This window comes from Nesoenas mayeri (genome assembly GCF_963082525.1).
Source record: "Nesoenas mayeri genome assembly, chromosome: 7".
NCBI lineage: Eukaryota > Metazoa > Chordata > Aves > Columbiformes > Columbidae > Nesoenas > Nesoenas mayeri.
The window spans coordinates 16,845,652-16,917,740 of NC_137551.1; the positions used below are offsets into that span (position 1 = coordinate 16,845,652).

General features: G+C 41.2%; 3 protein-coding genes across 4 annotated transcripts in view; 1 reads left to right on the forward strand and 2 right to left on the reverse strand.

Annotated features, from left to right (window-relative positions):
* Positions 1-12,520: 12,520 nt before the first annotated feature.
* Positions 12,521-19,426, forward strand: COMTD1 (catechol-O-methyltransferase domain containing 1; the record flags this gene model as incomplete). The annotated part of the gene is made up of 7 exons (XM_080348154.1): positions 12,521-12,602; positions 13,866-13,999; positions 15,503-15,608; positions 16,449-16,567; positions 16,831-16,885; positions 18,252-18,385; positions 19,161-19,426. The coding sequence occupies 7 exons, from the start codon at positions 12,521-12,523 to the stop codon at positions 19,311-19,313; spliced, it is 783 nt and encodes a 260-aa protein (XP_080204280.1). The 3' UTR covers positions 19,314-19,426.
* A 14,810-nt stretch (positions 19,427-34,236) lies between these two features.
* On the reverse strand, positions 34,237-46,762 carry VDAC2 (voltage dependent anion channel 2). Of its 2 annotated transcripts, none has more exons than XM_080347764.1 (9): positions 46,433-46,762; positions 42,702-42,773; positions 41,610-41,659; positions 39,175-39,327; positions 39,037-39,089; positions 38,356-38,583; positions 37,008-37,158; positions 36,068-36,125; positions 34,237-35,304 (listed from the first exon to the last, which is right to left on the reverse strand). In XM_080347764.1, exons 2-9 carry the CDS (start codon positions 42,766-42,768, stop codon positions 35,213-35,215), a joined length of 852 nt encoding a protein of 283 aa, XP_080203890.1. In that variant the 5' UTR covers positions 42,769-42,773; positions 46,433-46,762; the 3' UTR covers positions 34,237-35,212. The 2 variants fall into 2 exon arrangements, with proteins under 2 accessions (XP_080203890.1, XP_080203891.1); XM_080347765.1 differs by lacking the exon at positions 46,433-46,762 and adding an exon at positions 46,304-46,356.
* Positions 46,763-60,526: 13,764 nt separating this feature from the next.
* The window catches only part of SAMD8 (sterile alpha motif domain containing 8), a 17,707-nt gene continuing 6,144 nt past the window's right edge, over positions 60,527-72,089 (reverse strand). The window contains exons 2-6 of the mRNA XM_080347944.1: positions 70,805-71,411; positions 68,928-69,023; positions 68,087-68,204; positions 67,157-67,307; positions 60,527-66,194 (exon numbers count right to left, since the gene is read on the reverse strand). Of these exons, the coding sequence (XP_080204070.1) occupies positions 65,890-66,194; positions 67,157-67,307; positions 68,087-68,204; positions 68,928-69,023; positions 70,805-71,385 (1,251 nt within the window). The 5' untranslated portion in view covers positions 71,386-71,411 and the 3' untranslated portion in view covers positions 60,527-65,889. The remainder of the gene's footprint in view (positions 66,195-67,156; positions 67,308-68,086; positions 68,205-68,927; positions 69,024-70,804; positions 71,412-72,089) is intronic.

The following is a 72,089-nucleotide window of genomic DNA, read 5'->3' on the forward strand; positions in this document are numbered from 1 at the left end:
TGACAGGATTTGACAGCATTAGGAGAAGGACTGACCAGCATGTAGGAATGCTGAATACATAGAACCCAGACACCACAGAATCATGAGCCTGTATGAAATCTCTCAAATTCCTCTTACAAATATCCTGTTTACTCACTGCCTCTTGAAGTATTAAAACATGTAACAGGGTATTTCAGTCCTGGAGGCACATTCTTTAAATTCAATGGTCTTTTAAATACTGAGGAGAGGAGTTGCTCCACCTGGCCATGTAGCATGGAGGGAAAGTATTGTGACCAAAAATGCTTAAGGAAATTACAGGAAGGAATGAGTTTCACTTCATGGCTCTACTTGAATCAGTGTTGGGAAAAACAAGGTGCAAACAATGGCAGAATCTGTATGTAACAGTTCTACCCCTAACTGAGATTCCTCTTAATAAAGATATGACAAAAAATGATCTGCTGCTCAATGCAACAGTAAAATATCTGCCCAATCCTACCATAGTATGGAAGTAAAAAGACAAAGCTGATTGCAGCAATTAGGCAGAATCCGTGGAAAACAGAGACAACACACATGAGCAGATTTACAGAGGAAAGGCTTCAAAGAATTACCATCCTGCAAGGGAAGGGACACTTACTTCTTGGTATGCCCACCACCTTCTACAAACTCCATCAAAGACTGCCAAGCCAATTCAGTTTGGGCCTTAACAAAGTACAAAATTTTTACATCTGCACGCTAGGAAGAGTTCCTGTATTACATTTAATTTTAAACAAGCTGACTGTATAAACCCACCAGTGACAAGCTTTTTAAAAGTTACTAATTTCATCAGCCATTTTAATTTCAAATCTGGAACTGCATTTAAAGCCACTGGGACACTGAAGTTATTAAAAGTGGGGTTTATTTACAGAGCCATTCTTAGCAGCATATTTATTTAATAAAATATATGTAAATTGTATGTGCTATTAATAAGCTTATTAGAAGAGTTAACTCAAACAGATTTCTAACTTAATACAGTGATCCAAGGCTTTCTCAGAGAACACTTATCCTTCCTCATTCATGTGAATTTACAGGGATCAGCCTCCTGCTCTTAAAGTCAAACTGTAAGAGGGACATTCAAATAGGTTAACAAAAATGACCAATGTTTTAATCTGCTCTATCTACACTAAGAATAATAAGAAATTCAACAACATGCTCCACTTAGTCACAACTCTCTTTTTAAAGACAACAACTAAAAACATTAAAAAAAAATTAAAAAAAAAATCAAAAAATCAAACCACAAAGACCACAAACCCACCACACAAGCCCAGGGCAAAGTTCTTCCATTATCCTGGTACATCCAGTTGACCAGCACCAAATGGTACTGGCAGAGAAGAGCAGCATCTCACCTTAGCAAGGTTGCAATACACTTAAATATCAGATGAAAACATCTATATATACACAGAACACACTTCCATCTACAAAACCACCACCAACACCTTCAGGCTGGAAATGCCAGGAAGTACTAGGAGCTATTTGTCCCAATGAAGAACTAGGTTTCTCAATGACTACATTGTTACTGTGTTCACTCATTTACTTTCATGTAAATATCTATGAGACTTTCCAAGTATTTCTGAAGCAAATTAACAAGTTTTACTATATTCCATTTCCTTTTTCAGGCTAGGGAAGACGCAAGGTGATAATGTGTCGTAGTTACACACACATGCACACACCCACACACATAAAGCAAGCAAGAGGTAAAAGATGAGGTTTTACACCGATGGCAGAGAAAGGCATGTTTTTCTCCATAAAAGCTGAAGTTACATAGCCTTCCTCCAGTAGTTCCTCTACCTGCTGGTCTATACAGAAGTAGGACAACTCAAAAAACTTTCCAATTCCTGAGACCCAGTCTCTTACAACAGTACTTCAGTAACTAATGCTTATCTCTTCTTTAAGCTTCCAAAATTCATGAATGCTACAGTCATTCACTCAACACAAGACATTTAAAATCCTGACACCTACATCTGAACTAGTAATACAGAGTCAAAGAGAAACAGGTATTTATAGAACACAATTCACTCATCTTCAGAGATTTTCTGACATCTACTTGGATATGAGCTGTGCCGCCAGAAATACCCATTTGTCTCCTCCAATCACAAACAAGAGTCTAAACAATGTGCTCTGATGCAGGTTCCTAAAGATATTAAGTTGAACCCCCTTAAATTTAGGTTTACAGAGCACTTCTTCAGAGACAAACTCTAGTTGAAGCAAAGATACAAAATAATAATTTCTTAGTTGGTACCAGAAGTACACCTGCAAATAACAAGTACCACACCAATTTCCCAACTCAATTTACTTGACACAGCTGAACAGTCTTTGGGCTCAGCTCAGAGTGAAATACAAGAGTATCCCCTTTCCTGTGCTGCACATGCAGATTTTCTTACATTTGACCTGAACAAGTCAAGTCTCCAGTCCTCATTTTTAGGCTGATAGAGTTTGATCTGAGGATCAAACACTGTTCACTGCTTCATTATCTGCTCTCATAGTGCAGGCTTGAAAAACCAATAGTTCTTTGCCCAAGAGAACATCTCATGAATGATTAATTTCTGATCATTCCATATGAGGTCCAGGATTTTTTCTGTCCACCACCCACTGTGCTACATGGGAACAGACAAAAAAGGAAGCAAGCCTCATAGTCTAAATGAGTTTCACAGTCTCAAAAAGAAGGGAGGTGATGAGGAAAGGAGAAGTAACTCCTACAACCAACAGATCATGTGCACACAGCTGTAACCAGCTAATGATTAAAGTTAACATTTCACTTTTACAGGCATCTAGGAGGAACTGAACAATGTCAGTGCTGTGCACTGACGTAACAATTAAATTCTTCTATAATGGCAGCAGGATTTTTCACTTCAGTCTTCCTACTGTTACTATTTGTATTGCTTAGGTTCTAGTTTGTGCTGGGGGTACTTGTAGTGCTTCACCTGGAGAAATACTGTCCCTTAGAAAGGACTCGCAAAGAATCATTTTACTTCCTCATGAATTCAAGGCTCTAAAAATGCATTACCCTGAGGAAAAAAGAAGCGAAGGATGACTTGCTGTACAACTACCAAGCACTAGAAAGGAGTGCAACTGCATGAGTTTGATACACTTTAGAGAACAATACAGAATATATGGCATCATCCTACAACACCAGCAAGCCGTAGTCTTTGCCACAGACTTGGAAACATCCAACATGCGTTTAGTCAAATGTTTTATGTGAATTAATGACCAAGAGAAGCTCTTGGCATCCTCAAAGTGTAACCAAAGCTCACAAGGTACTGCTGGATTCCTACAATCTATCAGGCTGTGTGGCATCAAGAGCGGTCCTCCAACACCTGCACACCTTATAGCCTTGTAGCTTGCTTCTTTGCTTTACATGTGTAGCCTCAGAAGAAAAAAAAATATTTCAAAGCATCCAGATCACTTCTTTTGTTTTTCTTTTATTTTACTTCATCTGTCCATTAGGAACAGATCAGTTGTCATCTCTGTGCTTTAAGACAGGAAATAGGTCTGATCCAACAGACTAGAGCCAGGCTTTCAAACACAGTGAATATTTAGGTCCACAAGTTTATTTTAGCACCAGAAGACCTACTACCATTTCTAAGGACAAGCCAATACAGAAACCCACGGAAAATGTACAGAATTGAGAAGGAGTGGTGAGCCTCATGTTTCGTAGGATTGTGACGGGACACATGACACTGAGTTCATTATGCCACTTACCCTTTTTAAGTTAGAGCTGATTGCACAATAAACACCGCGTCCCCATTTAATGCCTTATTTTAGGTATGCAACAAGTCCATGGGTGCATAAACATCAGGTAGCTAAACAGGGCATGAAATACACTGCAGCTAGGCTAGAAGAGTTACTAAACCCCATTTGGTCAGAGAGACTGTCTCTGCCTTGGAACCAGACAAACAGCTTTGATTTTCCAAAAGGCATTTCATCAGGAAGGTGCATGGCACACAGTAATTACCTATGTTCTCAAAAGCAACGAGACAGATGACCAGCTGCATACCTATCCTCCTCCTGGCCCAGTTCCCAAGCACTCTGGCATTTTCCACTGTTGCATACATGAATTAGACAGAAGACAAAGGCAAACTGCATTGAGGTTTCTGCCAGTTGGGTAGCACTTTAGGTTTTAAGGACCACAGCCTAGGATTCAGTCACAACAGTTACTGTTTACAACATGCTACAAATACCCTGTTAGGAAACATAACAGCTCTTCAACTGCAGGGCTGCCCTGCACTGTGAAATATGTCAGCAGGGCTTTGCCAGGGTACAGCAATATTAAATATTCTGCATGTCCTTGAAATCCAAATGTTCAGGCCACCAAGTCCGACTAGCCTCTCACACACACTCCCTAGATGGAAGATTGAACATGACTAGATTAATTTCTAACTTTCTGTATTTTTTTTTTTCAAATTCCCAAATAAAATAGTGTGTTCACTGTTCTGCATCATTACCTTCTGTCCCTTTAACACAAGGTGTATGAAAATCCAGAGGCAAGTAAGAGCAGCTTCTCTTCAGTGATATGATAGGACCAAAACTTCAATTTACCTTCACCACTTTACATGTTACCTGTGAAGCCTCATTCAGAATAACACTTGTGTCTTTTTGAGGGAATAATGCCTAAAATAAAAAGCAGCTGCTGACTCAATTGCCCCATTACAGCTGCTGCTGTTTTCACAAGCAACCATACTATTTCAAGTATTCCTTTGCCTGGCAGAGACTTTACTAACATCACACAGGTACAATGTAATTCATTTCAGATAAAGAAGATCAAGAGAGAACAAAAGTAAAGCTCTCAGGAAAGAGCACAGCATGATTGTGTTTCCCCTCTGTGGAAAAATACAGCAACTTCAAGAACAAAATGGCACCAGTAACCATCTTAAAAGACACAAAGATATTGCGGGGGGAAGGGGGCAGCTAAAAGACCTGCAGTTCCGCAGCTGTACTTGTTAGCCAGATACAAACAATAAGGGACCATCTGCAAAAGGGGTGCAACAAGGAATGCAGGGTGGAAAACACTACAGGGAACGTGAGGTGCAAAGGAAAGACCGTGAAGTAAATTTCTGTTGGACATTTCTTCAAAGAGCATGGCAAATTCAGGGACAGATTCCATAGCAATTGTGCAATGTAACCCAAAAGCACTAACTGTTGTCCAGAGATATTTATGATACTTTATAGAGGAAGGCTATTATCCCTTGGAATGGACTACAGAAGAATCATTTTGCTGCTTCACAGGTCCAAGGCTCTAAAAAATCTGTGTTACACTTAGGAGTAAAAGTGAAGTATGCAGAAGTGATCAAAGGAGAACAGGCTGGTTTTATAGCCTGCAGGGGAAACAACTGATCATATATTCTTCCTATGACAAACAACTGAGAAAGTAATTGAGAGCCTAGCAGAAACCAATGTTGTTACCTCAGCATTATTGATTTTAGGCAGACATCTTAATCTAACACATGACAAAACTTTGGTCATTGCAGTAAGATATAGCTTTCAAGGAAAAATGATATTTATAAAGGTAGTTTACAGTTCAGTTAGAGATTCTTATGAAGTCAAGCCCAGACTATAAAGGAATGGAAAGAAAGGGACTTCTTAAAAACAAAATGGATAGAAAGTTTGATTAAAATTAAAAATATGATTCAAGTATATTAAAGCAGAAGAGCCTTCCGATCTTCAAAACACTAAAAGGACGCAATAAAACCCTAACTTTAAAATACTGGTACTGAAAAATGCACAGTTCACCTGTTAGGGTTTGGGTTTTTTAATTTCTTACCAAATTTAACAGAAATGTTACAATTGTTTATATTAAAATGATAAAATGTTTATATAAAATGAATCCAGAACAAGATAAGAAAAGTCTATATAGCTCTTTGTTAACATTCAAACTCAAAGGAATACAACAATAAAGAAATAAAAACTATCAATACCAAAGAGCAAAATCATATAACAATCATCTTCAGAACACATATAGAGAAAAAAGTGAGTTCAATTCATGGCAGTTACTAAGTGTGCATCTTCAACTTCAAATTAAAAAAAAAAACAAACAAGTAAGACAATAGAGAGAGCATTGCACACAACTAAAGAATTCCTTCCTACCTTCCTTCTGCTTCCTTCTACAAGCAGTCAGCCCTTTGCAATGTCAGATGCTGCTCCCTGCACCTCTCACTCTCCCCTGCTTCCTGGGAACCCTGAGCCATCCCCCCTGCAGGTTTTCAGCCTGGAGGGGGTAATGCACCACACATGGAGTTTCAGGTGATGACGCTAATTGGGCTCGCTTTCCACCACATGTATCTGCTAAATCCAGTATCACCTTCTTCACAACTGCATCATATTAGCAAACCACAGCTGACAAATATAGATATCCCTTCCCTATTCTTCCCAACTGACAAACAGTCTAGTTGGAATTCTTGATTTGAAGTTCCAAAGTGAATAGTTTGGCATGATTTCACATGTTTGTGGCAAATTCTTATGCTGTCCATACAGTTGTTCCAAGTGTGAGCTGGGCCACAGCATGGAAGGAGATTGTTCAGAATAATCTGTCACCTGTTTTGAGGAATTCAATGTGCCTCCAAACCACATCCTTCAATGACAAACTCTCTTTGTCAGGAAAACTGCTTCTATCATTGGATCTGTCAAGCTGAGCCACTGAATGAGCTATTTCGCAGGGTCTCCCCCAGTCAAGCTCGATTTGAGTTTTACAGTCCTTGATACTTGTGGGATATTTTCATAGAAGCCATTAACTCACCTTGCACCAGGAATTATGCTGCTTGGCAGAGGCTATCTCTCCTCACAATACCCTGCATGTCCAAAGCTGAACCTAGTCTTGTAATGAGATGGCAAGAAGTAGTCATATATATTCAAAATGCTGGCCTATAAGTCAGTAAGACCTGAAAATATTTACCAATATGTCAAAATGCTTCTAGCTGAAAACTGTTTCTAAACCATTCGCTGTTTGCAAGTTTAATGGCTTAAGGCTTATGGACTCATGAATCACCAGCTTTCTTAGCAGCAGCATTTGAAATGTTGATACCTTAGCCTTGAAATAGATGTGAAGGTACCACAGCCTTTACAAGCTGTTATCGAAAGCCATACTTTAAAAGCTCCCACAGAAGACTGAATGTGATAGGAGTAGCTGAGCAGGATGAAAGTAACTGAACCAACTTAGTTAAAGTCATTGTTCATGTCTGCATTCCATTTTAGTAATTGCCCTCCAGTTGGACAATGAATCATATTAAAGGAAGCTTTGATACTTACAGTTTGTCTGATAAAAAATCCAGACAACTTGAGAAGCATTTATGAGTATTTGAGAATCTATTCATCTTATTTCAAATTACTGAATTCAACTATCAGAAGAAAATTTTGGATAACAATTCCATTTATCACAGATTTAAAAAAAATAAAATATTGCACCTTTCTTACAATCTCAAGATTTTCAGTTGAGAAGATGTATGAACATTCATGGCAAAAAAAATGCTACAACAGAAACATGTAGAATGAATATCTCTAAGGTCAAGGAGGTTATGCCAATAAATGGCAAACACTGCATTACAGAACTGTAAAATGAAATGTTAAGTGTATGCTTTACTGGAGAGAGAACAGGGATGGAACAGACAAATACAATAGCAAAACCAACTGGAAGAAAAAAGAAATCTTAATTATTTATAATAAATAATAATTCCATATACAGTTCTCTAAAATAGGCCACCATCAATTGATTTACGTAGGTCTTACAAAGGGTTATACACTGTGGAGTGCAAAACTATAAAATATATACATGTTTTGTCTACGATGCCTACAACAGACAGAAGAATGAACACATAAATATGGTAAATAAATTCTGTTTCAGTTTTAACCAAAGTGATTATGAAAACACTAAAACTAAATAAATAAATACATTAGAATGCTGCTGAGTTTATTTCTCTGTGAATAGCTTAAAATGTATGGGAAGTCACGGCTTCCTGTTTTTTTCTGGGTAACTGGCCCCATCTGTAGACACATTCATCCACCATGTCAAAACAGAAACCTTACAGACCTACCTCTTCACTTCTGTCTCCTTGCAGCCAGATTAAAATCCCAATCTGTTTCAAACATCTCTCGGAGGATGGCTAAAATCAGGTCAGCCTCAGTTCTACAACCCTTCTTCTCCATCAATATAGATAAAAATTACCGTTTTGCATTCACTCAACTCATAACTCTTCATTTTCAACTCTAATTTCTCTCCAGGCCCTCATATTCAACCACACCAGAAAAAAATCTGAAAGATTTTGACATATTTCCAAGATCATTACTGTACGTTCACCTTCATAACTAAAAACTTTTGTTCAAGCTTTCATCACCTTGATTACTGCAACTTCTTTCCCCAGCTCTAATCTCATTCAAATCCCATTCATCCAGAATGCCATCTCAATCAGCATTTTCAGCAATTAATCTGACCATGTGAATGCATTAATGCATTCTTCTTTGGTTCCTCTTCAGATTTGAGCTTTTACTCTTTGTGCACGGATATCTGAGGTAAACTCCTTGTAAACAACTCCAAATCTCTTTTTCACTCCTTCTGAATTCTCCTTAAAACTTGTCTGTTCTGATTTCTCCTGAGAAACTTGAAAATCAGGCTACTGCCAAGCATACCAATCAATGCAATCTAACTCCTTCTTGCACTTCCTGCCCATTACCATTTTTTTACATTCATATTGTGAGCCTTTGGGGGAAAAGACCACTATCTGCTCTTCTTTCAGCTGTACATAAGCTCCAAACACATTTCTGCTTTATTCACTGAATGAAATACATGCAATATTTACACTTGCTTCTCAACATTTTATGCAAATGCTGCCATGTTTTAGAGAGCTGTGTGACTGCTGTCCTCATTGTAAAGAGACGAGAGCAACATGTGGGTATCCAAGATTTGAAGCAAGCACCATTTTAATTATATTTGGAGCCACACCAGCAACATTGCAGCCTGACCGAAGCAGACAACATAAAACTCCACTGAATTCTTTCCAATGCCATAGACCAATATAGTTCCAACAAATGTATAGGGGTTATTTCCAGTGAGTTGTGCTATTGTTCAACATGCCTATACACAGTTCCTTAAAGGTATCTGCTGTGTACAATGATTTTCCACCACAGAGTGAATATGATTTTCCAAAGAGCCATCTATACTCACCTCAATATAGTAAAACCATTCTAGCTGCCACCAGGGCTTAGTGCACATGTTGCCAATAGGTCTGGTAAAACTGTATCAGCAGCAACGATTAGTGCATATATTGCAGGTAGGTTTTCACTCACAGTGTGGACAACCCCTGGCTGTCCACACTGGGCAGGGGCTGAGCTACCCACAGATTTTACTTCTTTATAGTGCAGCAGTAAGATCATGAACGTGGTTATGTATTACTCTTTAACACCAGCATGGAGCAGACCACAGAACACCATCAGTGTCCTAGAAAGCAAAGCCTGCCAGAACACACAGCTGGGCTCAGGTAGCTGATACACGGAAGAGAGAAGAGGGGAAGGAAAATAAAACAACAAAATAAAAGAAAAATCAAGTATGAGGATCATGGAAGGGAACAGCTTATTAAACTCATGGCAAGTCATTTAGGATTTTACACTGGTGCCTCAGTTCCCAGGCACTACTGGTCTATCCAAAAATAGTTGTGAATGAAAGATGGAAACCCAGAAGTGAGATGACAGCTTTACCAGTAGTTTAATGCTTTGCCAGTCCCATTTCTATTATAAGTCTACACAGATAGATGACATCAAGGTGAACAGTGTGCAACATTCCCACACACAAAAAACACTTCTGAAAGGAAGGTTTCAGTAGAAGTACAGAATATTGCAGACATCAATCACACAATGACTATGAAGCCATAGATAGGTGATCAATATGAACAAAGTGAGGATTCACACACCCTAAGGTCAGCCACTGACTAGCCAGTCTGAGTCTGGTCTGTCCTACTCCTTATATTTCACGAATGTGACCACATTCTGTCTCCAGTCTGAAGATGCTGCCCAAACCCTCCTGCCCTTTCAGGAGCGCAGCTACAGGGAGAAGGCACTTTCAGGCACAGTAAATATGCCTGCTGACTATGACACTGGGAACAATTCTCATCTCCCACAAAAGCTGTGCAACTGCATTGACCTTACAGGTATAGGAAGCAGTGGGGTTTGTATCCCAGCCCACGTCACACAGCGTTTTTATCTCTAGGTATCCTTCACCTTACTCAGCACAAGTAGTAGTCAGAAAACAACCAAAATGTTTAAATGCTCAAGTAACCACAGCATCCTGAAAGCATGTGTCTAATTCATCTGACTAATCAAAGTTTCCTGTGCAGTAATATATCACAGAGCTATGTAAAATGAAAAATGCAATCGCTCGAAGAAAAGCAGCCAGCTCCTTTCTATTTAGTTGGAAGACTTCAATTCTTTTGCCACTCTAAGAAAGTGTTTTATCTTAGAATCATAGAATAGTTTTGGTTGAAAGTGACCTTCAAAGGTCATATAGGCCAACACCCAGATATCTGTAAATCAGCTTCCTTATCTAGAGGAAACAGTATATTGTTTAATACACCAACATGGTAAAAATACCTTCTGATACTGCCACCACAGGTAAGCTGTTACTGCGTAAGAACTCGGGGAAAAAAGTTTCCATACGCATGTTTAAGTGTGTTAGTAATTCTGTTCACCAGTTCTCTTGGAGATTTCAGAAACTTTAAGTTTCCAGAGAGTTTCAAGTGAGGCAGCTGGTCGAGTAGAGAGAGGCCAGCACAATATTGGAAACCTACAAATACAGAGTGTTTCATGAAAAAGACAACATATCCCACAGTTCTCGCGCTTCTGCTGCAGTTGTAGAGAGTAATCACTAGATGGGGCTGCACAGTCACAAATCTGATTTATGGCCGCTAGAAGAGTTTGTTGTCTCTTACCGTTCTCTTTGGCCTAAAACTGACACATTCCAGAGCTTCCTAATAACTCGTCTTCTGAAAGATGGGATGGAATGCTTTTATTTACAAAATCAAAATGTACACAGAGAAAGTGATGAGATACTGAACAGGGAAGGAAAAACAAACAAACAAACAAACCAACCAACACTCACAGCATTCAAAATCAAACAAATTTTGAAAGTAAACTGAAAGATATTTTATCTGCCAAGACAGAGCAGATGTCAGATGTCTTTCTTTGTTCTGCAGGTCAGAAAGCACAGCAGACTCCTTAGTGCTTGACATGATTAGCTGCTGCAAAAGAAGTACAAGAGCTCTGAGCTCAAGTCTTTCTAAATAAGGTCTAGCACGTTATAAAAATGCAGTGAGAGGCAAACCCATTTCCCATAAATGCCCTGGTGATACGCTTAATCCTGCACTTAAGATGTATTTACAAAAGAATATTTTTCTGCTAACTGCATCGACACTAGACAGTTTTGCTAGCATAGGGACATGGTTGAAAAGTTATCATCCTAACCTACTGGCACACAATTAATCTGGCTTTCTAGAGATTACCTATGTGCCAAAAGGGAAGTTTTACCTGCTCTCATCCTACTTCTGTTGAGGACAACTTGCAACCCAGTCCACACCTTCATATTCCTGGTCTGTGTGCCACGTTGCTACTCATTTTCTGTAGAAGGGCAAACTGATAGATCCTCACTTCTTGCTTGAGTTTTGCAAAATCCTTCAGGAACGAAAACCAAACCCCCAGCCCTTCTCTAGAGGGCACTGCAGGCTCCTTTCAGCATGTTATCTGTTGTATTAAAACAAAAGCACAGAAAATATTTTTTTAGCCCGATTTCTAAGAAAATATTATGGCACTGTCACTGTTGGTTTATACCAATTCCCTCAGCGACAGATCGGGCCAGGGAGAAGATCCCTAAACAACCAGGCTGTCAAACAGTGGCACAGGCATTGCTTCATCTCGCCTGGAAAGTGCTGCAGAAGGCAGCTGAAACAGCGGCAGAGCAAACCAGGTCCCGTTCCCCCTCTCGTGGAGGATCTTCCCTGATCTCTTTCACCTGGAAACTCGCCGTTCTTTTGGTCACAGGACTGCTGTCCCACAATCTTACATGCTTTTTGATAAAGAACCTGCTTGCACCTCAGCTGCAAAAGCCATCTGTGCTAGGGGAATAAGAGAGCACGTTCCCTGGTCTAGTTGGAGGACCAAGCCCCTCACAAAGACATATCTGTGAAAACCTTCTCTGTCAGAGCCCATTGCCAGCTCACACAACACTCTTGCATATTTTGAAACGAAGACTGCAGGGAAAGCATACCAAAACCAGCCTCTGAGGAGGCTGCGGCACAACCCGCAGGTGCTGGTTTTGTCACCTTGCACACTGCTACGGGAGCACGTCACTCCCACCGGATGGCCCCGCCCGCCAGCCCAGCATCGGGCACCTCGGGACACGAAAATCCACCGAGGCGCCGGCTCCAAGAGGACACCGCGCCCCGCCCCGCCCCCCGCCACATGCCGCCGGCCCCGCCCCGCCGTCCGACCCGCTTGTGACCGCTCCGGGCCGCGCCGCTCCCCTCCCGGCCCCGAAATGCCCCTTTTCAGCGTGCCCAAAGAAGTGGCCGTCGGGACGGCGATGCTGGGGGTCGCCTTTGCCACGGGGATGCTCGCAGGTAAGTGGCGCCCCCGCCCCCTGCGTACGAGATTGGGGGCTGCGCCCTCCCCTTGTCCCCACGTGGGAGGGGCCGGGGATCGCGGTGGCCGGGCAGGTGCCCCCCGGGGGCAGGGGGGACCCCCGGTTTCGAGCGGCCGTCAGGGGTGCATCCTTTGGGCGCTCCCCTGAGAGGGGCTGCCCTGCGGGCCGGGATTTCGCTGAGCTGCGGCGATAAATACGCTGATGCTCTTAGAGCCCAAGCCGCTCCCTTTAATCCAGCTGCTGCAGCGTGGGGCTGGGGCTGGGGCCAAGGTCCCGGCAAAGGCGAAGGCACGGCCCCACCCGGCCCCTGCCGGGTGGCCAGGCAGAAAACGCCATGCGGTGTCCTGGTCACAGCTTTCTCGTCTGATCATAGTTTCGCTTTCGTTCCTCAGGGCCAGACGAGGTGCGAGCAGGGCAGGGGCGGGAGGCTGGTGCTGAGTTTGGGGCACAGCCGCTTACTTACTTACCCTGTGACTTCAGGCACGTTGCTGAAATAGTCTACACCTCCGTGTGATCGACTGTAAAACAGAGCAATTAACAGAAAATAAATCAAAACCTCGAAATAAGTATTCTTCAGTAGCAAACAACTATCAAGAGATGGGGAACGGATATTTTTGTTGTTGTTATTTCTTTAAAGTAATTGCTCCATTTCGTGAAAGAAGCATTAGGCATCAAAGCTGAGATCAGTTCTCTGTTTAAGTAGATAAACAACAGTTCCTAAACTTAAGATTTCAGAATTTGCTTTTTTTTTTTTTGCACCCTAGTTTTATGTTAAACCAAGCATTGAGCAATGCCGGATTTCCCATGGCTAGAGGGCAGAACACTGTCATTAGGAGAACACAGGCCTTGAGAAGATGCATCAGCTGACAGCCCTAAAGACCAGCCACCTCTATCCATGTGAAGAAAATAGTGTGCCTCATTCATGCTTTTCTCCTTACACTTGCCCTTAGAGTTTTGATGTGGTTACTTGTCCTGTAAGAATATGAGTTTCTAATGTTCACATAAGCTGCTGAACAGCACAGTACCGAAGCCTTTCCCTTTCACCCTTTGCAGACTTGAGGCTGGACATCTTAACAGTAAAATGAGTCCACTCAGCTGTCCTTCTACATTGCATTTTCCTTTTTCACTGGATTTTTCAGAGCAAAGAATGCTCTAACCTTTAGTAATACTTAAGTGCTTCCTTTATTTAAGCAGGCAATAACTAACAAAGATAAAAGGGTTTTTTTTGGTTTTTTGGTAGGTAAAAGATACCCTTCTTTAGTTTTTGGAACACCTAAATCATCCAAGAGCATTATTGGGAAAAGCAGTCCTCTCTGGCAATACATACTGGATCACTCTTTGCGGGAACACCCAATTCTAAAGAAGCTCCGACTGGTCAGTATCTTATCCCTCAATACAGATTTTCTGTTCAGAGCTCCACTAGGCCCTTTCTGTATTGCCCACGCCTCGTCCTGAACTGCTAGACTCTTTGTGATAGTCTTCCTCCATCTTCCTTGCATACCCCTGGATTTATAGGTGGTAGTATACAAAACTAGTAGGTCATTCAGGAAGCACTAATGGCATCCTCAATTGTACAGCTGACTATTCCTTGTAGATATACCTAAATAGCCCAGCCCCTTAGGGTTAGTCTGCTAGTTTTATAATCCAGAACCTTGAGGAAGAGACCAAAATCTTACTTACTGCTGAAGACCATTATTTGATGTACATGGAAAGATGGCTTGAATCTTCTTCTTTTCCTTACTCCTTGTGCTTTCTGGGACTTCCAGTCCTTAGAGACATATTTATATTTATTGATGATATCTGGTCCAGAAGAAATCCTGGTCAAATGCACTTCCGTTGGATACACTTCCTAAATAGGAGAAGCAGTGCAAAATTGTCCCATCTATTAAACTGTAAAACACACACGATATTTTCTTTTTAAACTAGTAGTACCCAGACTCTTCAATGTTCATGGCTACCTAAATGAGTATTTAATAGTACTGGCATATGTTTTAGACATGACTTCTTAGACATGGCTTCTAAGCTCATGTGTTTGGGCTGCACTTGATTTTAACTGTAACAGATTAATTTTATTCGTTTGATTTGGTGTTCAAGGAAACTGTAGCTTAAAGAAGTGATGTTCTCCAGCAGGCTCCAATGTCAGAGCTCAGAATAGACCTCACTTAGGACTGAGTCATTTCAAGTGAGACAAATTACCCCTGTATAAAAGCAATTTAATGTAAAGTACTGGAGCTGGTTAATTGGGATGAGGCCTAGAGGAAGAAAGAAAACAGGAGGAGTGTCCCCTCCACTGGGTACAGCCCTTCTTTTCCTGCTGCCCCCCTCAGAACCAGGGGCCCTCCCCCCAGCACTGGCACAGCTGCTCTGGCTCTGCACTGTGCGGTCAGAACATGGTCTCACCTTTGATAACAGAATTTAACCTAGCCGTTCATAAAAACATCCTACCTGTCTTGGGGGTAAGGGCATAAGTAAGGGCATAAGGGCATAAGTACAAAGGTTATAATTTAAAAAAAAAAAAAAAAAGTGCATCTATTTATGTAAATACACAGAAATAAAGGCCTTTCACAGTCAAGATTCCTTTATGATTCTTCATCAGTTATAACTGTTGCTGAATTTGCCACAGCCATGGCAACTTTGAGGCATATTATTGCTCTGAATGATTAGCCTATGCTTAAGACACACTCCCCACCCTCCTTAGTTACTGTTAAATTCAAACCAATTTCTGGCTCATAGGTGGAGCACAAAGCTATCTAAAGTGAGAAAGGTAGGAGTATCTGTTTTTCCTGGGGTTTCTCTGGGTTTTTTCGCTAGGATATTGTTTCGGAAGCTTTACGGTTTGTTTGTTGTGATGTGTTATTTGTTTTTTTTCCTTTCTAGCTTACCGCTGATCATCCCTGGGGTAGAATGATGGTGTCCTGTGACCAGGCTCAGCTTATGGCAAATTTGGTCAAACTCATTAAAGCCAAGAAAGTTATTGAAATAGGTAAGAGTGTCACTTTGTCCTCTCTCTAGTAGAATAAAGCTGCTGGCTATGCTTTTCCAAATAGTCATGTTTACATAAGTTATCTAAACATAGTAAGACACTGCATCTCTGTCTCAGCAAAGAGGTGGGCAAACTGCAAGTGTGAAAAGTAGCGTCAGATCTGCACTTACTTGCCTCTTTGTCTATATGTGCTTTTAATAACTCTGATAGGTCTGTCTCATTTACTTAGAGACAATCTGAAAAAGTAAGCTCAACAGATCACTTGGGCCTCCAATGTCAGACAGCAATTGCAGGGCAGGGTGTATTCTTTCCTTCCTGTATCAGTTTATTGCCAGAAGGAAATGTTCTGCTGCACAGGCCCTGCATCCAGTTCACTTTCCCTGATGCACCTGTTTTAGCAGGATGTCCCAAAGCCAGACGGATGCTGAGCATCCAGGAATGGGTTCCCACTGCCTTCATTCTTGGCCTGGCTGTTTTGATGCCCTTGTTATGGTGTATTTTGCTGCTGGTCTGGTCCCTTTGGCTCAGGATTTAGCTCCGCTTTTAAATAAGGGTGTTCCTCAGAGATGCAGGACCAAACTCCATCTGTGCATCCGTAAGACTTGGGAAAAGGCAATATTAAGCTTTGCTAAAAGATTAAAAAAAAAAAAAAAAAAGGAAAAATTCTCCCAGGCTACTATTACATTAAAATGGTAGGGAAAAGCTTTTGTGTCCATTACCAAATTGCCATCCTCTACTCCTTTGGGGTTCTTATTCCAGAAGGGAAGCCTGTACCTCACTATCTTTTTTTTTTCCCCCCCACAATATGGTAAGTGTTAATGACTCTTATGATTTTCCTAGGTGTTTTCACAGGTTATAATACCTTGAATATGGCACTTGTCCTGCCAGATAATGGCAGAGTTATTGCCTGTGATATAAATGAGGACTATGTCAAAATTGGGAGGCCACTGTGGAAAGAGGTAGGTAGCATCTCTTCTGTTATGTGTTTGGGACAGCTGCATTTGCATGTCAAGGGATTTTGGTATCTTAGACTTCAATATACAGAAGCATTCCTATCATTAAAGGAGGCTGAGACAGTTCAGTTCAGAAAGACAAATAAGTGTTGTCTGAAACCTAAAAATAATAGGAAAAATATCTGAACACTAGTCACTTCCTGAGTGCATCCCACTAACAGGTTATTTCTTAACCAGTTTCATCAATTCTTTGTTCTTTTTAACTCTAGGCAGGAGTAGAGCATAAAATTGACCTGAGAATTAAGCCAGCAATTCAAACGCTTGGTAAGTAACCTAAACCACTTTTCCCTTCTCTAGAAATAGAAGATGGATATAATGCCAGTGAAATCCAAGACCAAATATGCTTGTGGATGCAATCCCTTTGCTAAGAGCGAGACAGTTTGATTTGTGTGTGTGTGGTTTGGTTTGTTGTTTGTTTTTTTTTAATATAAGAGGAAAAAAAAAAAAAACAAACAGAAAACTTCACCTAAATTCCCAGTTTTCCTACATGCTAGCAGGATGTCCTGTGTGATGGGCTGTACTGGTCACTCACCTGTCCTGCCCGTTGCCTTGTTTAATCTATGAAGTACTATTGTCAGCTGCTTCTAGGAAAGCTGATTAAAACAGATTAATTAGACAAAGCCCAATTTCTCTTATCCATTGTCCATTCCAAGCCAGTATTTCTTTGTTACAGGCAGAAAGAGTTTTCTGAAAGGGCTGAAGTGCAGGAAAAATACAGAAGCCAATATAAAACTTAAGTTGTAAGAGTTGAATTGTATCTAGAGAAGTTCAAGTTTAGCATGTGTCAAAAGCATGGAAGGCTATTAGAAAGGCAATTACTTTTGTCATTCAAGAAACTAGAAGATGTGGAGCAGCAGGGATATTAGTAAATATTCTGACAATGCAAGAAATTTGCTAGGAATGGAGGAGTCAGAAGGTTTCCAGCAAAGGTCAATAGCCAGCTAGGATACACTGTCCTTGAAGCCTGACGGACAGCTTTGTCTAGGCAACGCTTCAGACAAAAAGACCCTCTGTTGACAGAGGTGGCTGAGAACCTTAGGAAAGCAGCAGCCAGCCTCTCCACAACTGATGATTTGTAGTTCTTGGTCAATAAGTCCAATTAGGAGAACTCAAATCTGAACAACACTTGCCTTGCCCCAGAGAGGGAATACTTACAGCAATCTTTTGCTGTGATGGAGATCTCCAACAGGATTTATTCATGACCTGTATCATGGCATTCTACTATCAACAAGAGATTAGCACATAGGACCTGTTCATAAATGTGAGAAAAATCCTAATCCATTTAAGATAACAGTTCTCAGCTCAAAAACTAGCTGAAGGTGTAGAGTGTGTGCAGTTTCAAACGGCTTGACTTGTTTTTACTGCAGCTTTCAGTAGTTCCAGTTGTGTCCTGCAGATTTAGAACTACTCCATGAACTTCCAAGAAGGCAGAACTCAGTAGCCAAGTGTTTTATAGCATACATTGTGCCTAGACTGGTTTCTGTGGGATAAGCTTTTCTAGTAATTAGCTGTAGAGGAATAGGCTGCCCGATCCAGGCACCAAAACCACTATTTAATTAGAACTTTGACACAAATGGACTCCTACACAGTATTAACCAGGGTATAACGACTCACTTTGTTGCTCATCTAGATGAACTGTTGGCCAGTGGAGAATCAGAAACCTTTGATTTTGCTTTCATTGATGCGGATAAAGAAAGCTGCAATGAATACTATGAAAAATGTTTGCGCCTCATAAAGAAAGGGGGAATAATAGCTATTGATAATGTAAGTACTGCGGTTGTAGTGGTAGTTGCACAGGGAGTTACTGCTTTTGCCTCTGGGAAAGGAAAAAAAAGTCACAGCGGGATACTAGTAACGTCATTTCTGACCTGCAACTCAGTTGCCCGTTGCAACTTGTTTGTTCCATGTTATACAAAGGGGTCTTTTATAATTCAGCATAAATTTCTAAAGTAAGCTATATGGAACTCTAATATAAGCAAAGAGTAAAAACCTACAGAAGTAAGAAGTTATGTGTTAAATTTATGTTACATAAATGGCCTGTGATAACAAACTTATCAAATTTTTTTGTAATTAATTACAGAAAATGCTCTATAGTATTCTGATTTGTCTTGCAGTGCATTTTCTATTATACTATGTACAGTACTTATGCAAGATCATAGGTAGCACTTGTAATCAGTAACTACTAATAAGTTACTAATTTGTAACTTTCACTAGAAGCAAAGAACAATGTTAAACTTCAGGTTCCTTCAGGGCTATGGTGGCAGCTGAACTGGAGCTTTTAAAAATGCCTATGTTTAATTATGGGGTTTTAATTTATTTCTTTTGGCTTCTAATTTGCAGTAGAAGTACAATCAGCCAATTCTGTGGACTCCCAACCCCACTTGCTTATGAGAGCTCCACGTCAGATACCACTGGAAATCTGAAATACAACGTGTAATATTGATTTCTAGAAAATATGCAGGACCTTTCCAAAGCTTCATTTGTGGTCCAAGGAACATATCAGAACAAATGAGGTGCATGACATTTCTTTTTTCAATAGGTCCTTTGGGGTGGAAAGGTGCTAAAACCAAGAAAGGATGACTTGGCAACCCAGAGCATCCACCACCTCAATGAGAAGCTTCTCAGAGATGCACGAGTCAATATCAGCATGCTGCCAATGGGAGATGGAGTCACATTAGCATTCAAGTTGTAACTGGAGGAAGCCCAGCAGATGGGAAACAAGAAGCAGTATCAAATCATCAGGAAAAATGCAAGCAGAGCAGTATCAAAAATGGTTATTTAACCTATATCTCCACTGGATAGGATAGCCTGGGGAAGTAGACTTTAGGAGCAGCAGGATCCTAAGGATGGCTAAGTTGAGAAGAGACACTTGTTTTGCGATCGGCTATGGTTTCTTATTTTAATTGTAATAAAGTAAGTAAACTTACGTGAAGTTGTCTTTGTAAGACAGTGGTTGAAAAAATCTCCCTCTGTAGAATAAGTTCCAAGTGAGTCAATACAACTAAGTCATTTTCTGTCCTAAAAGAGACTACCGAGTAGCAGAATAATCAGTCCTACCATCAAAAGGAAAAGTGGAGTTTAGTAATGTAAAAAGCCCTAATAGAATAGTGGATTTTAAATGAAATGTATGTGACATCAAGGAGATTGCCAGCCTTCTCAAACTAATGATTTTGAAAGTCATTAGTAATCCTTGAAGGATACTACATAAGAAGCCGCGAATATACACCATCTGGGGGGAAAATTTGTCTTTAAAAGCATTTAAAAGCATAAACAGGACTTCCAATACAGAGCATGCCCTATAACCTTTGTGTGCAAGGAGTTGGTTGTTTGGTTTTTTTTTAATCTAGGTGAAAATCTACCTGCACTGTTATAGTCAGAATGAAAAAGAGCAAATGGGCAAGAACAAAAAAAATTCTTCCTCCTTACTCTCTCCCTCCCACCTGCCTGCCAAAGCAGCAGCTTGCTAGGAACTTGTCTAAATAAGGAAAATGATGATTGTATGAGAAGGTAATGTAGCTGTTAACTGGCTATTCAAATAATTACTGCAAGCAGAGATTCCCTTCCCTAAGCAGCATGTAACAACATGATGCCTTTTCCATGCCCCAGTAAAGACTTTTCTGACAGCATTCTTAACTCCTAGTTAACTTCATTTGCTGTTGCCATCCATTACTTGTTTCATCTTGATGCATTCTATAAATTTTTTTTATCAAGAAACAGTAGTTGAAAAAGCTTGCCTTACTGGAGACCAATGAAAGAGACTTCAGGTGGTAAGAGGCATATTCTGTTCAAGCTGGAGAATAGGAATCCAGCTAATGGCTTCTTTCCATGGTGAATCACAAACAGTAATAACTAATTTTTAGGGATTTCTATTTCAGCCCAAAATGCTTATTACAGAGAAAACCTAGCTGAACAAGAAACCAAAACCAGCATTTTACAGACAAAAGCTCCACTGGCTACTGTTTTGGGTGACTGATACACTGGAAGAGTATCATATGTATATTGAGGAAAAAAGTCGCTTAGATTTGTTGGTCTCCTATAGGGAAGCTGTATCAGGTCTAAAAGAATCCTTCTTCCTTTTGCTTAAATAAAGCACTTGAATGATTCAGGGCACTAGGGGATAAAGATTTCAAGTCTCAGAATTGTTAGAACTGGGTACTTGGCTAACATTTTTTAAGTTTCACCTGGTGGCTTGGGTTCTGATAAGGGACAGACGTGGAGGACACAGGTCTTACCTGTCTCAGACACTGGTGGCCATACACTGCAGTGGGAGAGGGATGAGGAAGGAAGCATTGCCTGATGGTTTCAGAGTGGGGCTGTGAGTGAGGTGTTCTCAATTCTATTTCTGTCACTTCCACTTAAAACCCTGATTCAGCAGGCCACATCAGGATGTGCTTAAGTACTTTGCTGAATTGAGGACTGGCTCCTGTAAAGTAAAATCTATGCCTGGGAGAAGGCCAGGACAAAGTGCGTATAGCCCTTAAATAAGATTTTTAAACCGTGCATAAAGCTTGCCCAATTTCTTCTTCCGGCTACAGTTTTCCCCTCAGAGCTTCAGGCCTGTGTGTGCCTCAATTTTCTTATCTACATAAAAGAAATAACACCTTACCAAAGTCTTAATGACTATAATACTTAAGATAGGGTGGTTAAAGGAACATACAAGATTATACATTTTCATGCAAAGCTTCTGGCCCTGTTCTACATTACGTTTTTACTTTTTAAGTAGATAACAAAAAACTGAAGGTTACAAACACAAAATGGGACAGTTCAACAGCTAGGTCATCCTCTCAAATAGTCCTGCTTTCCGAGGCTAAAGGCTGATAATCACAAGCAAACTACAAGCTGTTAAGAATACATACATACTGTGACCTAAAGTACCATGATGGCCTTTCCCAAACACACAGAAGTCACTGGAATATTGATCAAGGACTCTTAACTGGTTTGCTAACAATTTCCAAGTTGCGAGAATCCTCTCAGTAAAGCCAAACCAAAAATGGGCAAGTACCATCAATAGTTGTGCAAGAAACAGACAAGTAACAGTTTAGCAACATTCAAAACCAGATAAAATCATAGTTCATCAATTAAAAAAACTCCTGTTCCTTGAATGGTTGGGATTGGCAAAGTCCTCATCACCTGAGCTAGAGGATGACCTACTGAGTGTCTGAGGTTGAAGCTACACACAGCAAGCTAGTATTTTGCCTCTCCTTTGGACTCTGCTCCATTTTAAATATTCAGAGCATAGTGCGAGCATTTAATCAAACCTGTCTCCATCCTGATCACGTAATTACCATTAGAAAGAATAGCAATGTGTCCCTAAACTATAGATTGATGAGCCATCTGTAAGCTGGAACAAAGAGCAGAAGGAAGCTTAATTGAATCAAATATTTAGAATACATTACACTCTATCTTGTGGTTAACTCAGAAGCTGGCTTTCTCTTCAGGCTTCTGTCCTGCACGTCTGGAATTCATCACCACTAACTGCATTTAATCCTTCAACCTTACTATAAAGTGACTGCTGATAATATATAATTATAGTTTAATTCAGGTGGTGAATCAGCTTTGCAGAATTTGTGGGGACAATGGAAATTTAGGCTTTCATTAGGTGCCGAGAGTGGACCGCACAATAGCGCAGTGCAAGTCTTTGTCTCTCTCTAATGGTGAGATCAGGTATGGGAGCTGACAGGTCTGCTCACCCCTCCCAGGTAACACACCTGCCCAAGATACTGCTCACACTGTAGGGGCTCAGGATTTTCCACCCCTAAAAGAGAAGCGGACCTGAGGGCACAGCTGTTGCCCAAGCCCTGTCACCCAGCTGTTCATGCAGCACTGGCATCTCTCTTCTAGTTGCAAGGGTTGACTCCAGAGAGGCCAACACAGGTGACAAATGTACAGTTGGGGCTTGCTTAGAAGCAAATGGGGCTAAAGAGTAGCACATTAAAAATAAAAAATCCCCCTAGTGCAGTAACTCCCATAAGCCACCACAAGAATGAAAGCACGATACCCCAGCTGCCAGTCGGGTATCTCAGTCCCTGCTCCAAAGACATCACATTCAAAACAGTGTGGTGTGATGTTTGGATGGGTGACAAGGAAAGGAACAGAAGATTGTTTCAGAGCAGACTTCGCATCTCTACTAGTTAATTAAATGAGCCAACGACACTCGCTCAGCAGTGCTACCATGTTCCCCCTTTGTGCTGGCCCTCTCCAATACACCCAGAGGAATGACAGCAAAAGCTTGGAGTTATACACAGTGTGGAAAGCACTCAGGACTCAGATCGGGTGCTTAGAAATCTAGAGAGAGGGGCTGCCCCAAAAAGAAACAACTCACTGCCCAAGGGTAGACACAGGGGTTACTGAATACTCAGGGCTCACTTTGCATTTTCAACGCTGCAACTTCTGATCCCACTGGGACACACGGGGGAGGAAGCAAAGAGCATCATCCATCTGTCACGTTGCTGCGGGCCTGAAGGAAAACTGGGCTGCTGGGTGCATCGTTAACATAGAGGCATTTGTTCAAACCCCTGGCACTGCCATCCCTCCCTCTTTTAACAAACCCATAAATTGCTTTTAATCTGTTTGAAATTGGCCACATTAGACACAAACAATTAGCAAGCTTTGAGTGATAAAGCCCTTCAGATACAGGGAAAGGAACACAAATATAAACCTCATCCAAATCCCCTCCTTTGAAGCAGGAACAGTGACTCACATTCCCCACAAACCTTGCAGCTCAGACCTGAGGCACATGCTGTGTCTCAGGCACTGCAATCTCGGTGATATCTGGGTGGCAACAGCAACAAGTGCCACACCTTGTAGCTGGCTCCTTTCTGTCGACGTAGTAGCGGAGTTAGCTGCATCCCTGCTTGTGTTCTCTTTATCACTTGAAGAAATCCATCCTAAATGGCCACAACAGGGGTAAATAAGGTAAGAGGTCAGTGCTGTCTTAAGAAACCATTCTCCCTTCTAGTTGAGATGAAGGCAGCTCAGTTTTATCTAATTGACATACTGAAACTGCACAGGCCTCCTCCATCCCCTGCCACCATGCTTGTACTACTATGAAGAACATGACCTTGGTGAGCAGCTCCATCTGTCCTGGTAGACAATGGGCACATCAACACATTCAGATACCAGCTGTGATTGATACCAGCTCCCCACACAACAATAGATCTGGACCCATCTCTGAGTGGCTTGCAGCACGTTTGATTTTACTGCTCATTTCATTTTCACAGGAGCAGCAGCACTATCACATCCTTCCCAGAGAGACAATGTAGAAAGCTGTAAATAAAATGAGAAGGGTCTTTTGAGGAGGGATTTCTGATGAGATCCCGAACAAGTAGTACTGAACAGGGAAGACAAAGCCATTTCTTCTCTCTTTGCACACCAAAGAGTTGCAAACGAACATTTCCTGCCACAGTGAGCACTGAAGCTCCTTCAGAGCAACTTAAAAGTAATAAGTTCTATTTGTTTCCTCGCCCATCATCAGTTGCTCAGCTCCCTGGTCTGCTAGGCCCTGCCCCAGGGCCATGGCATTTCACTGCTGTTGCAAGTTGTGCCCTGTGACTTGCACTGGAATTAAGGCTCTGCTGAGTATGAAGCATTGCCTCTGCGTAATTCCAATCACACACAAATTGGTCTCATGCATTTGCAGCTACTTGTGGTTTCCAAGTCACCTGTTTTACAATAATTTAAAAAGCAATGTTTTGAAAAGGAAATGAACAAACATAAAACCTGTAAAAGAGGGAAATTAATGTGGGATTTCAGACAAGTTATTTATCTTCCTTTTTGGCTCGGTGCAATACTGTAGGGATAAGCACATAACTAGCTGCTTTAATATTTATTCCTATTATAGGAAAAGTAAACATTGCTGATAAGTCACTGCTTTCCAGGATTAGATTTCATGTTTTAGAGACTGCTTTAAATTAATGCAGAAGCAAACATTATCTTTTCTTCTTATTCGTATATTTCCCTAATGAGTTCCAAGCAAATTGTGCCTACTTATATTTTATGATTTTAAATAATTAAAGCATTTTATGGAGGCAACTAAAATTCTCCCCAGAGTTAGCAGAAAGATTATTGATTGAACAGATCTCAAGCTACAAGAAAAAATTATTATTTAGTTTAAAGGCTCATCATTTTATTCCTATTCATCTACTGAAAAACCAAGAGACTTTGTGCATTTTTACAACAACCTTTGGAGTTATGGGTACAGACTTGGGTTATGTTGGTGAGCTGAAAGTAGTAACTTTTTGACATAGTGAAATTAGATTTGGAGAAGATAGTTAATGAGAATGTGTTACTGCTTCTGTCACAAGTAAATGCAACACCTAGCTCCTGCGTACACACAAGACAACACAATGTCCATTACCCAGGATAAAACCTGGCTGTACGTTCACAACACCAAGAATTTGAGTCAAGTTCATAAATGCAAAACATCAACATAATCAGCCAGCTCTCAGGAAGGACTGGTTCACAGGTTCACTGTGTTCACAGGATACCTGGGCTCCACGGTGTCGTGTTGTGTGGCATGGCCACCGGAGTCCACAGGGCTACGGCCCAGATGTTACTGGCCTGTAACAACCCCCAGCAACAGCGAGGATGTTTCCACCAGCATGAGGATACAAACAAACAAACCACAACAACAACAAAAAGAAACAAAAACGAAAGATACAAATGCTTTTTTAAAATGGGTGCAAAGAAATGCGTATAAGGGAAATGGGTGCTTGCAAATCTAAATGGAAATAAAGAGTAACAGTTGAAGATAAAATTTAGGCTTATTTGTAAAGAACCTCATGCTTATGCATGATGTCACTTTTATCAAAAGTGACTTGCTTTTTGTTAGGAAGCAATCACTAGGAGTTTACATTTAAAGGTAAGCAAAACATGTAACTGCTTGAACTAGCAAAAAAAAAAAAAAAAAAAAAAGAACTTACAAAACTTCAAAACTTAGGTGAATAAATATAAAGATCTAAAATGCTCACTTCTAAGCATTATTGTTTACCCTGCAAGCCCTATCCTTTTCCCTGTAGTAGCTAAAATCACACAGGCTGTGGCTCACAACACTCAATGCTTACATCATGTGTTTCTCAGGTACATATTTTTTGCACGTGCCTACTACAGTCAACATTGCTGATGTCTGCTACAGGTCAAAACCTAGGGGGCAGGAGGAGCAGTAACAGCTACAACTAGAAGCAGACGGTCTTGTCAGATGGTGATGGACACCCCTGAATCCAGGCAGAGCTGCAAGGGCCACACAGGGACTGGGGTCCAGTGAGACATCCAGGCTGGTCTGTGCAGAGGACTCATCTCTGCCTCTGGCAAGGTCCAGCTCCATGGACAGAGGTGAGAAAGGGTCCTTCAGGTGCCTTCACCCACAGCTTCCATCCAGCTGCCCATGACTCCTCAGCCTCCTGGGCATATCAGCAGGGTATTGGTGTGACATTTCCTCAGTGTCACCTTCAATGTCCTCTAGCCATCTAAATGTCAGCTGCTATAAAACACTCTCCCAAGACACTTAATCCATCTTTTCAATGCAAAGTAATTAGTGAGGTCATTGCAAAGCAGAAAGCCACAGTTAATTGTGCAACTACTGTGTCATCATGTATTATATCAAAGAGATTAATACAACCTGGAAGAAATTGCAGGGCCTTCCTTGGTTTCCTTTGAACATCAGAGCTAGAATATATTCCAGTGAGCCTCAAAGATATACCGAGTGCAGAGGAGCATTAATTCAATATTAAAGTGCAGTGTCAAAAGGATATTCACTAGGTCAAACTCCTGACAAAATTATTTCTATACAAAAAGTTGCAGTTTCTCCACATATATGTAGAGTGAGATTCTACATCACTGCTGGGTCTTCCTGCAGCTGTTGTGGAATTTAGGCACAGTAATTTCCTGGGAATTATTCCCACCAACAGGCAGCAGTCCCTCACCTCTGGCTGGGAGGACCATCAAGATGGAGCCAGCAAGGTGTTCTGCTGAGGGCCGGGGCTACACTACCAAAGCTGAGCTCCCGTGGCCCCCATCAGGGACTGCTGCGTGAGATCAGACCTGTCCTAACAGTCTAAGACTGATCCACATTATCACTGAAGACTAACTTGAAAGAGACAAAAGCACAGACACATTTAATCAACACTCAGGGATGTGGGGCCTCAAAATTCATTCTGGAGTTACAGAATGGGTCCCAGGTGCCACTGAGCCAGTCACACATCCCCTCTCTCACACAGCTTTGGTTACTTGGATGTGCACTACCAAGTTTTCCTTTCTTGATTTGCAACATACTCATATACCAGATATTGAGTGATGCCCTTTAGCTCAAGCTTAACTTCAAGTGTATATTTAAACTTCCAGACACAGACTATGGCAAACTCCTAACAAAAACTTCAGACCTGCGGCTAGGGTCTGCCTGTTGACCTTATGAACCATTTATGGTCACCTCCACGAACTGCATTAAAGGCACATGATTAAGGTTGCAAAGCTAAGCACTTAGGTTACAGAAGACTAATTAGATTTCCACAAGCAAGCTTAATGTTGACTATCCCTATTACATATAGACATTATAATATAGATTTTAATTTTATGGTCAAGCATTTCTGCATTCTCCCTCTTATGTGCTCCTTCCTGACCTTATTAGGTCTCATTTTACTTCTTTTGCCTTCAGGCTAATAAACTGAGAACCTATAAACAGGAAAATAGTTGGTTTTAGGCAGCCTGTGCCAGCAGAGGTTTCCTAGGTCTCAGAAGGGCCAAGCAACCTTGTGCTGTGATCATGTTTCTCCAGCAGAAGAGGTGGAGGAAATTAGGGAATCAGCACCAGAAATTATAACTGCCTTTCCTGTGTTCAATTATATTTTCTTTCTGCTTTGTGTTTATCTTATTTAATTTCCATAAAAGAAAATTGGACTGTAACAGCTATAGCAACACCAAATCATTTCAGCTAACTCCCTGTACTTCCCCTCCAAAGGATCAAAGGCTACCAAGTAGAAGGGAAGAAAAAAGACAAAAGAGATAAGAACGAGTTTTTCTGTGCAATAGGAAAGTTATACTGCAAAGAAAAGTACAAAAATTAAAACCCTTCTTTTCCTGGAAACTACGTTTTGAATGTTTTTCCGCTTCTCTTTCCTTTTCACCCTTGCTGCTAACCAGGCTGAGGTGTTTGTGCCCGAAACCCTGTCCCCCAAGTCCCCAGTGCAGCTGTGCAGGCAGCTCAGGCAGGCACATACCCGCCTGCACTGAACGCCAACGCAGCCGCACCCTGCAGAGCGGCCAGGTGTGCCCCAGCTCCACCAAACTAAACACATCTTACAGTGACACACCATATCTTACATTCAATAAATCCTGGCCAGAAGCACAAGAGCAATCTCATTTCGGAAAGAAAAAACTGGATTAGCCTACCACAAACACCTTGCAAGGCAGCATGCTCGTGCTTCCTGCAGAGCACCACTCTCTGCTCAGCAGTGAAGGGAGCTTTGCCCAACACAGGGGGAACGAAGAGCAGCCACCTGACTCCCTGGCACTCGGCTCAGGATGGGGTGTGCTTCGAGTCAGGAGGAGCTGTGGCTCTGGGAGAGGCTGCTGCAAGTGACTGTGGTGGAGCTGCACGGTACAGATCTCTGCTACAGCTTCACAGCAAAGGAAAGGAAATGGGACTTTGAGCCAGGCTGTTCAGATAGCCCACGAGAGGGAGCAATGTTGAAGCAGAGGGTGTGGGTTAGTTGCATCATGCTCACTTGGCAGGGAGACCTACCGAGGCTCCGTTTATACAAGCTGATGCACTCGCCTTATGATAGGCGTGATTAAGTTAAACCAGGTGAACTTCAGACTATGTGAGTGGGCTGTAGACAATTCAATACTGTGCCAACATACTCTAAATGCAGAGAGGACCTTTGCTACAAAGTGTTAGGTCTCACCTGGATGCCTACCAGTCTTGCACCAGGACACCACCAGATTTCCCAAGGAGCTTCAAAGAAGTATAACAAAGCTAAAATATTTCCTCAAACATGGTGGAGTCAGATCAGCCTTCTGTTATAGAGGCTGCACTAAAAGCCTACAGCCACTCTAAACTACAGTACCCCAAATAAGTATTTGTGAATTGCAGTTTTCTTAAAAATATTTAATAAAAACATTGATTCCTGAAACACCAGAGATGCTCATTCAACACTTCCGTGGCAGCAGGAAGGGCCGCCACCTCCACTTGCCACATGCATGAGGATGACAGAGCTGGTCCCATTCAGGTCACCCAGTGAACCTCCCAGGTATGACAGCAAGCAGCCTGCATCCAAACACTACTACAACATACACCACTACACCCTCCTCTGCTACAGACAGGCTTTTGTCCAGGCTAAAGGACACATGTCAAGCACCAAGACCACTAAGGGAAGGCAGAAACACTCCCTGCCCTGCTCCCTGAAGCACATGCTGCCAATTGGAGAAGTGAAAGATACCAAGTGACTCTCATGATGAATCATAACCCACCCAACAAGGTAGCAAGGAAAAAAACAAACAAACAAACAAAACCCAAACAAACAGAAAAACCACACACACTCTATAACTGTAAATTTGGCCTGGGCCCAGGTCTAGCCCCCTGCACCAGGGGCCCTGACAGAACACCCACTCATTCCACCCCCCAGCAGCTGAGGGGTTCAACACACCTGTTAGAGAGGTGTTTGCATGCTCTGTTTGGGCATGGAAACAAGGCCCCAAAGACCAACATGTGTCCCCAAACAGGGAAGCAGGACCAGGTGAGGTACCCTCTGGGAGCAGGTGATGGGGAGTTCTGGGGCAGCAGTGCTGGCTGCATGGCTCACTGTCCAACACCAGGGATGGACACACTGGTCTTCTAGCTTTGTCCAGGAAAAATAAATTTTGTATATTCGTGAACAGAACAGCCCAGACAAAAGTTGTCTCTACTGCCCACCCTCAACTGAAATACCCTGCACAACAGCTCTTTAACAGCCACTCCGTGTGAAATGGATGGTGCAGTCACTCCTCAGAGCAGTGCTGGCCAACCTGCAACTGCTTCTGCTTGGAGGTTGCTGCCCCACAGCACCAGCGGCTCAAGCAAGCAAAAGGGTACACATGCTTTACTATGGTGTCCCCATAGGACAGCCCCTGAGCAGACTTGCTGGGCTCTCCTCCCTGTCCCCACGCTCCATATGCTTGATTGAGACTTGACTTAAATTAATTGCAAAGAAAAGGGAAGAGTTTGTAAGCTACCTAGATTGCGGCAGCATAAGGTCCCTGGGCTGCAGCAGTCTGCCCGTGTTGCTGGTACGCTGCGTGGTCAGTGCAGCCCCACCACGGTACCTGGTGCCACCAGACAGGGGAAGATCGCTAGTCAGGCAACATTTCGAATCCTTCCCTTTGCCTTCTGGTTTTTAGCAGCTGCTGTGATCTGAGTTCCTGTCAGCGAGCGCTTCTCAAAGCCGAGGGCAGCCAGGACATCTCTTTGGAAGTCAAGGGATCTTGAGCCATTTGGAGGTTTCTAGAAAAGTATTGCCAAGGCAGGAGCAGAGCAGCAGTTGGGAAGATAACCTGCTTCCTTCATTAGTTTTGTTTAGGCAGGAGCAGAGTGCACCCAGGAAACAGCTGCTGCAGCCCAGTGTGAACGGGACCAGCTGCTCCTTCAGAAGGGATGTTCGGGGAGGACGTGTGCTGCCCGGGTCTGGAGGACACGAGTGCCAGCACACGCAGGAGTTTTCCTCCCCTATTCTGTGTCTTTAGCCCAGAACGTGGCTCAGGCTCTTCTGTCTGCCGGGGAGCCGAGGAGAGCACCCGCGGAGAGCACCCGCGGAGCGCCGCCAGCAGCGGCTCCCGAGGTCACACGGGCGGCCCCCGCAGGCGCAGCGGACACCGGCCGCCACCAGATGGCGCCGCTGGATCGCGGGCGGGAGGCGCGAGGCGGCGCGAGGCAGCGTGAGCCCCCTCCCCGGGCAGCACGAGCAGCCGCAGCGTGCGGGGCCATGGCAGCGCTCGGAGCTGCCGCCGCGCGACAGCCGAGGCGCGAGCACAGCGCAGCGGAACGCGCGTGCCGCAAGCGGACGGTCTGTGAGCGCCGCGGGGGTTAAGCTGAGCCTGTAACGGTGCTGCCGTGGCTCAACCAAACACCCAAGGACAGAGCTCATTGGTTCTACGGCAGCCACCGCCCCGGCTGCCCACCCGTGCCAGGCTTCAGGCACAGCACCTGTGACCCTGACTCATGCTAGCACGCTCACACTGACCCCATAGAGCAACCAAGTAAGATTAGTGAGATTCTTGTAATAGCCACTCAATATTTTAATGCTCAAAGGAACCAAATAAAAAAAAAAAAAAGGTATTGGGCTGCTAACAACACAAAATCATTAAATACACTCATGACTGTAGCCTTAGGATGTTCTCCCACTGATCCAGGACATGGAACAATCCCATGGAAACACACACAAACCCTTGAAAGGGTTCTGATGCATGCACTAGTGTTAACCAGCGGTAACTGTACTGTGAATATTGCTGTGGCATCAGTTGCAGCAGCAAATTCTCATTTAAAAAACACATTTGTAATAAACGCCAAATGTTTGGAGCCCAAACAGTCTGACCGCTTGCCATCTATAAAGGCCTGTCAGCACTTTTCCCAACACCAGCACACAAATACAAGTGCAGATACGAACCACATCTCACAGTGTGTAACATCACATTTTGCCTAGTTTTAATTGCATATTATTTTTCAGAAATTGCTCTAAAAATAAACAAACAAAAAGCCTGTTTACATGAGCATCAACGCCAAACTCGCAGTTAAAGCACAAGACGCTGTAGGTTTGGCTCACAAAAATGAACTGGTTGGTGCATTCCTTTCTGTTGGACCCAGCAGCATGTCTAAAGACAGATCCAACAGGCAACTACTATAAAAGGCAGGCCTGAGAACAATCATGAGGAGCAAAACCTCACTAAAATACAAGGAATGCACACTACAATAATTTATATAATCCGTGGTTTTATTACCACGTCAGATCAGGAAATCTTGCACAGCAAAGGGAGGTGGACGAACGTGATAAAACCGCTTGCAACAAACATCTCCCTTTCATGCCGTGTAACAACCCAACCAGCTTGTCCTTCGTGTTTACCCTTTCAAGGTTCACAGGAAGCATTTGTACCTGCCATTAGGACACTGCCATCAGTAGTACAACCCAGTATTTGTCATCATTAGTGGCTTACCTTGCACGGAATCGCTTCTGACTTTGCTAACGGCTGTAAGGAAACCAGGACCTTTGATATAAGCAGGGCTGGATCACCTGTGACCAGCTGTCTTCTGTTCGCTCAGTTCTACATCCCACAGAAGTGCAACCACCACAGATTCACCTGCAGCACCTTTGAGCACAGCTGACAGATTATTGTAGGAACAAACCAGGCACTGCAACGGGACATGGGAGGGCAGTGAGCACACTCTGTCACTGTCTGGCTTTACCCCAGCGATAGCCAAGGGAAAGGTAAACACCTGTGCCCCAGTGACTGGGGGTGAAAGGTTTCCATGGCTATTCCAAACTCCCGAATAGTTCCAAAAAATGTCCTGGTTTTGAAGGACAGCAGTGTGCAAGATGCAGATTTAAGAATATACCACATCAAGCTGAACCACATTAAATGAAATAGCCTGGAGAATGTCTACAGCACAGTGAGAATGTAAACATTCAAGTCACTTTGACAGTAACTTGCAAAATCCAGGGCATCATAATCTTATCTGAAAGGATTTTTATTTATGAAGGCGCAATTAAATCTCCTTGCAATACGCACACAGACAACCCCTACTCCAGCTGCACCAGGAAGGATTGCAATGCTACAGCCCAAACAAAGAAGATGCACAGCCATGCTCGGGTCATCACTTAGCTCAAGTGGTTTTATTTTATTCAGAATGACACCTGAGGAAAGGCTGGCTACCACTGAAAGGTATCATTACGGCTTTTCATGTGTTCTAACAAAATGGAGCCATTTAAACTACTGACATGCCTTACTACAAAACTCCAATTACACCACCAGCTTCTGTAACACACTTGAAAAGGAAATCTGAAAGCTATTTTTATTAACCTCACTTGAGAAATGCCAAGAGATATACACCAAACTTCCTTTCCCTGCTCAAAGTAGTGATTTACGAAAGAATATTTTAGAAAAACTCAGATTTTCACAGTTGTCTTAACTACTGCAGAGCCCTTTTATTTCTCCAGTTACCCATCAGCATTTGAATAAATGGAACTACTTAAGGTTTAAAGGCTGAGAACTAATAAAGCAATGCACATGAAAACAGGGTAAAACCAATACGTTGAAGCTTTCCATTACTAATTTGTATGAAAAACTGAAGATAAACTTAACAATATCTGCTTTTACTTCACTTGAAAATTTTGTGACCTCAGGAAAAATAGCTAGAGGTGAGCAGATAGGGATGAAGAGAGGTACAGTAGTTGTTACAAAACAACACAACTCCAAAGACAAAAAGGTGTCAGACCACTACAGCCCTATCAAGAGCTTCCAGAAACTGAGAAACATCGGTGTTGCAGCCATGCTGGTTTAAGGATGCAAACAAGGCATCATTTATAAACAAAATACAGATGTCTTCATCTGCCCAGGTGCTACAGCTGGGTAATCCATGCAAGCACACAGTGTTTTGTTATTTTCCAGAAGTCTGGACATACTTTGTGAGTAGTATCCTAACAGGATCACACCAAAAGGAGAACCAATACTAAAAACCCATACTAAGAAGAACCTGTACTACAGTTCAGATGTCTGGCCACACAATCTCTAGCTTTGAGTGATCTAGCACATAAAACCACTTCAAACTAAAACCAGTTTATTAACATTAACATTCAATAAGAGAGCAACAAATCGCACCTTACATGCTTCTTCCATCACTAAGTGTTGGAAGCGCTTCTCAGAAAAGGGCATTTCACGACAACAGCTGCACAGGTACACCAAAGCACAAATGCTGCCAAACTTTCTCTTTGATGTGTAACAAACACAGTCAAATACACGAGCAAGCCTGCTCAAAAGCCTCAGCTGGGAGCTTAAGCTCTGCTCTGTTTTCTTCAAAGAAGGTGACAGCTATTCTACAGCTCAAGTCTAAACACAGGCAGCTTACAACACAATAGTAAACTCAAGCATTTGAGTATGAGAGCAACAATGTGGGATGGAACAAGACCTTGAACAAACCACTAGGACTTCTGTGGGGGTTAAGTCTAATCCAGCATGAACCAAACACAGCTTGCAAACCAGAGGTAAAGCTTCCTGACCATACGCCAGCCACCTGCCCTATGTGGAAAGCTGCTGTGAACTTCAGACTGCAAGACCAAGTACCAAGATACCCTTCTCAGCCACGCGAGACTGTAAGAAGTAGGCTTCAGGCACTCCCCAAACTCATTAAATTCATTCTTAAATCTAAGCACTGTAACTACATGTATTTAATATATTCCACATTACAAGCGTGCACAGCTAGTTATGTTTGACATTAATGGACCTTATGATCACAAAGCAAATATTCCTATTATCTTTTAATTCTATCCTGGAAAAACATGAGTTCTTCCATTATTCTGCATGTTCCTGGACTTAAAATGGATATCTGCCAAGATTTATTAGTCAAAGGGAAAGCAAAATCGGATGCATTTTCCTCTGTCTCCATTTAAAATTAAGCCTTTATTTCAGTCATTTTAAGCAGAAACCTCTCACAGCAGGTGGGATAAGCAGGCTGTTACACCATTACAGTTACATTCAGTTGCAGAGATACGTCTTACTTCACACAAATATAAGCGAAAGGTGTGTTTGTGGTGAGGTTTGTCACCCCTTAGCCAAAAGCATAAAGGAGCAGTTTTAAAATGTCTCAGTGTGCCAGGTACATCATTCTGCGTTTTTTGCATCAGGAGGCCAACTAGTAATGCAGGAAATCTTACCCGTGGAAGACAGAGGGAATTAAACTATTGTGTTACGACAAATCTTACCTGATAGAAAAGCACATTCAACTTGCTTGAGGAATCCAACTGTTCAGTGAAAAACACCTATATTCAGTGTTGTCATGGGTGGGGTGGGATGGGGGCCCTTAATTGCACAAAGGTGTAGAGCACTACTTCTTGGATTAAAGTTAAAACTTAACTGAGCACTACCCTCACATCTCAACTCTTAAAATATCTGAGGCACAGATATGTGTGTGTACTTGTTTTATTCATAATTTGTCTTGGGATACCAAATGTATTTCTACTTCAGGTGATCTAACAAAACCATTGACCTCATTTCAAAACATCCACTGATCCATTTTTCATTCAATGGCAATATCGAATGTTAAAAGGAACATAAAAACAAACATGCACACAATTGTACAGTTTTCATAAATGTCTATTTCATTATTTGTGGGTAGCGCATTAAACAGTTAAATACATTTAAATAATGTTTAAGTGACTGCACTAATGCAGAATTTTAACTAGATGGGTAACCAATTTAACTAGAAACCAGCTAACAAGTAACTGTCTAAATACTTCAAATACAGCTCTTGTTCTAGGTCATTCTTCCTGGAAAAAAAAGCCTGCTGGTCACATTGGAAATGCATTTTAAGGCCAAATTCTTCCGATATCCCTTCTCTGCAGCAGTTTCTTCGCCCTTTTAAGCCTCCAAATCCAGGCCAAGACCAAGTTTATGGCCACCAGCATTGATGTTCTTTCCATCTATCAGGGCAGACATTGTAAGCTTCACACCTGTAAGATTTTTAAAAAGCATGTTTACAACATACTGTTGGAACTCAGCCTCTGTCATTAACTCCCAGCTCTTCTCCTATTTTATTACTTTCCTCTAAAGATTTCTACAGAAGAATCCATTTACTCATGAAATGTATTGAAAGCTAGTCATGTGAATCAAGCTAAATGCTTTTTGAAAATACCTATCACTCATTACCTGGCAAAAAGAGACCCACACACACCTCACTACAACCTCCTTTCAGGTAGTGGGGTGGATAGAAGTAAACTATTATTTTTATTTGTTTTCAAATAAGGAACAAAGCAATGGTAATATCACATTAGCAGCTGTTTTTCATATTTAAGCAGAATTATTCAAGTTCTGCAAGGTTTTTTTTTTTACTACACATGAAGAGCAGGAAATGTGTTCTTTTGCCAATTAATCATTATGTCAAGACCTGCTATAATTCAATACAATATGACTGGAGAAAGTAACACTAAAAAAAGACTGCTTACACAGCCTAAAGCTAAGCTACCAAACACAATACAGTTGATTCCTACAGAAATCAATGAGGAATATGATGCAGAAATATCATTAGATACAATGGAATTTGTTTCGTTCAGATAAAGGTTTGATGTGCAACAGAAGCTTCTATAAACATCTACTTTGCCTACAAGACAAAATCTTTCTGGAGAAACAATTGCATATAAATGCACAGATCTCAAAGATTTTCTCTGTGGTGCGTGAAAGATACGTATGAGATGTAATCCATGTGATAACCCTTACCTGGCCTCAGGGCCTGGGTGTAACCCACTCCAACTAAACTAGAATTGTTCACTTTTGCCTGCGGAAAAAAAAAATAATAATTAAAAAAAAAAAATCAAGACAAAAGCAATTGAAGTGCTCTAACTGATTAGTTCTTTGTTATCATTCAGAAGCCAAAATAACTACGGCAACATCACCATTATCAACTTAAACAAATTTTACTTGTTCTTTCAATATCTCTGTGCTTTCTGGATTCTCTCTTCCCAGCTATACCTTTGCCCCAGCTGCAGAAGTAACATATTTAAGAGCAGACAGAACGCAAGGGTGCGGAGAACTGTTACTGGAATGTAGTCTGGAAGGTGAAATTCTGCACTCCGCCCCTACTTTTCAGAAGGGCATTGCAATTGACCACCATGTCCTCTCAAAACAAGCCACTTCAGAAGAATCCTCCACATACAGATTATTACAGAAGAATTAGTATCTTGCAGGTCCAATTAGTCAAGCAGCAAACGTTTCATAATATCCCCATAAACAATATGTGCAAAATTATTTATCTCACTTGCATTACTTTTTCTACAGGATGACTTCCAACAATTCGGGTTCAATTCTAACTTTATAAACTGATAACTTCTCTGTGGATCACCTTTTTAAGCAGTATCACCAGAGTTCTTCACATGAGAATGTGACAGAGCTCCCCAAAGACTGTTGTTTTTTGTTTGGTGGTTTTTTTATGTCTTCTAGAGTAGAAAAACATTTGACAGTCAGATTCTAAAAGACTTGGTTGTATGCAGCATCGCAGAATTTAAATACTGCTGGTTGAATTATGACTGCCTGGATTGTAAGAGTAATTGCTACAAGACTGTCTGAGTTGCAAAACCTTCTTTTGTACTAATACACAGATTTGCAGAAACTGAAAATACACTGTGCTTAGCATAACCTTTTTGGTTAGAGCCATACTTACAGAGATAGAAGAAGTGGAATCCAACTTGTATTTAGCTGCAATGCCAAATCGAGTGCTGTTGCTACCTGCTGTCCAAGCCAGGTTTACAGCAGTTTCAAGACTGTCGCTCACTTTCTGGTAAATTGAGCCACCAAATTCTGAACCATCATTGCTGCACAAATTTAGAAAAAAGTTAGTTTCCCATACCTAGATCATCCAAACATTTTTTTTAACTACTTCAAATTTTTATTCCAATTAGAGTTTCAAAAGTTTAAGTTGTTACACACTTTGACAGGAGAAGGGAAGATGAAGAAAGGCTTCACGGCAAAATTAAACTGCAATAATTGATGGAAAAGAAGCTACTTTAGAGTGCTACAGCTAATTGTTACACTAGTGTTGAACTAAGTACTTGAATGAAATTCCAGATCATACCCTTCCAAAACAAATAGAGACACTAATAGTTACAAAATGGGTATTTTGAATTCTATTATTATTGAACATGCATAATATTCCTAAAGAATTAGATGACTTTTTAAAAAATATCTGTCACATGGTCTGACATTAGTAAACTGAAATGGAATTCTTACAGTCCAGATTATGAAGTGGTTTGTAGCTTCCTCCCATGCCCCTGTACTTCCATAAACCCAGACAGACACAATCCACATCCTCGCCTTCCAGAAGGACCAACTTCTCCTAACTAAACATACTAGAACACCAGCAATTTTTATTGACTTAAGAGTGAAAACAGCATGCTCTTCCATAGGTTTTGATTGGCTTGCTCTGAAGAACATTTAAGATCTAAAGGCACAAGTCTGAAGAAAGTTCATAAATAAGATGTCTTACACTTGTTCAGTTACATTCTAAGCATTTCATGCACTTCTCATCCCAGACAGGCAAGAAGATGAATCTACTCAAGAAGTTCAACAACAAAGCTCTAGTATTGCTCCAGGAACAACTACTGGCCTACCTAAACAGCACAACACTAATTACTGCCTCTAATAAATCTACTGCCCTTAAATTATAGTCAGATAAAATTCAATGTAATGGGAAATCTCAAAAAAACATTATGATCAGCTCTGCATAACTCAATTATTGCACTTCCGATTTGGTTGCACTTCAGTATGCTGTAGTATATATTGTGCTCTTTCGTATTAACAAGCCATGAGTATCACAGATTCACAGAACTGTTTTGAAAGAGAGAGATACAAAGTAACATTTCTCATTTATTTGTCATTTTCTATTGAAAAATGCACTCCACCTAATGGCCTTGCAAGCACCTTGCAAGGTATTTCAAGCATTTGTATTCTGACTAGAAGGACAGTAGAGAAAGCCTACTTCTGCAAATCTGGACACAATTTTCATTACTTACACATTAGTGTGCAGTTGGAAGTCTCCAGTCTTGTAACCCACAGAGAAGTTATTTCTTGTCAATTTTGATTTGGCACTATCAAAAGTCATCTGATAACCAGCAAGCCAGCCTTCATAACCAAAGACAGCAGAACCGTGGATTGCAGGTCCAGCAAAATCAAAGTCAACATCACAACCTAGGTTTACACATTCACGTTTGTAGGCTGACTTAATTTTACCACTTTTCTTTCTGAAACAGAGAAAGAGTTATGTTAAGACAATGCTTGATCTTCCTCAAATTTGATCTTCCTGTCAAATTTGAGCCATATGACCCTACACAACAAATCTAAATGCCATGCACATGCATTCTCTAGACTGGGCCAAAGGACAAATAACCCACCAAGAAAGCACGGGGGTACCAGACAGGCATTTTGTGATGAACGTAGAGGCATTTTCATGCCTCCTGCAATCTTCCACGTGTTTCTATCCCAGAAAATAAGCAAAGTGGGCTGTTGTGAGAAGTCCGGTACTAGCCCTGTAGAATGTCATCCTAAAGAGCAGAAGCCTTTAGCAATGTAATTTGTTAATTTGGATCAATAGCAAACCATACAAACACCTGTCAATATACCAAATCAGATTAATATTTCCTGACCATTGGTGTTGCTGTTGCCCTAAACAAGGTAACAAGGTTAGAAATTCTTACCCTGTATTTGGTGAGAAAGTTGTGTCAAATGTCAACTTCAAGCCTTTGGCAATCTAATTCAAGGGGAAAAAGATAAAGCTTTAAGTTCACTTCTGCTAGTTAGGTAAAACAAATACAAATACTCTCCTAATCTATTACCTGATCTTCAATTGCAATTTCTGTTCCCAGAGTGTTATCTGTGTTCCATTTTTCTGTGAAAGTCAGCCCATACTCAGCCCACTTGTATTTGGTCTCCAAGCTCCCATTCACTTTTCCAGTGTCTGTATTCGATGAACCAGATGTTGTGAATTCCTAAAAAGAAGTGTCCATGTTATACAGAAGACACATGTGATCCTGAAAGCATTAGAGTGCCAAAAGAGAAAACATTTTTCTTCAGCAAACACCAAAGATCTTGTTATTCTGCACAACAAGTTTAACAACATTAGATAACTTGTGGGGCGAGAAAGGGGAACGACACAGACAAGAGGTAGATGATTCATGCCCATATGGAGGCCTCCCCCCGCTCCCCATCTCAACTGCACTGTTTCTGCCACTATTACAAAACGCGCAGGTTTGCAACACAACTCGGAAGCAAGACAGTAGTTACTGTATGTACTCTCCTTAAAAGCAGGAAACAGTTCTTGAAACATAAAGTTAAGTCTGATATTCCCGATGAGAAAATTAAAAATCAAACCAAGAGCCAAGAACACTACAGGGCACATAACTCCAGTAAAATTCTTCAAGGAACACATACATATTTCCATTACTCAAGCCAACCTTGAAAAATAAATTATGTACAACTGTAAAATGTCATAGAATGACATCATTTTTCAAATCAGGGGTGGGTGGTAGTTTGGTTTTTTATTTGTTTTGGGTTCTTTGTTGCTTTTTAAGAGAGCTCTCAGCCTAACCAATGTGCCAGCCTTTCACACAAGTCATATACACGCATGTGTTTTTACTGACAGCTATACAATTCCTATTCACACTCTGGTTTAATGACACTAGAAAAACATTTATGCCTAAATTGTGAGAAAAGGCAAAGTCTGATTTTATGCTTCTGGTACAGTCTTACTTGGAATTCTTGGAAGTGTTGAAAAGTTAGTTTAATAAGGTGATGTGAGCAATATTGCTAAGTTGTCACTAGCATCTCTCACTATTTGGATTTTCACAAAGAACAGAGATAATAATTTCTGTGTACTACTATTCAGAAATTAAAGACAAAACAAACCAGGCTTCTACTTCTGCTAGGTAAAGGATCTGTTTCCACTGAAATATTATTGTCCTTAAGATTTAAAAAATAATTATTTCCATTTTTTTTTAAACAGATATTAAAATTTTTATCTCTGACTTCATTCACACGCGGTATTATTTTCAAACTGAACCCTCACACTCACCTCCTCCAGAAGGAAACACAAATTTTACTTTTAAGACCTCATTTGAAATCACAAGTCCTTAGAAGTCCTTAAGCATTTGTATTCTCACATCGCAAGACCTGCTGCATATCATAAGCACGCATGAGACTGTTCTATAATGGTGGTTGATCAAATTTCACCATGGCCAAGATATCTGCTTGAACCACGTTAGTGAACAACTAAACCATCCACACAGTTGCTTAATTTTAGTAAGGTCTACTTCTTAGCAAGTGACAGGGACTATACAGCTTCAAGTCCAAATACCTTCAGCTTTAACTTCTTGCTTTGCGCTATTTCTAGTGCACAGGGTATACATGACTGCAACCACTGTGGTAATAGCTTCAGGAGTGGCAGATTATTCCATTATCTCTTCTTTAAAACATCTGCAGTACATACACGTCAGTACTTCCTCCTCCTGGGAAGGAAGGCTTATAACCACTATGGAATTCACATGAGGCCTTTGATTTTCCAGAGAGTTTTACCAGGTTTACTGGTAGTCCTTGAAAGAAACAAGCTAAAATAAGAACTATATCTATAACAGGGCTCTTGCAAATTGGGCTTCAGTTGGGATACACACTTCTAGCAAAAAGACAGCATATACCCCACACACCTTGTTTTGTAGTGAGTTACACTGTTAGAGCTTCCTGTTATTAAAACAAAACAAAAATCCACCTTTATATCTTGCAAAATCTGCTGTAGAAATAGATAAAAGTCATCTTGCATTGAACATTACCGCAACACTTTTAATACCTTTAAAGAGGAGTCAAAGGTTCAACATCCTGTCACTGTCAACTACTTAACACAGGCACTAAGATACCAGAAATTTCCACCAAACACTGATAGGATCACAAAGTACTTTAGAAATAAATTCTGTGTACTATGATAAATCAAAACACTTCAAAAATGTAATTGGTTCACCTTCAGACATAGGATGAGGGACAACTAATTAACCTCTTTATTTTTACACAGATTACTAAACATTGCAATATCCCTGCTACATTCAGAATAAAGTCAGATCTTCAGGGGCTTCTGAAATTATTTTACACCAAAACCATAACATTCATATAAGCTATAAACTACTTAACGGCATCTGGAAGGTGTCCTTTCTAATTAAATATCAGAACATATCCAGAAAAAAAAAAAAAAGAAAGAAAAAAAAAAAGAATAAAAGGCTAAACTCACCACTCCACTTGTAGATTTTGTTTTCACATCCAGTTTCACCAATCCAAAACCTTAACAAACAAAAGTCAAAGTTATACCAGTAGGTTTTAACTAAAACCAGGCACATTTTCCAAGAGTCTGGTTTTACAAGCAGTCTCATCAGTGTGCCACATATATACATTCACACAAAACCAACCATAAACTGCCTTCAGTAACACGCACATTTTAGATGCCACAGTAGGTTAAGGAGGTCACTCTAGAACAAGCCAGAAGTTCTGTTCTATCATCACCACATAGAAAGTGAGTGTACATTTGGTGTACATTGTACATTTAACTACTGGGCAATTACTTCCAAAAGTAAACGTAGTGACAGACAAAATGCACTCTGTTCCCAGGATGGCATGAGCTTTTTAGTTGGTGCCATTTGAAGAGCCATCCTAACACATATAATTTGTCTCTCAGCACCAAGAAGTATCTCCAAATAAAAAAACTGTAAGATTGAATTCACTGGGTAATACACAGCCTTTGGAACTGTAATATAGGCAGGTTTTATGGGAATGTCAATTCCCATTGTTACTCCTAGAGCTGAGCAACAGTCTTGTTGAAAAAGCCTCCACATGCATTCCCAAATACCAGAAAGAAACAGCACCGTAACAAAGCAGAATTTAACTAGGCAACTGCCTGGCATTAAAGCATTTTAAAAGTTGAAGGATTCTTTATCCCAAGAGCTATTCCTCTTTCTATTAAAAAGAAAAAGGCTACAATGTTACAGTAGCACATATGCCTTTCTATAACAACAAATGTTGTGGCAGAGACAGATTGATAAATGAAGTGTACTAATTTAAATTACACTTGATACTTACATTCTTGCACACTTGTACACCTCTGACATTTATGTGGCTAAGGCATTAAGTTTTCACAGACTTCACATCAAAACAGCCCTCAAAAAGCCTCCAAGGATCCATTCATTGACAGTAATGATGTAAAAACATCACACCTTCTCCCTGCCCCAAAAACACTAGCATTTGAGCATTCAATTTTACATACAGGCTTAAAAAGGCAATTCATTGCCACATCACAAGCACTGTGTTTTATAATAAGTACTATTCTTACCATATCCTTTATTGAAGATATCTCTGGCAGACTTGCCAAGGTCCGCATATGATGGAGGAATCGCCATTGAAGCTGAAAGGTAACAGAGTAATTAACAGTGAATCTTTTACCACTGCATGCACACACACAAAAATTGCTACCACAGCTGTTTAAGACACTCTTTAAGGCAGATTCACGTATGAAGGCAGTTAAGAGACAGATGGCTCACATTAATACAGTATTCTGTGAAACACCTACAGATTTACAGTGATGTCCAAAATGCAAAGAGTGCGTATCTGTTTTGCAACATCACTTGCCTGATATTTTAAATGGGAGACATACAATTTAAAAATTAGCATCTAATACCATTAACTAGCAATCAATCTGATAAAGTTTTTCCCCCTATAACACACAAGAGTTTAAGTTTGTCAGCTGGTCTTGTTAGTTTAGAATGAACAAGTAGTAGGAGTGCTGGGCCACTGAGAAAAAGGTCTTAAAAAGAGCTTTTAAAAAAAGTCCCCTTATCAGCTGGGGAGCCTCTGGCAATCTCACAGTTAAAGAACTTGTCATTCCAGCCTAGCCATGAACCAGCCTCCCCACCCCATGGATAGCTACTGGCCTAAGGTCTCACAAGGCCTTATGGCTCCCCTCCCTGTGAAGATACACCTACCTGTACCTTCCTCCCATGACTGTTTTCCCATGATTTCAATAGCAAAAGGCCACTGTTACAGAGGCACTGTATTTTAAAATTACAGAAAACAGAGCATATTCAAAGTAACAGTTAACTCCCCCCATGCTGATAAAAGGCAGGGGAGAGGAAAACAACAAAACTAACTAGGTAAGTGCCATAAAAAGACTACACACAAACAGACAAAAATCTTATCTTTTCAAACTGATCTGTCACATTTGTTTTGCAAAGAAAGTCAGATTAATATAATTGACTGTTTATCTTGCTTTTCTGTAGGGTTTTTTGTTAAAGAAAATGAAAAAATATCTTCAAAACCTCAAAAGTAACAAAGGCAGTACCTTCACATGTTAACTTTCAACTGAAAGCAGAAAAATAATTTTAATTTTCATACAGTACTTTTAACCAGTATTTAAAATTTCAACACTTGGCTACAGAATTGCTCATCTTCTGCAGATCTGTGCAAGATCATAAGTATACTCAATAACACATTACCAAGAGGAGCTTTTTTTCCTCTCTGTCAAAAAGAAGTTTATTTCAATCTTTCCATATCCTTATCTACATGTAGGGAAAACTTCTTTAGCAAGGAGTTCTAAACCCTGTAATCAGTTCACTACAGCAAGACGTCCATCACTTGCTCAAGAATGTAAAACATCTGCTTTTTCATAGAGTTAAACTGTCTCTTAGCAAAACACCACCAAAAACCACCATGAAAATGACTTAGAGCATTTGAAGCTTAAAAAGGCTTAACCCAAGTTCAAGTCCATAGTAAATAAGTCTTGAGAAAAGAAAGTTCTATAGCAGAACACATACTAATCCCAGCGGCAAGACATTAAATGGTTCCTCCTATTTATTCAATAAAAAGGTGTTACACCAAATTATGAGAAAGTGTGGGAATGCTGCTCTTTCCCCCCTAAATTTCTGCTGTACAGCAATTGTACAATTCATTAACACTTTAAAATAATTTAGAAAATATTTAGCTAAGCATTTTTCCTCTAATAGATAGATCTCACTTCTAAGTGGCATTTTCAGAATATTTATGTCTAGTTTTAAAGTTTTATACTAGCCTTTAGCAGACGTGCTTTTACAGTGTAAATAGACGAGCTTTTTGCTTTTGTTTAAATGTTTCTAGTCTGACTAGAAAACTATCACAGACAAGGTTTATGCAAAGCAGTGATGTCCTGAGAAGTTAACAAACTGGTATCTATACCTAAAGTCAAAGGATTACTGCAGTAAAAAGATACTGCCGTTTTATCTGGCCTGGTTAAGCACCCTTTTTACTGCAAGGAAACCAACCTGTATTTGTCAGACATTCCAGCCTACAGATGCAAGTTTTGTGATAAAAACTTAAAACCGAGTACAACTGTCACACTGTTGTTCTAATCCTATACTAACAGGGATAGATGAGGACAAAAAGGGAAACCAAGAGTTAATTTGGGGTACACTAAACATCTGATAAGACAGTGCCATCATCAGAATGCTCATTAAATGAAAACAGGGGCCAAAAAAAAAAATTCCCGAGTCCTCCAATGTTGGCAAATTAGCTGGATTTGCAAATTCTTATAATCAGAAGTAATTTTTGTCAACCCTATTTTGAAGTGTCTTTCACTTAAAAACTACTCATTAGAAGTGACTAAAATGTAAGTACCATTTAACAACAAGAGGTTTGTGGTGAAAGCAACTACCAGATAATCTTATTCCTCACTTCAAAAACACAAAATCTACTTGAATCAAGTGGGAGCTCCACCCTGATCTCGTTTCATGCCACCCTAAAAAAAAAAGTTAAATGAATCTGTTACTCGAGACTCACAAATATGCTTTCTTCTTCTGTAAAAATAAAATCATCCCATGTACAGTGTTTCAAAAAGATGGATGCAGTTTCAAAAATATAGGGATTTCAAATTTGGTCCATCTTTTTTAAACACCTCGTATTAATGTTATCAGAATTATTATGTCAGTTTTCTTTCGAGGTAATATTTCAAAACTACCTCATACCCTATAATTAAAGGAATGCCAACGACTTACATAAATCTTTCTAACAATTTTAAGATCTCAGTATATTGAGGAACAGGCTGGAGGCTAGATCAGGTTATAATAAAAAACCCCACAACCTTAAGTATTAATACAATTAAAAAAAAAAAGGCAAGAACTACACTGAGACTTTAACCCAGTAGTGTAAATAGCAACAGAGAAATCGATATTATTTTAAAATATTTTGTTAAAATACTCGGGACACACCACTGGCCTTTAGACTTGTACTGCTGCTAAAGCTCAGGAAAAAAAAAAAAAAAAATATATATATATATATAAACCACCTCACTACCCCTGCTTCACCTGTCTCCCTACTTACACCCTGGAGGTGGGCACACTGGTCTAGCAGCCACAGCTAGACCAGTTTAGAGACTCTACGGAGAAGGGAAAGAAAATTAAACATCTGAAAATGAGCTACGTGTTCAGAAAGCGAAAGGAAGGATAAAGCAGAGCCTCCCAGGGGAGAAGGACACGGGAAGGGGAAGCGTGGCTGCGAGCGGCCAGGCCGGGGCGCAGGGGCAGGCGGCGCAGCCTTCCAGGGCCGGGCCCGGGCGGCGGCGCCCAGCGCCAGGTCCTTCCCCCGCGCCCAGGCCCGCCGCCGCCGCCAGGCCCAGCGGCGCCCGCTGCCGCAAGGTGAACTCCTCCACGCGGCCATCTTGGGCATCCCGGCCTGACCCCCTCCCGCGGCGCCCTCCCCGCCGCCCTTTATGTAACCGCGGCCAGGCCCGGGCCGGGCCCGCCCGCCGCGGAGGGCGCGGCGCCTGCGAAGGCCACGGAGGGAGGCAAGGACAAGCGACCCGTGCGAAGAATCACCCCACACCTCCTCAAACCGCCCCCCGCCTGCCCAGCCGCCCCCATCCGGCCGTTAGCCGGGTCGCTGGGCAACGCGTTCCCGACCCCGCCGCACCCGACTCCACGCGGCCCGCAGCCCCGCTCGCAGCCCCGCTCGCCGCCCCGCCGCCCGCTCGCTCGCACACGGGCGAGCCCCGCCCGCCTCCCGCGCTCCCACGAGGCTGGTCGCGGCCCGGGCGGGCACCTGGCTAGTGTGGGAAGGCAGCGGGGCCGGAGGCGCGGGCGGGTCTCGCCGTGAGGAGGCCGCGCTGCTGCAGCCGCTGGCACTGGAGGGCGAACTGAAGGAGACACCGATCCGCCCGCCCGCCGCCACCGCGCAGGACCCCAGCGAGCCGCGTCCGCCCCTCACGCCGCCTGCCCCGCCCGCCGCACCGCACCCCCGCCCGGCCGGCAAGAAGTGTCGCCGTTGGCGGCCCAGAACCGGGCGAGAGGGCGGGATACGCCGCATGCCCCAGCGGGGAGCCGGGCGGGGGGCCTCGGGCCTGCAGGCGTTCGGAGGGGCAGCCCCGGCAGCAGAGAGGGGTCCTTGCGGGCGGGCGGGGCGATAACGGCTCACCAGGCAGCGCGGGGCGGGGCCGCGGCGGCCCGGTCTGCAGGGGGCGGGGCGGGGCGGGGGAGCAGCAGCCGCGCGGGGGAGGGCGGGGCCGAGGGCGCCGCAGGTACCGGATCCTTAGCGGGCCTGTGGCGGCCACACCCAGGGAGCGATTCTGCTGGGGAGGCTCTAATACATGGACACTCCCTGGGATGCGGAGCTGCAGGGCGGCTCCAGGCAGTACTTGCAGGAGGTTCCATGCTCTGGGCCACTACCCGCCCTCAGAAACGGCTGCTCCGCTCAGGGCCCGTCTGCCTGCGCACACGGACCCGCGGGCCCCCGGCGCGGAGCAGCCGCGGGGAGCAGCTCTGCAGCCGGCACGGCGGCGCCTGCCCTGGAGCTTGGAGGCGGCCCTGGTTCTCACAGCTGCCAGGACCCCGTCCCATGCCACCCAGCCCCTGCAGAGCACTGGGGTGCTCGCCTTCCCTCTCCCACTGCCCGCGACTCTGAACACCTTACAGCTAACGTGGCCTCCTGTTGCTGCCCCAGAACACACAGGCACAGAGCAACATCAGCAGCACAGCTGTCCTATGGCTGATCTGACATCTAACAAGGTTTGCTATTCCTTCCAGACAAGTGCCACAATCTCTGCCATTGAGTAAGCTCCATGTTTACCTTCCAGTCGCTTCCCACCAGAAGACACAAGTCAAGAGAAGCAGTAACCCTCAGAAAGCTTTCCTAGATAATGCTGTCCTGATCATAAATGAGACTGCTCGGTGAAGACAGTCAAAATGACTGTTCTGCAGCTGTCACTGCACAACTCTAGCAGGAATCACTGAGTCACCCATGCAGACCATTGCTAGGCCAAGGAACTGCAGGACAGGCACATAGTTCTCCCCTGCTTACTTAGATTCTGACATGATCAAAGTCCTTCAAAAAAGTGAAAATTATTTACAAATACAAATTCTATTTGCATAGTATGAAAAATATATATTACCATCCAACACTACCAACTTACCAGAACACATACTACAACAGTAATTTCCTGGGTTATTAAAAAGAGAGCAGATTAGCAGCAAGGCCCAACACAATGTCAGTCAGCACCTCCTAGTTATATCAAAAGATAAGCAACTTCTTTTTTGTGAGAGTCCAGTACTTTCACATCAGAAAACCCAACAGGTTAGTATGTTTCATTTTGATATTTTTAAGTAAAACAGCTTGGCATTCCACAGAGGTGTATATATTGATGACTCAAGAAGGAAAATCACATGCTGAGAGAATAAAGAGCAGTAGAAGAAGAAAACTAGTGTATCTTATTGAGCACTGGAACATATATTAGGAATAAATAGAGGTCCAATTAAGTAAAAATAATTGTGCAATAAGTTGTTCATTATTTAAAGAAACACATTTCTTATTCATACCCAAAGTATCAATCCATTCTGAATAAAATTACACTACTTACATGAGGCATCAGCTTTTTTGCCTTTTTTTTTTTTTTTAATATTAATATTTTAGTCATGGTTCAGCTCTATTTTTAGCAATCCAGGAAAGTAATTACTGCCCCACCCTAAGGAAGGGAGGGGAAAAAAAAAAAAAGGCAATGAATCACTTGCTTTGTGAGACAACAATCTGAGACAAACGCACACACTCCTCTGCATTAATACTCCAGGCTTCTGTAGCGACAGCCTCTGCCTGCCAGTGTTTGTCACTCTCACTCTCCCTGTTCCTCACTTGCACAACCTTGCCTTATTTCTCACGACATGTCTGCTAAAGCTTAGAGAGCCAAGAAAGGCTCACCTTCAGCCAATAAAATTATTCTGGACCTTTCTTCTCATTGCTCTCCTCATACCATTCAGCGCACACACCTCCCATGCAGGTGTGCTCACTCTCAGTGGGCTGGTTTTCCATTGAAACTAAGCAGCTCTCGGGTTTTTGTGCCACTTGCAGTTTATCTATTACCACTTCATATGAATACAGCCATGCTTATGCATAACTGACAACACAGAGTCAAATGTTTTACTGGTGCCACTTGGATTAAAAAAGAAAAACAAAACAACACACACATCACTACAAAAGTGTACTGCCATTTGAACACAAGCTCTGCTTATCTCTCCATATATTATAAGCACAATTATTTAAGTAATGTATGTGATCAAAAAAAAGGAGTAAGTGGCTACAGTACATATCAGTGTCCAAGCATTTTAAACAAATTTATGTTCACTTCTAACACAAGCCTGAAGTCACTGTCTGCTCTCCCCGCAGATGCAGACCTTCAAGTTGAAGATTCAGTGGAGAAGAAACCTTAGCAAAAGTCTAACAAGGAACAGCTAAGTAAATTAGAACTCCCCATTCTCAAACAAGTTATCCTAAGGGATAAAGCAGAGATTATGAAAGTATAACCAGCTGGGAAATGGTGGAAAATAGCAGGAAACAAGCTCAGAACAAGGAAAGAAGGTTTTTTTCCACCAAAGGAGTGCCATTCAGTGGAACTACCTACCAGAGGAAGCTAAATGTTTATATGGGCTCCAGAGGAAACTTTACAGGTTTGTGGATGAGAAATCAAGTGAGGATTAGTAATTACTACTTGATTCAATCATTACATATGGCTGTATGGCTTCTGGAATCAGAAAATCCCTGAGCTGCAAATGGAGGTGTCATTTAAGTTTACCCTGTTCTTACACAGTTTTTTTTTTGAGGCACACATTACCTAAATAATTGCTTAATGCATCATCTCAAACACAGGAATATTAGACTAGCCACACCTTTTATTTGATAACCATACAACTGCCCTTATGCAAACCAGGCATCTAAAAAGCCCCAAGAGGGCAACCAGGAGAGGCCCATACTGCCAGGATCCTTTAGACTGACAGACTTAACACCTTTACATTTTTTTCCCTGGCAGTTTCAAGTAGCCTTCTTTCAGTTTAGCTTAAACATCTAGGATAAAGTTCAACTTAAGCCAGATTTTAAGATACTCTTAACAGGTCTACACAGAAGCATCTGGTATGGATACATATGGAGATAATCCCTTAGCTCAGAGGAACACCAACGAATATTAGCCTGCAATTTTAGGGCTGAGAAGGCAAACGGAAAGCAAATTTGAGAAAACCAACAAGGGAACCAACTTACTTGCAGGCCCTACTAAGGCTAATGGAGACACAGAGCAACTTGCACCTACATAGCTAACAAAAGCCAATTCCCCATAGCTCAGCAGCCAAAACAAACCAAAAATCCAATCCTTGTGGAGACACTGCATGCTCTTCTAGTACGTGTTCAATGCTAAAGCACTATATTCCCAAATAAACAGTAAGGTGTGGAAAACATTCTGTTAAAGAACTGAAATTAAAACCAACCCATGCAGAAGAGCCTGGACTTATTCCTTCTTCTGGATTTATCTTTAGTTGATCGTAAGTTCTTTTTCTTCATTTTTCTTTCTGTTGCAGCTTTCATTGACTTAGGATTTTTTTTAATCCCCAGTAGCTCAAAGAATAAGTAAGTTTTTAACAAAGCTAACTACTACCTGAGAGATCTACAAACCATCAGGTTCCCTGACACCCTGAAATATGTAAATTAATAGGCTTCATTCCTTGGAGGAGATACTTCCTGGAAAGGGAGGGCCAATCAAGTAAAAAAATGCTGATTTGTAAGCAAAACAACCATTCACACAAAAGTCACTGAGTAACTCAGAAAGTGTTCTTCAACCACTTACATAGAACAACAGGTTTGAGTGATTGGTGCAAGGATTCTCACCTGAAGTAGATATGAAAACATCTCATTTCTGCTGTATTGTTGACATTTCTGCTCCTGGTGCAGACTGTAGCAGTTAATGTGTCAGACTGATCTGTGGCACTTAGTTTTAGAGGTTACACATTTTTTGGTTATCTCGAATTTTTCATAAGAAGTTGAAGGAGGATTATGTGCATTTAGTGCTTTTTATACCAAAGAAATCACATTGCAGAGCAACAGGCCTCCAAGTCTTTAATCACCTAGCTCAAAACAATTTAGTTGCCTCCATGAGTGCTTATCTCATTGTAAAGCTTGACCTGGTGAGGGATATAGGTGCACAAGATGCCGAACAATGTTTTTATGGACTTGCCTCTCACTGAAGCCATTCCAGGGTTAAGCCTAAATTCTGTAAATAACACCATGAAGGTAGGGATAACAAAGCAAAGCTTAGCCATGCAGGAGGACGAACACCCGTAGGGCTGTGCTCGAGCCACTGCAAGTTACATACTGTGTTCAGAAGTGCTAACAAGGAGCTTGGGGAGGACGGATGGACAACAGTTTGCCCACAAGATAATCCACCTCTGAAAAAAAAAATGTCCTTCACTGCCATCACAACCTTTTACATTATTTATAGGGTGTCCTTATTATGTTCAGAGTATCCTGATGATGGTCTTTACTGTAGACTGCTCTGGATGCACAGCACCAAACCTGAAAGCATCTCTACAGTACCAGCACATGTGGTTTGCCATTTGATTTATGAGGGACTAAGTTTTCTTTTTCAACAAATAAACAATGCAAAAATCCTAATATTTGCTGTCATTTCAACATGCACTTCAAGCAATTTCTCCCTTAAGGCAAGTGTTTCTTAAGGTCACCCCTCTTTCTAGGGTGCCTGCTTGTACTAACATAGCGGAGGGATAGGAGGCCATTTGCAGTAGTCAAGCCGCAGAAGCTTCGGGCTGCTGTAACCTGAGCTGCTGCCCCAAATAGCCTCAGACTTCGAGGAAGCTGCAGCCGGGGACAGGCTGGCTGAGGTCTGGCCCTGGCACATGCCTTGGCTCTCAGAGGCCAAGTGCCACCGTCCCCCTGGGTAGATAAGGCAGATTGACTTGGGGTAGGGCCACACTGTGGGACATGAGTCTTGAAACAAATGGAAAACAGCAGATTTCTGGAAGCAGATGTGTTAGGGGCAGGTTGGTGGTGCTGAGTGACAGGACGAGCCCAAGCTGGTCAGTGTGGCCACACACCATGCTGCAGCAGTCACTTTTTGGTTCTGGGTGCATCTTTTGGCTGCAGTGGGTGGATGCGATGCCAGCGACCCCTGAGCGAGCTGGGGACCAGCCATTGCCCACCCTTGAAGAGCATGGGGCGGCCTCAGTTTTATCCTGTGGGCACATAGGAATAAAGTGGCTGCTGTACACGTCTGCTCTGTTATTCAGCCCCAGCAGTAAGGACACTTTGCTGAACAATGAATTCCATGGCTGCTGCCTTTTAGGAGCATGGGCAGCGGAGGGCAGGCTTTCCCGGCTGCTGAGCACGGCCAGGCCCGGCGGTAGGAGGGAAACTGAACTGTAGAAGCTGAGATAAAATCCAGACTTTAAAAAGAGAAGAAAGGGAAAGAGCGGGGAGTTGGGTTTCTTTCCACCGTCTTTGTAAAAGCAAACTGATGTCCTGTATTACACTGAGTGCTCTTCGGTAGCTCCCGCACCATCTGGCAGCACATCTCATGGGGAAACGGACAATGTAGATGGAGTTGACTTAAAACTGATTGATCTGTGAACAGCTAGAGTTTCACCGTAGCAATTTGACACAGGTGGTTACCTGGGAGGAGGGGCTTATCTTGACAGGACAAACCTGTTACAAAGCCTGCAAGAAGGGATTTATCTGCAGATCTATTTTGACAGCTCTCGTGCTAACAAATATAAAAGCAGCATTACTTCCTTAGAAAACTGTGCGGACCAGACCCTCAGATGGCATGGTCACGTGCAAAGTGAGCAACCTTTGCCAACATACGTGAACTCTCCAGTTCTTCAAGGGTTTGCATTTTCATCTGAATATAACATAGTAGAACACATACACACACACACACACACAAAAAGACCTGCGAGTAATCTATTCTCTCTATGGCAGATTTTTCCTCTTTTGCAGAAATTTAGCTATGTGTATTTACAGTCGTGTTCTAGTTAGTTGCCAGATACTCAGTGCAGATCTCAGCGCAGCAGAGCTGATGACAGCGATTCTTATAATTAGGTTTACCTAACAACCCCCAGTAAATTGTCATATTTTAGTAATACACTATTTCATTGACTCCTTTTTATTTACGCAGAGTGGAGATTCTAGTCCAGAAATTTGTGTCAGCCTGAATGTTTTTTCCAAAGTTTTGATTAAAATATTCAGTCTTTTATAAGTGAAATATGCTGTTTACCCAACTGAAATAGTTCTTATAATGCTTAATTGAGAAAGCTCTGTGCTTTTCATGTTGAAACAGATATTCTAGACATCACATGGAAAGACTGCCCTTTTGCTGTCTAGTAAAACTCACCCATTCAATCTATAAACTTCAGAAGGATCTCCCATGGCATGATTTGGCAACTGATTTCTCTGAAGGGTGTATTGATGGAGCATACATAATCTCTGCACTTAGTGTAATTGATCTAAGCCATCTCTCAGGAGCAATTGTGCTGAAAAAGTGGGATGAGATTTTTAATACAATTTTAACTCTGTATTGTAAACCTGACTGTTATTCTGAGCAGAATGGAAATCCCTAGAGGTAACCTTCAGGAGCATAAGAACCCCAAATGCCTCTCATGCTGAGGAGCAGAGAACAGAAAGCAGTACCAAAACAAAAGGCAAGAAAGACAGAAGCACAAGTACTAACACAAGGGGATAATGAACTATGACAGGAACAAGGGCAAAAGTGTCTGTTGACAAGAATTAAGAAAGTGAGGACTTACTGCAGACCTACTTGCAGCAATTAAGTTCACTCCTGTGTAAGAGTCTTTGCCCTTCTGCAAAAAGGGAGCAATGATATTGACCTCTTTTGTGGAGACCAGCACAAAGTGAAGGCTGACAAAAAAAATTGTCCTGCTTTCCAGCTGTTACATAACTACAACTTTTTTTTTTCCTTAATGTCGCATTGAAAAACTTGCACAGCCAGGTATAAAACTAACAGAGCATGTAACAGAAAGATGGATAAGATATTGGTTAAAAATCCTCCACAAAAATCCTCCACATTCAAAGGTGACGAGATAGGTACAGTAAGTGTAGCCTGTCACAGCCTAAAGAGGCAATATTATTTGTATACAACCAAGCCACCGGGAAAAATCATACACACCATTCTAAATAAAACTAAGCAGCTTCTTAGCTATCTCCTTTTCTTTCTGTTTGGAAGGAAGATGTGTCTCAGCATACCTATTTCATACCCTGAGAACATGTTCACCACATTCTTAGAATTCAGGCATTTAAAAGAATTTCTCATACACTATGGCTCAGAGAGACTTTTGTCTGGCACTGCTGCATATTTGTTTTAAAATGTATTCCCAGTGTTTATAGCACAAATGCTGATCAATTTCTAGAATAATGAAGTGTTAAGATAAATTTGAGATAATCCAAGTGTTCAAGCATAGCAGAGGATGGACATACAGACCTGCTGCTTTATTAGAGCCACAAAGAGCTCTTTGAGCTGGGAGTAGGGGGAAACTGTGGTGTTCTGTGGTGTTCCTCTTGTGTTCCAGCTTGATCCCATTGCCCCTTGTCCTATCATTGTTTGCCAACGAGAAGAGCCTGGCTCCATCCTCATGGCACTCACCCTTTATATATTTATAAACATGAATAAGGTCACCCCTCAGTCTCCTCTTCTCCAAGCTAAAGAGACCCAGCTCCCTCAGCCTTTCCTCATAAGGGAGGTGCTCCACTCCCTTAATCATCTTTGTTGCCCTACGCTGGACTCTCTCCAGCAGTTCCCTGTCCTTCTGGAACTGAGGGGCCCAGAACTGGACACAATATTCCAGATGTGGTCTCACCAGGGCAGAGTAGAGGAGAAGGAGGACCTCTCTCGATCTACTAACCACCCCCTTCTAATACACCCCAGGATGCCATTGGCCTTCCTGGCCACAAGGGCACAGTGCTGGCTCATGGTCATCCTGTTGTCCACCAGGACCCCCAGGTCCCTTTCCCCTACACTGCTCTCTAATATGTAATTTCCTAACCTATACTGGAACCTGGGGTTGTTCCTGCCCAGATGCAGGACTCTACACTTTCCCTTGTTAAATTTCATCAGGTTATTCCCCGCCCAACTCTCCAGCCTGTCCAGGTCTCTGGATGGCAGCACAGCCTTCTGGCGTGTCAGCCACTCCTCCCAGCTTGGTGTCATCAGCAAACTTGCTGATAGTACACTCTATTCCCTCGTCTAAATCATCAATGAATATATTGAATAATATTGGCCCCAGTACTGACCCCTGAGGCACTCCACTAGATACTGGCCTCCAACTAGACTCCGCACCATGGACTACCACTCTCTGGCTTCTCTCCTTAAGCCAGTTTGCAACCCACTTCACTAATCTATTGTCAAGACCACACCTCCTCAGCTTAGCTGTGAGGATGCTGTGGGAGACTATGTCAAAGGCTTTACTGAAGTCAAGGCAGACCACATCCACCACTCTGCCATCATCCATCCACCTTGTTACATTCTCATAAAAGGCTATGAGGTTGGTCAAGCATGACTTACGAGGAAGGAGTCCTTTCAGAGAGAGAAGTGAGCTTTTGCTCCCTTTTGCTTCCTCTTAGCTCCATCAAGCAGCAGCCCAACACGCCTCAGCTTAATAACACCATCAGCCAGGGTTATGGGTTATGCTACCACTGAAAATTCACCCAGCAGCAGTAAATGAAACCATCTACATTTTGGAAATGTGAATCCATCAGACAAGAAGTTAATGTTTTTTTCCAAACCTTTTTAAGCTGGGAAGGGCAGAATAATCTACCCTTTGAAGGTCAAAACCTGTGAAATTCAAGCTTTTTGACAGCATCTCGGGTTTGGGAAAAGCAGTAAAGAAAACCAAAATGAAAATCCTAAAATAAAGACAACCTTTGCATGAATAAACTGCAGTTTCAGGCTGTATATCCACCAACACAGTCCAGGACGACTGATTCAGTGATACTATGAACTTCTGAACTTTGTGCCATTATACGGCTGTTAACTGCTATTCAGTACTGCAGCATAAGATTAACTGTTTTAAGTACCAAACGCAGCATGGGTTGTATTGTGTACAACTTCACCCTGCCCTGGGGGATCTTGACGGAGCTGTGATTGTTCCCATGAGGGATACATTCTGTGTCCAGGTTTTCATGCTTCCAGCACGATTTTCAGTACATTCAGCAGCTTTCTTCTGGCACAGGCTGCAGCTGAAGTCGTGTGAAGTGCTGCTGTGGATGCTCTCTGGTGCGTTTGCCTCCCTACCTTTCCTCTGCAGTATATCATACCAGTCAACACACAGCCTTGCCTTCTCCATGCTTCTATGACTGGCACTGCCAGCAGCTCCTAAGGTGAGCTGGCTTATGTGGACTGCTAGACACGTGTGACCAAGAACAAGAACAATTCTGTATGTGTTGGGTTTATTTTTTTTTTAGTTTTACTCAGGTGTTCATTGAAGGCACAAACAGGCAGTTTTACTAGCAGCATGTTTATTTCCTTTGACCGCAGTCCTGATTTCTTACTGCTCAGGGAATTTATATATTGGAGACTGATTTGAAGATACTCTCACTGTTCTAACTAAGCTATCAGAGAAGCCAGATGCAGTATAATAAGTTTGTCTGACTAAGCCCATTGCAATCTTTGGCATGCCTGGGACTACTTCTGTGCTTTCATTTTCCAGGAGGATGAATTTCAAATGTGCTCTGAAATCCTCAAAGCACAATACAGATGTTCATATGACAAAAGCCAGTGCTCAGTAATCTTAATGCACAAGCATACTTCTTTTGGCAGGATCCTGGCACTCCAGCTGTTATACTGATCTGCTGGCTGGCTGCTTTCCATTAATCACTTCTGACAGAAGAAAAGGCCTTCCAAAGATCTTTTAGCTTTGGCTTATACTCAAGCAGCAGAAAGGATGTTGCAGCATATAATGCTTGTGCCAGAAGGGATCTTCAGCTGAACGGAGAGCATGATTCTGAGTTTTTTTGCCATGGGATTCCTCACAAGTCCATCTTGGAGGACTCAACAATCTTGTCAGCCCCACCACACCTCAGGTTTCTCTATCTAAATAGGGCGTTAGTCCTCAGTTACCCTGCCTGTGTTTGTAGCTGACAAGTTAGTTCATGCCTCACAGAGATCTGGCAAGACAATATCACAGGGATGATGTTTGGAAGACTGAGAATGCAGCACAAGCTTTTTAAGACTTACATGGTTGAGGGTAAAAAAAGGGAGGAAAACGAATCAAGAAAATATGGATATGAATCCAAGTCAACTTCATTCCTTTCTTTCCTGCATTTGGGAACAGTAATGTACAGAGATACTTGGACAAAACTAAATTCCTCTAAGGGACCTAAAAGGAGAAAAATTTTCAAGGACACTACACATTCACTGAACATTAAATGTTGAAGAAAGCGCACTCAATTAAGGAACCCCAGCTACCTTTATTCTGCTTTCTGACAAACGCCCTCAGAAATACTGATGAGTTTGTTAGCACATTCTCATTAAGCTCCCTCATTTCTTACCCAGCGAAGTAAAAGATCCTCCTTCCTAAGCCAGCATCTATCTTACCTGTTTGAGGATGAATTCTCACAGTTCTTCAGCTGTTAGATTGGAGTTTGAGATACCAGGGATCTGCATCCCAACCACCTGCTGCCCCAGGATCCAACTGGGTTTAAATTCCGACATTTTACACACCTGGAGGCTGGGGGTCGGTGCGTCCCCTTGAGAGCTGAAACAACATGTACATTTAACCTTACATGGGAGATTTCTTCAGATGAAGTCAAAGAGCTGAGCCAGTTTCCTTAAGGTTCCAGAGTCTCTGTGCAGCTCTAGGTGTAAACTCTTCCTGCATCTGATGTGGTAACATTGATTAGTTGGCATTGGACTTTGAAGAGCTAGATGGGATCTAAGTATACCAGGTTGCCAAAGGTAAGCTCAGGCTATTGTCTTCTCATGGATAATGCGTTCACCCCACCATATACTGGCAGGGAAGATCCTGTGACTTTCTTTTGTGCTTCAGTGATCTGGGCTATTCTGTCGTTCCTTGCTGGTTCTGCCATGCTGCAGGAAAAGCAGAAGAGGAATTTGTAGAAAGCATTTGTGTAGTATGTGGAAAACCAAGGGCAAATCAATAGCCATCAGATGATATAGTGTACATCCTCACTGAAAAGCCAAAGACAAAACAACACAAGTTGTGAACTATTCATCAACCACACCAGCTAATGCAGGTTTTAATTTAACTCAGATGCATTTGGATGTAGTAGAGATAATGCCCAAGCAGGAGCCTGTCTATGAGTTTGGCTAATGGGGTAACTCTGGTAAGCAAATACTGCTGGAATAGAATAATTTAATTCTAGCATTTAAACCGCAGTGCGTTCCACATCACATCAGCAGGACAGTGCTGCCGTAACTCAGCTGTGCCATCACATCAGCCCATCCCTGCTTCTACAATCCCAGGCTGAAGCATCCAGGCAGCATTTCTGCAGCGCGGGGACAGAGGTGGCACCTGAGTGGTCTTTCATGTTGCCAGCTGGGCAGAAGCAGACACTAGCCTTGTGCTAAAGCTCTGGTTTTCAATTACCACAACACACAGCTTGGAGAAATGACCCTGTTAAGAGAAAACCAGAACAGCCAAACAGAAGAGCACCTTTGGGAAAGACTGCCTCTGTGAAGGAGTCATCTCAGGAGTAGCCAGAGGCCTTCAGCAAAGTCTACATCCAGCAGAGCCCATTGCAAACTACTCTCCCTCTTCCTCTGCTGTCTCCTCTTGCTTATTTAATGCAGCCTGCAGGAGAGCAAATGCTTTTCTAGGTATTTCCAGTCTCATGATTGATGGTTTGTGATTGTCACGAGGGGCTGTTATGCCCCTTGGCATTAGCCAGGGAGGCTATTTTTAGTAGGCAAGACAGAAACAGAGGTAGAGCCTTAGGCCAAGTGCACCACAACCCTCTGTTACTCACAGATTGATTCACTTTTTGGCACTCTCATTAAAGCATTTGGCTAACAAACTGTGTCTGCTTTCCTCTTCAGAAACACCAGTGTGAGCAACCAGTTCCCTTGTAACATGGTGAAGCACTGTTTCATCCTGGGGTGGGGAGAGGACACCTTGTGGAGCGACACGTCAGGGCACTGCTAACTGATGTGACATCCCTAGGGTCACGTTAGTATCTTGCAAGAGAAGTTAGAGCTTGCTAAGACGCAAAATAAGGGCTGCAACAATCTAGGCCTAATTTGGGCACTGACTATAATTTAGTTTGGCTGGAGCCTGATCTGGTACAAAATAACATTTGCGGTTTTACAGAAGCTGGAGCTACTGCTTTATACTTTTGTTGCCTTCCCTCTCCACAACTTTGGCTCCCGTTTCTAGGTCAAACTGTCGCTTTGTGCAAATGATTAAAGCGTGTCACTGAAGGCCTCCTGGAGCACAGGGCTGCCATAACCCTGCTCCTCGAGCAGGACCTTCTCTCCTTGGCTTCCTACCATGGAGCTCACCTCAGAGCACAGGAGAACAGAGAACATCACACACACAAAATAGTCTCTGTGATGTGTTTTTATGTATGTGTAAAAAATAGCCATATCAGCTTATTGTTCTGTACATATTCCGTTGTACAAGCTTCCCCCGATATTAAAAAAACCCTAAGCATCGAGGAATATTTTAAAGAGTGACGTTAGGACACAGAAGTCTCAATTTATTAGCTTTGCCAAAAAACCCCACAAAACCCTAACATCATGAAATAATTTGAATCCAAAACACTGAAGATGTGGAGAGGACCTTTGTGATGAGACTTGTAATGAAGTTACAGAAGCCAGCAAAATTGTGGGTTATAGTTTTATCAGTCCCTTTCTGTGCTTCCATTTGTACACCAGAGAGATTCCTTAGTGGGCACAGTCATTTCAAATATTTTTTGGTAAGCTCCCCTGAGCTTCATGCTCCACTCTCCTTCACAGTATTTGTGAAATGAATTGCTTTTCCCAACATTTCCTAAAGACTCTTCTTCAGTGCTACAGTAAGAATAGCAAACTTGTTGCCTGCTGCTGTCTCCTCTTCCTCTCTGCCCCTTTCTTTTTAGGGCTATTGCTCCAATTATAGCATTTGAGAATCTACCAGTGATCAAGAGACACAGATTCAGTTTTGAGGTCTTCATCTGCCAGAGTGAGGGGAAAAAAAGTTAATTGCTTTTTATATTAAAATTGATATAGTCAAATCACACTGAGGAAGGGCTTGATATTCAGGATTCTTTCTCTAAATTATCAGATTGATCAACATTTTATAATTCAGAGGGAGGTAAACAAACAACTTTGTAGCTGTTCAATATGTTAAGTTTAGCTGGCTCACACTAATCAGAGAATGTTTTAGCTAGATGAAGGTTACAAAATATATTTTAAAATTGCCCTTTACAAACATGAACATGCAACTACAGGGCACACAGCGCACCTGGCATACTGTTAAAGTTTCTCCATAGGAATGAGTGTACACCCTTTCACATGCCAGATGACTGAAATCCATGACTGAGAGTAACAACAAGCCTAACATACAAACCCATTAGAAGAGTATCCAAGTATTCAGAAGTTAACTTTACTCTTTCACAGTTTTTCCCAACAGTTCTTATAGACTACTGATTTACTGTAACACTATTGACCACCAATGCCTGGAGACATTAAGGTTACTTCACCTGAAGAGTCTCTGAAAGCCCTCTTGCCATACTTAACTGAAATCTTACAAAACAGAATACATCTTTTAATTTTTTGATAACAGAAATATTTAACTGATTTGCTGAAACAATTTACAACTGGCAAAAATATCAGGCACACTGATACATGCATTATGCAACATGCATTTTCACACCTGTAAAACAGAGCTTTGGGGAAAAACAACTCTAAACCCTAGATTACTCAGGTATACTTTTACGATCACAGCACTAACAGAGACCATCATTTTACATATAAAATAAATCAAACATTTGTCATCTTTCAAATATTTTATTTTAGTACTTTTAAATATGTTTTAATACAACAAAGATAGAAAACAATATATTAATTCAATCTGAGTTTAGAATCAAAACAATATTTACTTATTTACAGTACTCACTTTAAACTTCACTGGCACTCCTTCTAGCCATTAGGTGATACTATTTTCTCTGTTGGAATAAAACTGAAGTAACTGTCAGTGTGAAAAGCCATATTTCTACATCCCTATTATGTTAAGTACCACATACAATGCAGTTTGTGGTTTCTCACATTTGACAAATTTCTCATATTTGACAAAACGGAATTGAAAAAGCAAAACTAAGTTACAGTTAGTCTTCCTAACTACGCAGTCACTGGGCTAACAGGTCAGGTTATTGTGCTCAACATTTATAATCTTAAGATCTTACACACCTATTACAAACTGGCTTTAAAAATGTGCATGTCATTGAACTATGTACATAATACTCACTGCAAATTTCTTAAGTTACTAACAGTAAGTATGCAGGATACTGCTATACGGAAAGCTCAGTGTTCACAATACTATAGTGTTTGAGGGATTGTGAGGGGGTTTCGGTGTTTTTCTTCATATAATGAAGACAACATCAGTAAGTTCACTCCAGAGGACTTTTTTCCCCTAGAAATACTGTTTCAATTAGAATAGGGACAATGTCAAAGATGCATCAGAAATAGTAATCATCTATATCAATCATCAGTGGTCTATCAATTAACCCTTGATTGATAAAGTCTACATGCGCAAAACAATTCAGAGGGTAAGCTGGCTCGCTGCTAGGACTCCTGCCCAATATATATCCATCTTGATAAGTCTATGATGGGTTTTGTAGTTACAGGTCATGTTTCTACAAAAGTATCCCAGATTTTTAAAAAAACCCAGAAAAATCAATACTGTCAATTACTGCAAATTCTCCCCAACTCTTCAGTAGAAACTACATGGACAGGATGAAAAACTAACATAGTTGTTACAGGTTACTTTCATTATACTCCATGTCCACAAAACCTACTTTTCTTTTTTTTCCTAAGACATCTGCTATTTCTTCAAATGCGTATTTAATGATTAAGACTCAGCTCCACAATAGTTTTGGTGCGCGAAAACCTAGTGGACTTTCATACATCAAAAAACTAGCTAAATAGTAATGAACAAGTGTAGCACTAAGTATGCAAGCACTGCTTAAAAAACTCAAGGAGATACTAAGTGTTGCAGAAGACTTGTACTGATGTCCGAGTTCAACGCTTCCTTCTTTCTCTTCAGTACTCTTTGGCACTACATGAGACACAGCTGTACAGAAAAGAAGATTATAGGAACCTGTGCTTTTATCCACATTGAAGGGTTTCAATATTTCTAAATAACCTCATTAACATGCTTGCATCAAAAAAGAACCTTTTTTTTCCAAATCATTTAACTGATTCTTGCATCTTAAAGCAACTATCAAGGTTTTGTTTCAATGCTTCTTTTTTTTTTTCAGATTTATTTTCTCAGAACCAAGTTAAGTAGTAATTTTTTTTAAATTCTCCTGGAATGTTTTCTTCTGTAATAGATTGGCGTGGGCAGAAATCAGGGAAAACCAAAACCAAAGTGACATTACCTATTCTCATAATCGTAGCAGCCGACCATGTACAGAATGTACTTGGCCTTATCCAAGACAATGCTTAAACTTAAATGGTAGCCCTCACTGAACTCAAGAGCAGTTTTTACCTAAAGTTAAGCACATCATTTGCATCATCACAAGCAGTATACTTGCTAGTCTCGAACATTTAAATACTTCAGGCCTATCTACATTTCTGTACCAACACTTTGTATAAATGTTATCTTGTTTGCCAGAGGGCATGAAGATAATCAGCATATATGGAAGATTTCTATATAATTTTTCAAGAACAGCTAAAGGAACCTTGTTTAAAGACGCTTTCATAAGCTTTTGTCAGTGTAATCAGAATTTGCTAAAAAACACACCTATGAAAGTCTAATTTCTGTATGCAGATGTAAGGTCATAAAGCCACTAGTTTAACAGATCTTCCAGAAAGGAAAAACTAAAGGCAAAAAGTTTAGGAAAGCTATTACAAGAAGCTCTGTCATAAGGTACAATGAAAAAAAAAAGGAGGAGGGGAGTGCCTACATGTCTATCACTTGCAGGTCTGTGCATACATATCCCAAAACTGATGACAATAATAAGGGAGAGCTCAAGACTATTGTCAAGTCTCAAATATTACTAGATTTGCTCAGCTACCAAAAATGTGACCCTCCCCTTCTTTTGTATATCCAGACTTATTAAGTTACGACTTCTCTACTTGATTGCTTTGCACACTCCCACAGAAGATGACTTTGTACATTAGGTGCAGCAAGTTAAAGGCCAGTAAGAAAGACTGGTGCATGAACATAAGATAGAAAGACAACGCTGAACGTACTTGGCATTAAATCCAAGGCCCAACGATGCTCTGCTGCCATTACTTAAAGTGCCTGTCAGCAGCAGAGAAGCAGCAAAATGCATTTAAAACGCTGACTCCTTAAAAAGGAGGTACAGAATTTTAAGCCTGTCAGTTACTTGCAACTTGTTTACATCTAACTAACAATAAAACTTACATTAGCAATTTTACAGACTGACCTGTGCTCTTTCGCATGCAAGATAAGACTGTTCTGTCTTCTATTGATTTCAAGCCTTCCTCTTGCATGTTTATCAGCAAAATGAACTTACAAAATAGAAGAGGACAATTACCCCAACAATGTTCTAACCCACTTCAATGCTCACAAAACCAGCCTCTGTAAATTACTTATCTTGGACTCAGATATTTAGCATCACGGGAAAGAGCACAAAAGAACATGTTTACTTTAAAAAACAGTGACAGGCTGATGTAAAACATGGATTTACTTAACAGAATTTGAAAAATTAAATTAGAACAAAGAGAGAAGCCTTATGTTTCAAAGTACATGAAATTAATAAAAAAAAAATTGTATTGAAATGGTAGCTTTACTTTATGTAAACATTGTTACACTGGGCTGTATTTGAAAATGCAGAATAATTTTTCTGTTTAGACACAGCTATGCCAGTTAGCACTCAGAATCGATAGCTTTGCAGTTCAATTGCTTATCTCTCCAAATGTTTTAACTCAGAATACAATCCTGCATATCCTGAGAACAGATGTTTCCTAGACTTTAAAAAATAGCATTAGTAATTGTGTGTGCATTGCAAAGGCAAATATAAATTAGCACATAGAGCTCTTTGATTATTAAGCCTCAAGAGGAATGTTCAAACTGCCTTTCTGAAATCAGAAAGGTAAGAACAGCAAATGAAAAGTCTTTACATATTTCAGAATATTTTCTCCTTTTTTTTCTTAAGTGTATGCACACATCCCCAGTTTGGATAGGAAAAGCCATTAGGCTATGGCTGATTGAACAACACAGTATTATACCTGCAATTTTGCCAAAAAATTGGAATGTTACAAATGTAAAAGTCTGCAGAATAGTACAATGTGTATGTGCTCAATACAGCTGGGAGAGATACTCTAAGATGCACAATTCCTCCGTGAAACAGGAGCTAAATTAAGTTACGAAAGTAATATACTACAAAGAGAAGAAGATAGTGAAGTTAGTACAATCCAGGTTTATAAAAGGAACACCACACAGCGAGGAGTAGCCCACAGGAGGTTACAAACCTCCAAAGAGAAAACTGTCTTGCAAAATTCCAGAGGGATTCTTTTCCATGCAAACATAAGTATACAGTGGCCACTAAGTCAGCTTGTACCAAGCTGGAAAAGCTTCGTGCAACTTTCCAAAGCTGACTTATGCTACCTTTTGCATATACCACCTATTTGGAAATTGCAATAACTAAATACAAATGCCTATATCTTTTTATGATTTGCACCTTTTACCTATCAGTTTTCATTTAGCATTAATCTAATTTCAAGTCTCTACAGCCAATACGTTAGCATTGTCCCCTTACACACCACCACATAAGAGCTCATCAATGGGGTGACCCTTGGACTCGGAGTGTTGGTTTGGGGTTTTGGGGGTTGGTTTGTTGTGGAGGATTTTTTTTTTTTAACAACTGAAACTCAACTGCTTATGGTACTTTGATCTTTCAGTGTAGTAAATGAGCAACTTCATTTAAGAACTAGTCTTTTTTCATACTTGTTAGATGAACATATACTCTGTGTGTTTATATATATATAAACAAATATACTGTGCATATATACCCAGAGATATTCACCATTGTTGATACCAGAGTGCTACAACACACACCAATATGAGCACTATTTCCAATACTCACTATTATTATTTTTCCTGAAAGAGTTAATACATGCATTTTCCCCATCCATTTACGGGACAGTAAGATACATGAAGAGAACCGTTCTGGCTTTCCAATGTTAAAGAGCTGCTCCTAAAAAGCATGCAAAGGTTTGGGTAGAAAGCAATTAAAACCACACAAAAGTTATTTTGTGGCTTTAAACTCACTAAAGCTAAGTTGACTTTACTTTCAGTGGATGTAGCATTTACTTTAATTCATTTATTTAAACACAAAAGGGAAAACTTCCAAGTGCCAGAACAACCATATACACAACTGATAGACTAGACTAAGTGAGCTGTCATTAAAAAAAACCCCCATAATCGCTGCATAGCCACAAAGCAAACTTTTGTTTTTGGCAACCTGTATGCAGACCCTTTCTACTGTCAATTATACTATAAGACTTGTTAAGAGACCCTTTTAGCAAGGAACTATACTGCTTTCCTCATTATGACACAGTACTCCTCAATTTTTAAGTATACACACAGTTTGTTTTGAAAATTACATTTACAACTGGTTTAACACAAAGTCTTCATGAAGTTCTGATTTTTTTAGTCAGTATATGTAAAGGCTGGCATGTCAGGTAACAGAGATTATTTGGACCTGTAAAGGGTATCTCATATTCAGTACAAGCAAATACTTGAGATTAGAGTTACTTAAACATTCACACAGAACCTTACTAAGGGTAACAATATTCTGGTTCATATGCAGGATGCACTGATCGCCTTTACTGGTTCCTGCATTGTTTTCTATTTTAGCAACAAGAAAACAAAACACATACTTGTGAAAGATGGGAACCCCATTTCATGGCTACGAATCTAAGAAACAAGGCAGGGAGGAGGAGTGAAAAATATTACATTTCCCCCCACCCCAGCTAGCCTTGTAAGATCTTAGTCATAACACTTCATGAAAATCTGAATTGACCCACACACTCTTCAGCCAATTAGTCTTTTCAGTATAGTAGGTTTTGAAAAGGGCCAGCAATACTCATTGGGAACAGTACCATTAACATTGCATTCAAAAAAAGAAAACATCGGAAACCAGATCCTTGCTCTCCTACTCTGTTGATATGCTCTAGTATTAGCCAACGTATGGTAATACAAAAAGAGTCTTGTAGTGATGTAGAAGGCAATGAAGACATCTATAGAATAATGTTCATGTGCAGCCAAAATGAAGAAGATTCCAAAGAGATTCAGGACCCAGGACAAGGTGTGCAAGAAGTTCCAGCTCCTTGGTGTATCTAAGAGAAAACAGAAAGTGACTAATCTTGAATGTCTCAAAAATTTGGGTCATTACAAAATCCAGGCCTAGACACCACAAGTTTTTATACAGAGTTTTCATCCAACAATGTGATGAAGTTACTGTCATCACCTGGAAATATTGTTTACAGCTACAGGTCCAATAAATCCAATGAAAACAACCACACAAGTTACAAATATCTATCACTTCATGACTTCATTTACAAACACAGCTATTATGCATTTCTGGATTAAAAGAGAATCCTAAAATGGTTTAGGACCATGTAAAGCAGAATTCTTTGTTGAACCAACTTATTTTAATGAACACCATGCTTTTTCCATGTAATAAGGGGAAAATGTCATAAAGCGTACATTACTCTCTTATTGCAGTCATTCCATCATTGGTGAACTCAAACTAATTATCTTAGCTTGCTATATAATGTATCAAATCACACTTTGTATTTACAGAACAAGAGTATCCTTTCACATCTTCTCACTCACTATGAGGTTTGGTATTTTTGCTTTATGCATTATACTAACCCTCCAGCCACCCAGCTGGCTATTTTGCCTGACAGGGGTCAGTGGCAGATACCCAGGGAACTGTGTAGGAATCATAAATATCTCCCCTCGTATTCTCCCAGTAACAAGCTAGAAAGTCTTTCTAATTTTCTTGGCTCACATATTCTTTCACATGTGCCCTATTCATCCTTCCATTGATCTAGGTGGTGCTGCTCCTCTCCTGGCTGCAAGTGAACTGTCACGAATGTGAGAAAGAGCACAGCAATCTGAATTTACATTTGTTTGCTTAAATGTAACACTCTGAACTTTTTGAGGAGGTCAAGCAACAGATATTCTTAAAACTTAAGGACATTTAAGTATTTACACTCTCACGCTCTTGGCTAACAGCAAGCAGTACATATTCTTAACACTTAAGGACATTTAAGTATTGACACTTGGTACTTACATTCTGTGACAAAGAAGTTGAGCATGGTCAGGACAACAGTGTGACCACTGAACATGTAATCTCCGCATGTATGTACTCCAGTCAGAGTCATTCCAAAGCCACTCCATATTGCAAATGCCCGCTGGAGTTTTGCCCAAACATTGCCATACAACTGAAAGAAAATGACATTAACCACACTGCCCGAACAGTACGTCCTTAACATTAGTTGTATAGTGCTATGTACGTTTAATACCATTTATCATGTTGGGTCTTTTATTAAAATGAAGGTTAGCACATCTTTGAATTTTCTTGGGGCACTGAGTCACATTAGTAACTAGAATTACAAATCGTATTCATCATACCTCTGACGAATACTAGAATTTAGAGCAAGTGTTTTGTTGCAAGTGATTTACATACAGAGTCTGCCACCTTTTTTTGAATGTATTCAGGCTGCCAGTGTGTCATTGTCAAGCTTCCAATGTATTCAGTTCAACTAGAAGTTAAGATAAAACCATAAAATTCCATGTTCTATGGAATATCCCTTATTAGAAGGGGTGAAATAATAATAGGTTGCGGGTTTTCTTTCCAACCATGCACCCAAAAGGACAATGAAGACTTCCAGACTTTCTTCATGAAGTCAGTATCTTAAGTGCACACTTCTCTGTTGTATTCTCTCTGGTTTACATTGTGAAATATTCTAAATGCCCTTCCCCAAGTAACTATCTCCTCTCCGAAGTGGGAAGCGTTTCTAATACCCCTAAGGATGCTTGCCTGCATAATGGCAATTAATGAAGAGGCATGGAGAGGAACAGGAGAGAAACAACACTGTTCTTACAAACATATGTCTAACATTATGGTCACAAACATGTTAATAATTTTAAATTAAAACAAAACAAAACAAAACAGAAAAAGGAAATGGCAGAAATAATTGAAAGCATTTTAAGTTTTTACCTTTCCAGTACACTGCAAGTGCTGGCCTGGCACGGAGAGTGAGGTAACAAACATTGTAATGCAACGTAATAAGAATACTGTCCCCATGAGGCTGCACAGCCTTCGCAGAAGTATAGATCTGGGAAAAGTACACAGGAACTAATTGAGCTAATTGCAAGAATCCTAATATATCATATTCTTAAATCAGAAACGCTATCATAAAAACAATTCCCTGCACCCCAACTTAATCCCATGAAGTCCCTTCATCGCTGCTGCAAGTCTCACAGTATGTTTTTTTTTTAAGTAGTACTGTAAAGGTATGGTTCCACATGACAGGGTGAGACACCGTGGCAAGTTTACTGTCACCAAATGGTACAGCTCCACTCCTCTGCAGCTGCATTTGTAACAGCTCTGGCACTCACACCTTCTATTGGCAAACTGATAAAAATCAACTAACTGGTACAAATTTAACTTCAAAGACATACACAAGCATTTTCTACTCTTCAGTGACACCACCCTGCTAAGCTGGCTTAGTCATCCTGTGGAATTTCATTCTCATAGGATTTTCTTATATACAAAATTGTTACAGTATGAGAGTATATACCGAGAACTCTCTGAAATACATATGTTCTGAAGGAAATTACATATAAATCCAGCAGAAAAGTAAATTCAGATTACTCCTTTTTAAGATTAACACATCACCATTCTCAAATAAATCCTCCCTAATCAATTTTAACAGGGACCTATTAGAAGCTTACAAGGTCCTCATTGAATTGAAAGTCTTAAACAATCATCATAAATTCTTGCTACAGTCCTTTCTCTGAATCGAAGTATTGGTTAATTTGAACTTCATATACTGTACCTGTGTTTGTGAAGCAGAAGAACCAACAGCCAAATATAGCAAAGAATTACGCCGCATACTTCAGTCATAGCAAAAGCCCATGGTATCCTAGGGACACTAAAAAATAATAAAGGATGAAGCAAAAAAGTTAACTTGCAATACAAAGACTTAATTTTTCTACCTAGTCTCAGTATTGAGAATGAAGACATATGAAGTTCTAACTACAAATCTAACTTGCATTAATCTGACAATAGTTTGAGCTACAATCAAAATTATTTTTTAGACTAAATGAAATAGAATTTGAATTAGTTTTTAATCACATAATCTCCCTTTTAATAACATATTTTCAGCAGCCATTTACACAGAATTCACTAAGACAAAGAAAATCTCTAGTATGCTCTCTTAATTTATGTGTATGATTTCCTAACAGGATGTGTTCCTTCACCATTGTTTCCCAACAGCCTTTTTCTTTCTGACACAAACTTGCATCATGTCAATTATGCTGCTTATAAGAAACTCATGCCAACACAATTAATGAAATGCTGCAAAGCCTAAAATGCTAAATACTTGCAATGAAGCAGAACTGCACAGGAAAGTGCCAGGAAAAACAAAAATTGTTTTCAAAGTTAGATTTCAGTGATAATCACTATATGCAAACTTTTCAGCCTTGCTTGTCAAAATATTTAAGAATTTCTTGCACATGTAAGGCACCAATAACAATTTCTACTCTCCAATTTCACTACAACACAGACCAACAGATTTCAAGAGAGGCTGCTCCTCCTAGCTTGGTGTTCCCCCTGAAACAAAGGGGTAGCAAAGCTGCTCAGATGCCAGCTTTATAGTAATCCCCTCACATTGTTTCGTGAGCTGCTGCTTTCTGACCTCCCCCATCCTCTTGCCCACAAACACCATGGCAGTGCCTGGGGAACACAGCCCAGCAATTTCACAGTGCTCGTTCTCTCTCCCCTCTCACACTCTGCTGGATGTGGGTCCATCCTTGCTGAGTTATAACTGAATTTATGGGGAATTCTGCACACTTAAAAGATTAGACTCCTACAGACTTCAGGAAAATCATTAATGAAAACGGAAATTACTGGCAGGAATAAGGAGACCACAAGGACAGAACACTTAAACGGTTTATCTTGTCTTTTAAAGCTCTCTAGGCCATCGGTTCTCTACAGTGCACAGGCACTTCCGCAAAGGAGCATTTATCCCCCGTTAAATCTGTAGTTGACTATATATAGACAAGAATTTCACCTTTGCTATTGTGTCCCTTTCCTGCCTGAAGCTGAATATTTTCCTTAAAAAATGAGCAGGTACTATGTAAGTTACAACAGTGCTTTAGTATACAGATACTTTACGGTTAAAAAAGACGCTGGTCTACTCAAGCCTACTTCAGAGTTTCCCTAAACCACCTTCGACAAGTTAACAGTGGGGAGACAGCAAGAATACAGTATCAGTGCTATTCCCTTTCAATCTCCCTGCTCACTAGCAGGTCAAAATGTTCCTTCATAAAAGGCTTTTCTATCAAGACATGTTAAGCTTCGTAGCAGCATCTGGGTTTCAGAAAAAGCGTATGGCTGCTTATCTGTCACAGCTGACCATCAGCCTTTTTAGTAAAATTAGAGGATGGACAACTTAATTCCTGTGTTGCGATTAGCTGAAGATGTAGAATTAAATATAAACTGGGTAGAGCAACAGCTCAATTTATTTTCCCCTGAGAAGACTAAATCTCTTAATCTAACTGACGTGCATTTCGATCTTAGCAGAAGGGTTTAACTACACTCTAATTACTATTTTGCAGAGGCATCTTCAAGAGCACAAGAGACTTCGAGAATGAAGACAGCCTATACTTTAACCATCAAGTTACTATTTTGTTTTAGAAGAAAATTTCTTACCTGTCTAGAAATATGTCTGGTAGAGGTGGATATGTTTGCATGTCAGGTACTCGCTCATGTACTATAACCATAACAAACGATGTAAAGCCAAACACTATGAAGACATACACACAGCTTAAAACTGTCTTCCAATACTCTGGGTCCAGTCTTCGGGCCGAGTGCTTGTTTTTGCCATTGGCATATTGATACTGGTCACCATTCGAGTCAGTACTTGGTCCATCGTAGTCCCGAGGTACTTCACCATTACAAAACCAGTCTGAACCCTGCAGTGAACCAACACTGGGGCACACTGTGCCAACGTGACTGTCGCTGTTGTAACCCAGCTCTTCTAGGACATCAATATGTTGCTTCTGCAGTTTGCGTATGGACAGCATTAGCCTTTTGATATCGCCCAGGACTTTGATTTCCAAAGGAGGGGATCGTAAGTCATACTCAGTAAGTGTCAGCAGTGTAATTCCATCTAGCCTGTGTCTATTGCACAAAACATCCACATATTCACAGAAACCTTCTTCCTTCAGCCACTTGGCCACATTCTTGGTAGTCCAACGTCGAATGCAAAGCTGGTTGTTGCCTGCCATCATCCTTCTCTATCCGCCAATAAACTGACCTGCGACATGTTGGAGAAAGAGACAAGACCCAAACATTTAATGCAGATCACTGAAATGCCACTGTATTTTGTTTATTTTAGATGCCTAATTAGCCAAAGGCTTTTTACATATGAGCCAGCTAAAAAACAGATATATAATTTATTAGGTAATATAAAAATACTTTAAAAATATTTTTATCCAAGCAAAACTAAGATTATCTCACTTGTTCCTAAATACACATTTAAAGCTACAAAGAAGCAGAGCATTTCCTAGATGTACCCAGTCTACTTTAATTATTTTCTTAAAATAAATAAATAAATAAAAGTTTGTTAATTACACTAGGTGATGAAAAACAAAGATTTCTCTGTTTAAATACTAGCTTAACCAGTAGTCTTTTCCACTGCTTGCACTTCATCAGCTAAGTAAGAAAGTATAGCCAGCAACCACGTGAAACTGAATTAGAACCAAAATAATACATTACAAGTCCAATACATTCTACCGTTTTAAAAAATATACTAAAGCTTTAGTGGCATGGCATTTCCCCCCACCCCTCCCAAGTAAACCTAAGACTAGGTATCTACAATAATATTGACCCGAGGCATCTCAATTGTATGTTGATGGTGCAGCCATCATATTTTATCTTTGTTTGATCTCAGTAATTAAGATAGATGCTTATTATATTATGAATCCTTAAAAAT

Bases quoted from the DNA above. Each gene is read 5' to 3' on its own strand.
- VDAC2 (XM_080347764.1), bottom strand. From the start codon at position 42,768: ATGGCGATTCCTCCATCATATGCGGACCTTGGCAAGTCTGCCAGAGAT. The intron at 38,584-39,036 runs GTAAGAATTTCT...TCTCTGTTTCAG, and splicing joins ACTTTCTCACCAAATACAGG to AAAGAAAAGTGGTAAAATTA. The intron at 36,126-37,007 runs GTAAGTATGGCT...TTTTTTCCGCAG, and splicing joins ATTCCACTTCTTCTATCTCT to GCAAAAGTGAACAATTCTAG.